Source organism: Castanea sativa, chromosome 9 (assembly GCF_040712315.1).
Source record: "Castanea sativa cultivar Marrone di Chiusa Pesio chromosome 9, ASM4071231v1".
NCBI lineage: Eukaryota > Viridiplantae > Streptophyta > Magnoliopsida > Fagales > Fagaceae > Castanea > Castanea sativa.
The window spans coordinates 11,208,410-11,279,345 of NC_134021.1; the positions used below are offsets into that span (position 1 = coordinate 11,208,410).

At 34.4% G+C, this 70,936-nt stretch overlaps 6 protein-coding genes and 1 pseudogene across 14 annotated transcripts; 3 read left to right on the forward strand and 4 right to left on the reverse strand.

The window, feature by feature from the left end:
* Positions 1-4,785: 4,785 nt before the first annotated feature.
* Positions 4,786-17,627, forward strand: LOC142610271 (uncharacterized). Of its 4 annotated transcripts, none has more exons than XM_075782048.1 (19): positions 4,786-4,946; positions 6,001-6,493; positions 6,946-7,040; positions 7,778-7,942; positions 8,035-8,428; positions 9,409-9,527; positions 9,637-9,709; positions 9,790-10,010; positions 10,096-10,140; positions 10,326-10,422; positions 12,205-12,396; positions 12,897-13,000; positions 13,138-13,219; positions 14,509-14,658; positions 15,615-15,743; positions 16,186-16,356; positions 16,984-17,043; positions 17,142-17,342; positions 17,420-17,627. In XM_075782048.1, the coding sequence occupies exons 1-18, from the start codon at positions 4,906-4,908 to the stop codon at positions 17,253-17,255; spliced, it is 2,745 nt and encodes a 914-aa protein (XP_075638163.1). In that variant the 5' UTR covers positions 4,786-4,905; the 3' UTR covers positions 17,256-17,342; positions 17,420-17,627. The 4 variants fall into 4 exon arrangements, with proteins under 4 accessions (XP_075638163.1, XP_075638165.1, XP_075638166.1 ...); XM_075782050.1 differs by having other exon boundaries at positions 17,142-17,316; XM_075782051.1 differs by having other exon boundaries at positions 6,946-7,037.
* On the reverse strand, positions 17,349-20,619 carry LOC142610272 (protein trichome birefringence-like 8). Its single transcript, XM_075782052.1, has 4 exons — positions 20,208-20,619; positions 18,264-18,653; positions 17,938-18,096; positions 17,349-17,676 (listed from the first exon to the last, which is right to left on the reverse strand). The coding sequence occupies exons 1-4, from the start codon at positions 20,603-20,605 to the stop codon at positions 17,349-17,351; spliced, it is 1,275 nt and encodes a 424-aa protein (XP_075638167.1). The 5' UTR covers positions 20,606-20,619.
* Positions 20,620-31,215: 10,596 nt separating this feature from the next.
* LOC142608743 (zinc finger BED domain-containing protein RICESLEEPER 2-like) lies at positions 31,216-32,622 on the reverse strand. The gene is made up of 3 exons (XM_075780428.1): positions 31,916-32,622; positions 31,543-31,783; positions 31,216-31,308 (listed from the first exon to the last, which is right to left on the reverse strand). Exons 1-3 carry the CDS (start codon positions 32,620-32,622, stop codon positions 31,216-31,218), a joined length of 1,041 nt encoding a protein of 346 aa, XP_075636543.1.
* Positions 32,623-41,780: 9,158 nt separating this feature from the next.
* On the forward strand, positions 41,781-45,193 carry LOC142610664 (small ribosomal subunit protein uS2-like). Its single transcript, XM_075782543.1, has 5 exons — positions 41,781-42,076; positions 42,685-42,947; positions 43,046-43,243; positions 43,340-43,550; positions 44,819-45,193. The coding sequence occupies exons 1-5, from the start codon at positions 41,932-41,934 to the stop codon at positions 44,926-44,928; spliced, it is 927 nt and encodes a 308-aa protein (XP_075638658.1). The 5' UTR covers positions 41,781-41,931; the 3' UTR covers positions 44,929-45,193.
* Positions 45,194-47,685: 2,492 nt separating this feature from the next.
* On the forward strand, positions 47,686-51,404 carry LOC142610068 (uncharacterized). 3 transcript variants are annotated; one of them, XM_075781781.1, is made up of 5 exons: positions 47,686-47,902; positions 48,091-48,184; positions 49,842-49,992; positions 50,088-50,259; positions 50,934-51,404. In XM_075781781.1, exons 3-5 carry the CDS (start codon positions 49,855-49,857, stop codon positions 51,125-51,127), a joined length of 504 nt encoding a protein of 167 aa, XP_075637896.1. In that variant the 5' UTR covers positions 47,686-47,902; positions 48,091-48,184; positions 49,842-49,854; the 3' UTR covers positions 51,128-51,404. The 3 variants fall into 3 exon arrangements, with proteins under 3 accessions (XP_075637896.1, XP_075637894.1, XP_075637895.1); XM_075781779.1 differs by having other exon boundaries at positions 49,861-49,992; XM_075781780.1 differs by lacking the exon at positions 48,091-48,184 and having other exon boundaries at positions 47,687-47,902.
* Positions 51,405-56,157: 4,753 nt separating this feature from the next.
* LOC142609847 (B3 domain-containing protein At3g11580-like) lies at positions 56,158-59,841 on the reverse strand. 4 transcript variants are annotated; one of them, XM_075781568.1, is made up of 3 exons: positions 58,732-59,841; positions 57,987-58,201; positions 56,158-56,738 (listed from the first exon to the last, which is right to left on the reverse strand). In XM_075781568.1, exons 1-3 carry the CDS (start codon positions 59,675-59,677, stop codon positions 56,718-56,720), a joined length of 1,182 nt encoding a protein of 393 aa, XP_075637683.1. In that variant the 5' UTR covers positions 59,678-59,841; the 3' UTR covers positions 56,158-56,717. The 4 variants fall into 4 exon arrangements, with proteins under 4 accessions (XP_075637683.1, XP_075637684.1, XP_075637682.1 ...); XM_075781569.1 differs by having other exon boundaries at positions 57,987-58,198; positions 58,732-59,797; XM_075781567.1 differs by having other exon boundaries at positions 56,158-56,759; positions 57,987-58,198; positions 58,732-59,797.
* A 10,636-nt stretch (positions 59,842-70,477) lies between these two features.
* Positions 70,478-70,936, reverse strand: part of LOC142609831 (uncharacterized) — an 11,320-nt pseudogene continuing 10,861 nt past the window's right edge.

The following is a 70,936-nucleotide window of genomic DNA, read 5'->3' on the forward strand; positions in this document are numbered from 1 at the left end:
CAAATAATATAAACTTAGAAATTGGAACTCTTAAAACTTTTTTTTTGTTTTTAGGTTAAGTCAGGCGTAAGATTAGTTTTATGCAAGTGGTCGATTGGAAGAATTTATTTTCAGTGATTTCTTGGGTTAAAAAAAAAATCAAATGAGTAGACAAAAGTGTACAACTATATAACTATATATAAACTAAATAAATAAACTAATTTTTTTTTTAAAAAATGGTTTAAACTCTACCACGCGATACATTAACTAATGCAATAAATGATTGAGAAGATGCATTGGGTTGGGTGCCTCATGCAATTAATGTTAGCGACATTCACATGTATGCGTAAACAAATACATTGCCATTTTTTTTTTTTGCAGATATGTACGAATAGTGCTTGCAATTTTTTTTTTTTTTATAAAAAAAAAGGCTGTAGAGCTGGCTGTTGGAACTTGGAATATATGTTATTGCAGAGCGTGAAGATTAAATTAAATAATGGATTTTTTTTTTGGGTTGAAGGAGATAGCTTTACTGCTATAGTTACTGAACCCATCAGAGACAGAGACCATCCCTTGTAACTCAACCAGAAAGGAAATAAACACCAATCTTTATAATCATTTGCATGGTAAATTCTAAAGCCCAAAAAAGAAAATTTGAATGGTCAATTTATAAGGGTAGTACGTTAACCAATGGTGATGCTCAGTTATTCTCTTACCCTGGGACGTTTGTGCCATTAATTTGTAAATCTTTTTCTTGAGAATCTAGTTTGGTGGTTCCTGTGGTTCTCCTGTGTTTATGTTTCATATAAGGTGGAAAAGAATCTTTTGTAGCAAACATACCAAGTCACTCGTATGTAATAAGTCAATAAGTGAATATCATGTTTTCAATTTTATATTGTATGTCAAGTAGATCTTAATTTACCAACCTCTCACATGCTAGAGTACTATACTTGTCGGTTGAGATTTTTTTCGTTGGTTTGAATCTTAATCTATGTGTTTGTCCCTTGTGATCTATGGTTTGGTTCTAATGGAAGCTTAAAAAAAATTAAATGTGAATATTAGATTGGACTAGACAGAAATAGCAGATAACCTAATTACACTAAACATTTATTCTTATCATTAGTATTTCCTATGTGATTGCACTACTTAACTAAACACACCACTAACACATAAATATTATAACACTTTCACAAAGCCACCAAAAACCTAACAAAAAGACCCAAAGCCATCAATAGAACCACAAGGTCACTATATATTATAAGCAAATCTATAGATAATACTCTCAAACAAACTAAGTCATAATCTTATCAATAAATATGTAAAGATTAAGATCAATCAATCCCCTTAAAGATATTTTTCTGGCTCCATCACTGGTTGTGTTCTTTTTGGTCTTGATAGATGAGTCAAGACTCAAACAAACCATGAACCCCTCAAAGTAACTTAAAATGGAGGCTTTTTTTCCTCTTTTCCAAGTACCGTTGAGGTACAATTTTTGTTATAAGACGGAAAATTTAAGAAATTTCATAGTTGTAAATTTGTCCAAAAAAAAAAAAACACCTGATAGCATTTGGCTTGTATTTTTGGAGGGGGGGGGGGGATATCTGTGAAAAAAACAGCAAGGAAAAATGATGTTTCTTTCTCTCATATTTATGATGGACTACTATAAATTTAATAAGTAGATCTCACCACGAATGTGAGAGGATGAAGTATTATTTTCTGTGCTCTGAAAGTACTTAAGAATTACTTGAATAACGATTCTTTTTAAGTTGTTAAGGTTAATGTAAGTGATTTGAAAGATCATGTAGCAAAATAATAATAATAATAATAATAATATAAACCTAGAAATATCAACCAGTTTTTCCTTCATTATTTCACACCTTATTTTTGCACAGCGCCCCTCTGCCCTCCCCTTGCCTCTTCCTGAAGGAGCAAGAAGATAAAAGTCAGTCCTTCACAGCTATCTTCCTAATCATTGTTCTATTTCCGTTGTCATTATTGAACGAAGAAAAAAAAAAAAAACACATTCATTGCTTTCAAAATACCGCAGCCAATGGTACTAGTCCACAGTCTAATGAATAAAATCTTTTATCTCATTCTTAGTGTTCTATATACCACATGAGTTCTATTCTAGTGTATATGTGTGTGAAGCCCCCTCCTGGAAACTTGAACTCCGGCTCCTTATCCCACAACCTACCAGCACTTATACTTGTGGAGTGACCATCGCACAAAGAGTGTGCGGTGGTATACACCACATGAATATTAACTTCTTCTTCTTCTTCTTCTTTTTTTTTTTTTTTTTTTTTCTTTCTTTCTATTTTAAACTTTCGGTTGTTTTATAAATAAAGAGAAAATAGATTTCTTATAGATTGGGATTAATAGAATATAAAGTAAATTACTAAGACTGACATGGATGATATATTTTTATTCATTGTCAAATCTCTTTGAGTTGCAGCTGTGTGGCAGGACTCAATGGTGTAATAATTAGCAGCATTAGCATTGACGAGTTCTTGCAAAATATCCATCAATATCAGAGACCGTTCAAATACACAGCCAAGTTTTCTAATGCTCAACTAGCCAAGTCTCACCAACTGCAGGGTGGACTATGTCTATGTGTACCACGAGGCTAAACTAATGTGTGGACTTTTATGTAAGAGGGGGAGCATAGCAATTTTTTGTTTTTTTTATTCGGAATGTAAAGTGCAAACCCTAAGTGGTGATGAAGGCCTTGCTAACCTTTGCAGGCTATGCTTTGCTGTTATCGTTCACTTTGTGTTTAATACAATGCTTAACATGTCAATATTACCAAAGCAAAAAAAAAAAAAAAGACAAGTCTCTCAGCTAAAAGAACTAGGCAAGTTAAAGAGTGGCCAATCAAAATAGAACCAAAAGAATGTGTATAAGTCCATAGACATTTGCATCAACTTGTACAAATATTTATGTCTCTTTTAACATAAGAACTTATTTTATCTATCTTACATACTTACTTTTTAAAATACATACTTCATTAGATTGTCTATTTTACATTACATTTCATTAAAAAAAATCTAAAATTTTGAATTGTTTCTCATTTTTCACACATAACAATTATCATTCACTCTCTTCTTTCATCCTCTAGATACATAAAAAAAGAATAAAAAACTAAGTGCAAAATGAATAGTACTAGTGTAAATTTAACAATCATTCATTTTTATACAATTTTGCATGACCTGATATGATATTTTTTCTATTATTTAAACATTGATACGAATGCTCTAAAACTCAAATAGGCAAGATTAATTGTAACCAATCAAATTAAAAAGAACGTAGGTAAGCTTATGAGGAGAGAATGATTATTCATCTTTTAACATTTCTTTGTAGGGATGGTAAGAGCTACAAGCCTACAACCACTTTATGAGTTTTTTCATAGGATGGAATATATATATATATATATATGATTAGATGAAATGTCATTTTCTTCAAAATCAACTATCAATCAATGCCCACCTAAAAAGATTTTATGCATGAACATTTCAAGTGGATTCCAAGTGGTCTCGAGAGGCTGCGTTCCATCTATAAATCGGTTGACTTCTGTTATGTTATGAAAGTTTACAATGAATTTAACCAAGCTTTCAAAAAAGTACGCTTCAACTTCAAGGATCTTGAGTCCCTTTTTTTGGGTGCAAAACGTTCTTCATAATTGTTTTCTCATTTTTTGAGTATTTGGGGCCTTTGGGGTTGGGGGTGTTCTCTAGAGAAAACAAGATCTAATTCTCACTTCTCAAAGTAGTAAAAGTCTAATTGTGACTAGAGAGGTCTAGAATACATATTCATGATAAATACTAAGATGTATTTTATACACGTGTTTGCTTTTTTTTTTTTTTGAAAAATGAGTAAAGTAACACATATCAAGATTCATGATTTGTCAAATTGAAATAATTTTTGTTAAACACGAAAAATAACTTTGTTTGGGAACTAAATGTTTTATACCTTCCAAGGAGCATGGTACATTTTTAATCTCAAGAGTCAAGATAACAAAAGCTCCATTATCTCTCCAAAATAACCAATACTCCAAGGAAACGTCCAAAATAATACCCCAAAACTCCCTAAAATGACCAAAATTTTCTCAAAACCTCCAAAGTATCCATCAAATCTTTTACATGACTAAAATACCCTCAAAACTTATACAATGAAAAAAAAATCTTGAAAATCTCTAAAACAACCTCACCACCCTATAAATCTCTATAATGACATGACCTCCCTAAATAGTGAAATCTCCAAAATCATGAACATACACTCAAAAATTAACAAAAAAGACCAAAAAACCCCTAAACTTTTAAAATGGCCAAGAGTCTTGTAGCTCAATTAGTTGGCATCTCACGATCTTTTCCAAACAAGACATTTAAGATAAAATTTCCTCACCCTAAGTACTAATGTATCGAAAAAAAAAATCCCTAAAATCACAAAATTACAAAAATACTATAAAAAAATCAAATGATAAAAATACCTCTTAAAACTTTGGGAGAAAACACCAAAAATTTTCTCTCATATTTTCTCTTATCCACACAAATCACCTCACTTTTCTTCCCCCAACCAAATGGACGGGGATAAGGTCATGCGGGGTTCGTTCATTGGGCTTCAAGCCCATTGGTGAAGCATAGGACCAACCCACCCCAACTCACCCACGGTAGCACAGAAAGTCCATACACTCTAGAAACCCAAAAAAAAAGCTAAAAACAACGACTGAAAAAGAATTTTTATCTGTTGTGTGATAGTTCGCTTCTCCACGTCTACGAAAACCAAAACCAAAAAAGAAAAAGAAATGCCCTTTTAGCCACGTCACCTCCCCATTTCCTTTCTCTTCTCTTCTCTTCACTCCATTCTTCATATCTATCACTTTACCCTCTCAAAACTCATCAATACCAAAATTTTCTTCTCTCTCAAATATATATGGCATTCAAATTGCAACATAAAAGTTTACTCTGTTCAAGGTACTCATTTCTCTCTCTCAAATTGTTATTTTGTATTGAACTAACGAACTTGAGGCAGTTCGAATTTCTGTTATGCGCTTTAGAGTTAGTTACTTTCTCTTTATTCTTTGTTTGAGAATTCGTTGTTTGTTTGCTGAGAAAGTGGAGGAAAGTGAAAAGAAAAAGGATAATACAAAAATTTAAACATGTTATTGTCCGTTTGTTTCTAGTTTTCTTCAAAGAGCTGGAGAATCCAATTTGAGTGTTATTGTGGATTAGGTGGTTGATTTTTTTTTTTTTTTCAGAGTTTTGTTTATTCTGACTAAACAGCGGAAAATGTGATTTTTTTTTTTTTTTGGTAGTAGTTTCTTTGACTCAGTTTTCTACATAACCAAACGGAGACTAAGTCAGATAATTTGTTTTTGTTTTTTTTTTTAGAGTTCTCGATTCTGTAATTCCTCAATTCACGTTGTAAGTAATTACACTACATTTGTGATGCTTTGTGGAACTGTTGTGGAATTGTGTTTGTATTTGAGTGGTTAATGATAAATTACCATTTGTTCCAAAAGGTTTGGAAACTATTAGGAATTGGCGAATTCAATCACTTAATCATTATTTATTCTAACAATCTCGCTCACATTGGGCCGATTTTTAGATGAGTGGTAGATTGGAGATAGGGTTCATGATAAATTACCATTTTCCAAATTTTAAGCTGAGTGAATTTAATCACTAAACTTTTATTCTAACAATTAAAATGAACGAGGAATTATGATGACAGAATGTCATATTTGAAGTGCTTCCCACATTCAAAGTTAAAATTTGATTACTAAAATAGAAAAAATTTGAGAAGCGCGATTCACATATTGGTTTATACACGAAACTAGGGGAATTTCCTTGTTTTGTCGGAAGAATAAGGCACCTTAAAGATTGTAACGGTTTAAATGTGGGTTAACAGTGAAAGATTTGGCTGTAGACTTGTAGTAGATGTAGCCCTGTAGTTTTATGTTCCACCATAAGCCTTAAGAGTCACCTGTTGTGGTGAAAATTGTGTCATTTATGTATTCTGTATTTGCAGCTCTTCAGATCCGTGGCTATCACGTGAGCCAGTTAGAACCTGTTTTTCCTGCAAGCAAGTGGCTAGCTTGGATCACCTCCTAATAAATTGGGGTAGTTCAAGAAAGAGATGCTTTATAAGGCTTGCTTTGTTAGAGAGCAAAAATGTTGGCCTTAGCCACCGGTTGGTGGGATATAGGAAAACCTATTTAACCTTTCATAAATCAAGAAGGACAGCACAACACCGTCCTCTTGCATCCGCTGATGATGGTGTAACAGTCAATGGGAGTCCCCAAGCAAGTACCAGTGGTGAAATGGAGGGAATGAGGGTCAAACTAAATCAGTCACTACAAGCCGAAGATAATAGCGATGGACTTGTCCAGACTTTGCATGAGGCTGCCAGGATTTTTGAGTTAGCAATCAAAGAACAAGGCTCATTGTCAAAAATATCTTGGTTTGCAGCTGCCTGGCTTGGTGTAGACAGAAATGCATGGGTGAAATCAGTGTCTTATCAGGTATAGTCATGAAACTTTCTTTAAAAGTTATTGTGACATTCTTCAGAATTTCATGTGGTAAATGCTTCATTGTATGAACGTAAACTCTTGCACTGGCATGATAGGTTTATTTATTTATTTTTAATAAGCTGTTTTATAGATCTATTGAAAGTGTTATCTTTCCCAAATGCAGTTTTAGCTTCCTGTTTCCTTTGGTAGAGTTGTTAGTTGATACATTATACTACTTTTTTTTTCCTGAAATTCCTGCTCAATATATCATATAATTAAACTGATTTCTCTTCAAAAAAAGAAAAGCAACCTGGTTAAGCTTCTAAATTTTTGTATGTGATGAATTAAAAGAGACTGCTGGACTCTGAATTCTTAGTCCTAGGGTATTGACTAATCAGTTATTACTTAATTTAAACTCATATGATAAATATCTAGGCTATCTGAAGACTCATGAATTTTCTCAGGCTTCTGTGTATTCCTTATTGCAAGCTGCAAGTGAGATTTCATCCCGAGGTGATCGTAGAGACAGGGATATAAATCTTATTGTTCAAAGGAGGTAGTAAGTTGCTCAGATTTCATATTATCAGTGCTTATGTTGCTCAAGAGCTATCCGTTTTCAGAAGCTTGTCAAAGTGAGACTTTTTGTTGTCAATTTAAAGCCTTTTTGTGTCCCCCTTTAATATAGCCTTGATGGATATGAATGTCCACTTTATTAATCAAGATTGTGTTTCTTGTGATGAATTAAGGACCTGGAATTTCCCCACCTTGGATTGTAATTGTGCTTACTTTACACTTAACTTTCCAGTGGCGTGATTTGATTGTTGGTCTTGCACAGCCAATTTTGAAATTAAATAGTCTTTAAAATTCACAGACAAGCTTCTTTCACTTTCCTTTTTTAAATAATTGACCGTTTTTACTCTGTAAAAAGAAACAGTTGTTTGAGATGTAAAAATTCTTGGATTTAGTTAATGTGTGAAGTTAATGCCGGGAAACTTGTACTTTGTGGCTTTGCCTTCATTTCGGAGGCAGGATCTCTAATGGTAAACTTTTAAATTTTTTATCGGCTTTTATACTTTGCCTTTTCTTGGTACTTTCTTTGATGATCTCTGATATCACTGAGATGTAATTCCCATCAACCTCCCTATTTATATTACTAAACTACCCATATGGCCATCTTCTTCTCCTATTTTCTTTTAGCTATATTATATATTGCTTTTGGTTTCAAAAAATATATTATTATATATTGCTTTCAGTTATCTAGGCTTTTTGATGTATTTGAATTTTGAGTCAATGCAGTTTATTACGGCAATCTGCTCCCCTGGAGAGCTTAATCCGGGATAAATTATCAGCCAAGCAACCTGAAGCTCCTGAATGGTTTTTTTCTGAGCAAATTCCAGTGGTGGTGACGTCCTTTGTCGATTATTTTGAAGGGGATGCATGCTTTACTGCTGCCACTGCTGTGTATGTTGTCATCTTCAAAACTGCATGTTGAGGTTTTGCATAATGATTTTGAAGGCAGTGTAGAGATTATGTTACTTTTAATTTGCTTACAGTTGTGGAAAAGGCACATCATTGGGATCAGGGAATGCAAGTGATGTATCAGTCCTCATGCTTGCACTTACTTGCATTGCTGCAATTACAAAACTTGGTCCAGCAAAAGTTTCTTGTCCGCAATTCTTTTCCATGTCTCCAGAAATAACTGGTAGATTGATGGACATTCTGGTTGATTTTATTCCTATACGCAAGGCTTATCATTCTATAAAAGATATTGGTCTACACAGAGAATTTCTTATTCATTTCGGTCCTCGAGCTGCGGCATGTAGAGTAAATAACGATTGGGGTTCAGAAGAGGTCTTTTTCTGGGTAAATCTTGTACAGAAGCAGCTGCAACGAGCTATAGATAGGGAGAAAATATGGTCAAGACTGACAACATCTGAAAGTATTGAGGTTAGTGCTAATGTCTCTGTAGCTTTAGAGACAACATTTTGTGTTTCAGCCCTGCGAAGGTGGCTTATTGAATGAAAGAGTTTCGATTTAAGATAGATTTGAGGCAACAAACTTATTATTGGCTAAAAATCATTTTGAAGTAAGACTCAAGTATAAGTACCAATCTAACATTCCCCATCCTATAAGAATTTATAATATCATCAATTTAATGGTGAATCAAAGTAATAGCCAAACAGCATTATTGATCTGGTAGAACATACATACATACATATACATACATACATACATATACATACATACATATATATACACACACACACACACACACACATATATATATATATATATAGGTTTAGGATTTGCAGAAGAATAAAAATAAAGACGAAGAATAGCAGAGAAATGAGGGAGTTCCGAGTTACCATTTGCCAGCTATTCATACAACGTTCTTTTTTTTTTTTTGCTGCATCTGAAAGTTATTTGTGTGAGTTGCTGGTTGCTATTTTCTGTCATATTTAAAAGAAAAAAAAACATTATAGAAATGTTCTATAAATACTACAGAATTAGCCAAAGATTAAAATCACATGGTTTTACCTGAGAGAGTTTGAAGCAAACCAATTTGTAATATAAAGTAAACTTGATAGTTTTTCAAAAAAAAAAAAAGAACTGTCCATTCATCATGAGTGGGTAGCAAAAAGAATATATTAACATTGACAAGGGCCAAGAACCGTGTAGCTTAATTGTCACATTTTGGTGTTTCCAATATAGACATCTAGGGTTCAACAAATCTCCCCTCCCCCAACTATTGAATTATCAAAAATAAATATATTGACAAGGGCTATGCCCTTTTTGATTTTCTTTAACACATAATGACTAGTTAAGTATGCTCGAGCCTAGAGGCCTATACACTTTTGTGTGCATGTAACTGCATTGTTTCAATCATGTGGATGCTGTTATTGAAATTAAAGATTAATTGGCAACAGGTTTTGGAGAAGGATTTGGCAATATTGGGATTCTTTATTGCTTTAGGCAGAAGTACAAAGTCCTTTCTATCTGCTAATGGTTTTGATGCTATAGATGATCCTATTGAAGGCTTTGTTAGGTATAGCTTCTGATCTATGACATTTTTTTCTTCTTTTCTATCACCCCTTAAGTTTAATATTGCTTCTCTGGTTTGGTTGACTATTTATTTGTGCCATTCTTTGTTGCAGGTACCTTATTGGGGGCAGTGTTTTATACTATCCTCAACTTTCATCAATAAGTTCTTATCAATTGTATGTTGAGGTTAGTATGTATGATTATTATGATCTTATTAATATGTGTTGTGGTTCAGTTATGGAATTTAACACTTTTGCATTGCATAGGTAGTCTGTGAAGAGTTGGATTGGCTTCCTTTTTATCCAGGCAACTTTGGCACCCAAAAACAGTTGCACAGCCATAAAAGTAAAAGAGATGGCCCTCCCAATGCTGAAGCTATCCCTCAAGTAATAGATGTTTGCTCTCATTGGATGCAGAGCTTTATCAAATACAGTGAATGGCTGGAGAACCCTTCTAATGTTAAGGCAGCAAAATTTCTGTCTAGAGGGTAATTTCATGGCTTAGTAAAAATTTAACATTAAAGTGATGCATCTGATTTATGGAATTATGATAATTTGTTTTCTATCTTTTAGGCACAACAAGTTAATGGAGTGCAAGGACGAATTGCGGATATCGAAGTAAGCAAACAGAGGCTGATCACCTCTCTCTCACACACACACACACAAAAGTGTATTTGTGTACTCTTTGTTTGAAGGATTAGAAAGGAACTTGTAAAACATGGGATGGTCTGTGCATGTAAACCATGAAACTTTCTTACGAATCAACAAGTAATTGCAATTATGCTTCAAAATATGTGATGCAGGAATGATATGGTGGAAAGTAAAAGTAAGAATTCTGTTGAGAGGATTGGATCTAAGACTAATTTTCCGCCTGAGAAATCATTGGATTCATTTGACAAGGTTGGCTTTTTTATACTCAAATCAATTCAATGTTCTCTTGCTTAATGGCTTCAAGTTAACGCTGGATTGATGATATACCCACTTTTGGAAGTAGAAGACTAAAATTATTTTGAATAAGAAATGTGGTGAATGTGACTTCTACCTGAAATCCAGCAAAGCCAAATGAATCTTGATTAGACACCTATGGGATAGGGATCTTGCAGGTTGATTACAATGTTTACTAGAAAAATTCATGTTTGTAGATATGAATAAGTATTCAATAAACTTATAAACATGATTCACCGTGGCCCACTGTGGACTTCATTGCTTAATTTGCATTTTTGTCTTGCCTTTCATTTTGCCAGTGTTGTTGCTTTCGATTGAGATTTTTCAACTGTAATCTTTTCTGTGTTTATGTGAATTTGAGTTGAGTGCATACTAAATTTCATGGTCTTGATATTGTTTTTAGTTATGGTAGTAGTGGACCAAGTTTTTATTCTTGTTGGAATTTGAGACTAGCAGAAGTGCATACACATAAACAAGAAATAAAAGCACACATAAGACACAAAAGTTTAACGTGGTTTAGTCAACTCCATGCCTCTACATCCACAAGTAACACCAACCAAAATCCTCATCAACAGTTTGGATTACAATCACTCTCACTGAACCTCACATACAACTTAACACATTGTCACAAATTTCACAAACACTAACACACAGAAAAACTCTCACAAACACAAAGTAATCCAATTCTCATTATATCCACCAACAAACAAATTCACAAATGAGACAGGCATAAGCCTAAAGTCCCAATACACCCAATAGTGCTCTCACTCAAACAATAACAAATTCTGAGCTCACAAATGCAGGTGTGTTTAAACCCTAAAAGAACTACTAAGTTACTCTTGAAGAAATTTCCATGTTTTTCTAAGAGTCTTCTCCTCTCCTTATATGGGAGGATTTCTTGGGCTAAAGCCATCAAACCCCTTGCAACATTGTACATATGTAAAACTTAAATATCTATTCTGTGGTGGACTAGGAGCACTTTCCTTGGTGAATAAGAAATATCAAATTACTTTTCTTTTTTTTTTAACAATGAGCAATCTTTCCTTCCACTTTATGAAATTTCAGGACAAGTCAAAACATAAATTTGAGGCAATATATAATAACCCCATTACACCATTTTGGTATATGAAATCCAAAGAAATCATGAAAAAAATAGAAAGACTATACGTTGAACTTTTAAAGCAACAAAAATTCAACAGTGTGTAAATTATCATATAATATAAAGACAAGAAAATTCTCTACATGGGTTGTTGCATTCATCTACCATGCAATGGAATCAATGTTTGGCTTTGAATATTTAATTTAACACAATCCTTGCCAATGAGCTCTAGCTCAAATGGAACTTCTTCCGGATGGAGGGTTAAGTTATAGGTTCAAAACTCATTAAGTGCATGTGTAACTTATCAATAAGAAAAAAAAATAATAATAAAAGCACCCCTTATTCTTTATTGCCTTATATATGTAAGAACGTCCATATTTTCACAAGTAAGAATGTTATTTTTGTCATTTAATAAAATAAATTTCTAGGATGATGATGTCTTCAGATGTTGCTTATGGTAAAATTACAAATTGAACTTGCTTAATTTGAGCCTTGGCATCCAACCTTTCTCTTGACGAGCCCAATGAATGGATTTCTAAATTTCATTATTGTCCCAGTTCAAAAAGACTATACTTGTACTTTTATCTGGAATCTTCTGGAGGCTTCTTTGATGTGGTGAAATTGGCATTTGGTTTCAGGCATTGGAGAGTGTAGAAGAAGCTCTTGTAAGACTAGAAAAATTGCTTCAAGAGTTGCATGTATCAAGTTCTGGTTCTGGAAAAGAGCATCTAAAAGCTGCTTGTTCTGACCTTGAGAAAATGAGGAAGCTGAAAAAAGAGGCTGAATTTTTGGAGGCATCTTTTAGAGCAAAAGCAGCCTCCCTTCGGCAGGTATTTCTTCATGTTTTAATATTTTATCTAAGATTAGCTAGACAGTATAACATGTTGACTAGAAATGACTGCACCTCTCATTTAAATTTCTCACTATCTTGAAGAACTTGTTAATATGTTATGGGCATTGCCTTTTCTCTTTTTAAGACTAATAAATTTTTAAGCAAGCATGATCTGATCATGTGCTACATTATGCACTTTTTGTGCATTTTATTATTATTTATTACTAAGAGATCTGTTGACATTGAAAACCACTAATTCAAACCGAGTCTTTCTTTACATGTTCATAGTCTGATGCTTACTTCTTTGCCGAGCTTACATATTAGTTGTGTTCTAAAAACAAAAGGAGTGCAGTACAAATCCTTTCCTTTTGATCTCTTCAGTTTCATTCTCCATCAGTTAGGGTCACATCTGCATCTTGCATATGACATCTATAATCCTTGTTAAAGTATGCATATTTTTTCATTGATCTTGCTGTTACTTCTGTAATGATCATCCAGGGAGATGGTGACAGTCATTCCCAGTCAAGTATCAGTGGGCAGCAACAGTACTTGAAAGGGAAAAACAGGAAGAATGCTAATGTAGTGCTGGATAGGAGCAACAGGTATGTAACTACCATTGTACGATTAGCTTCCACCTTTTGAAAGCTTATTAATTACTGCTCATCTTTAAAATTTTCCCACTGACATGCTATTTCTTTCTTTTGTTGGGTTTATCTTATTTGAAAAAAATTCTCTCCAGAATTCTCAATAAACCTATGTGGAGCTTCTTTATGCGCCCTCCAGATAAAAAGCCTGGCCCAGAGTCAATTATGGATGGATCCGTATGTTCTGCTTTTAACACGAATATAAAATTTTACGTCCACATTAATTAACTTATATTGCTATGAGCTATAGCCAAATGCGTTTGTTATATATTAGGATTCTTGTATATGTAAGCCTACCTTGTTGATCTTTCAAATTGAAGTTTGCCTTGTTTTGCAGAAAACTTGTTCCTCTTTATGTAAAAACAGCCCTTTTTAGATTATGATTCAAGAACTTTTAGCTGGCCTTGGAATGCATTTTTATAATGGCTCCTTTGAAGTTATGGTTTGCGGTGTAGTGAAAAATCTTTGCTAATTTCGAAAATGAAGTTTGTGTTTGTGGATTAATTTCATAGTTTAAATCAAACAAGCGCTTTGTTTAGGTTGTCAATGGGATCTTGTGGTATTTATTCTTAGGGGTGTAGGACTGTAGGTTATGAACTAATTGCAAGGTGGATTTGCATGGGAAAATAGGTCACTAGTTAATCAGATCTCACTTCTCTAGGAAGCCAAAAGCTCCATTTGTTCCAAGGATGTCCACTCTTTGGGTCAAGAGGAGTTTCTATGAACGTTGAGCAATTTTTTTTTTCTTTTTTCTATAGTTGCATTGAGCAATGATATAATAAATTAAAAAGTAACTAAATTGAGTGGATAAAAAGTTTTACTAGTTTGATGGAGGCAGTATGGGAGTACTTTTTCTGGTTTGTAAATCACAATTTGTTAAAGCCATAATGATAAAGAATTCCTTGCTCTACAATGCAAAATTTGATACTTTCCATTAATTTCAAAGTGACTGACAAGATCACATAGATAAATTTATCAACTGTAAACTGTACCTGTCCCTTAGATTCTCAATATTAATCTTTTCCTGTTGGAAAGACTGACATTTTCAACTAATGACATGTTTCCACATATTTAACTGAAAACATGTTGTCAATGACTCTCAGTAGTTTGGATAGCTCCATTGGGAATCATTTGTGGAACTTTTGGACCTACTATTTATGCAACTAAACATGCTGGAAGTCTCAATATTTCTGAACTTTGAAATCTCTCCCGATGATTTCATTTTTCAGCCTTTGAATTTTTAATACAGAGTTACTTCAGCTTCAGTAAGATAGCTATTAGGGTTTTTTTACACTCAATATTCTCAGCTGAGAGATCAAGTGATTTTAAGTCCATTAACCCGGCATTTGGTTCTGTGACTGCTAATGTAACCATTGGCTCAGGGAGCTGAAATGCCTATTTTGCTATGTGAAGCAGATGTGCTTTGTCAATTGAAAAGAATTTTAAAATTTGGTTTCTCTATGCAGGAAAATGAATGTTTGGAGCAGACTACTTCAAATATAGATAATGCAGGCTCAGAATCAAATGAAATTCTCCGTTTTGAACTTCTAAGGAATGAGCTAAAAGAACTTGAAAAACGGGTCCAAAGAAGTGCTAATCAATCAGAAAATGAGGAGGTATATCTAATACTCTTTAAGTTAGTTGTGCACAATATAAAATATAGAAAAAACTGCCATTAGGATGTGGAGTTCAAAGGTCATGTGGATGTTAGATAGGGCCTAGTTTAAATGTGCCTGAAGTCCCAGCCAACTTTGTTGATTTTAAAATTTCTTGTGGCATTTGGCCCATGTTCTAGAATTCGGTTGATGTCTAAACTAATTTTATATTTAAATAGTTTGGGCATTTGCACTTGAATTGGAATTATCTGAAAAACCTCTTGACATTAATCTTGAAGCCATTAAGAAGCAATTAATATTTTAAATCTGTTTTTAGCCTTTTACAAATCTCAAGTGGTATATAGTATACATAACACCTATAAATAGTGTTAGGATGTAACATTGATAGCACAATGGGATGTTCCTCTTATTATCCATCCTAAAGGTTTTGACTCTTGAGCTTCTCCCAAAAATTCCAAATAATATGAAGTTAGTGGGCCTATGTGTAGAATATTTTAAGGTTGGCCAGCTATTGGCTTTGATTTTCAATGCCTACAGAATATGTTAGAAAGTTTTGGCTAACGGGGCTTACATGTGATGAACATGAATAATTATCTACAAACCTGTGAGAAATTGTTTCTTTGCACTAATGCTTATTTTTGGCTGCATCCAGTTTTCTTCTTTTTAGATACATAATTTTTTTTGTTTTCTTCTCTGTTGTTTGTACATATTTTTTTAGTTACTTCATTTTTCTAATGAAGTAGTCTTCTCTTATTACAAGTTTTCTTACCTATCAAAAAAAATATGGTTGTTATGCATTATGACACCAAGGAAATGACCCTGCTAGTTTTGTGTTGGTGCCCAGGCAGTCATCTTTGTGTCAGAACATTGTCATGAAAATTTTCTTCCTTTGCTTGTCTGTGGTGTTGTTTCAGGCTTTAGTTTGTGATCATGTGCTATTATTTTATTTTTTTCAGGAGTTTAATGTTACAGATGATGATGATAATAATAATCTGCGTGTTGTTAGAGGTTCTCAATTGGACCAGGTTCAGAAGAAAGAAAGCATCATCGAAAAATCATTAGTCAAGCTAAAAGAAACTACCACGGTATGGATATCTATGGTTTTCCATCAGTCACAATATGATCTGTGGTGTAACTAGTATACATGATTAGTCTTATTTTAAGCCAAGATCCTTGTAGATCAACTAGTTGGCACCTCCCGGTGTTTCCAACAGAGAGATCCAAGGTTCAAACTACCACTCCCCAAACTATCTAATTATCAAAAAAAGAAATCCATCTGCATTATGAATATTGCAAATTCAAAGAGTCCCTGACAGCATGATTTTAATAAATTTGATGTTTCTGATACTTTAATAGCCTAGACCTACACAACCCCTCCATTCACTGTTACTACCTGAGCCAAGGCCAATCATTTGATCTTTGGAATTAGTAACATTAATCAGAATTTAAGAGAATCATTTATTTGCCTTGACTGGTTACATGAGAATATTTCAGCTTGTATAATCATAATCACACTTAATTGAGCAGGATGTCTTGCAAGGAACCCAGCTTTTAGCTATTGATGTTGCTGCTTCTATGGGATTGCTCAGAAGGGCCCTGGTAGGAGATGAATTGACAGAAAAAGAAAAGAAAGTTTTCAAAAGAACGATGACTGACTTAGCATCAGTTGTTCCAATTGGCGTTTTGATGCTTCTTCCTGTGAGTTTAATATGGAAATAATTCCCTCAAGACAGCATTCTTTTTCTATTCAACATTGCATCTCCTTTTTCACTATCCAGCTTTCCTTCCTCGTATCTTCCTTAACCATTATATTAACTCAAGAGACATATGTTAGTAGGTTATATAACCCTGATCAACTCTTCGTCTTGGCTAACTCACCTTTTTCCCCCTTTCATTTCAGATGAGTAGCACCATTACTGTCCCTTAAATTAATTATTGCTGCCACATCATTTGAGATGGGGAGTTGAGACTACCCAGTTGTGAGGAAATCGTTTCATTAATGTTAAATGGGGAAAATATATCTTTTTCTGTTTGTGTACAACCTAAATGGAGGGAATAGCTTTCTCAAAAAAAAAAAAAAAATGGAGGGAACACATATATAATTTCTATCTATCAGAAGAAAAAGAGGGGGAATCTACTGAGGGTTTTCATATATGTACATTTATTGAAAGCTTCAAAATCAGTCCTGTGCTATTTAATACCTGTTCTATGCATAATCATGGTTTACATGACTGGAGAGAACATTGTTTTTATGATAAATTTTCTCTTGGCTGTTGAATATTGATTCATTGCTGACTTAATGTTGAGAACAACTATTTCCTCTAGGTTACTGCAGTTGGGCATGCAGCAATGTTGGCTGCTATTCAGAGATATGCACCAGCTCTGGTGTGTGGCTTGGCTTTCTCGATCAGCTTTTTTTGTTAAAAACTTTGTGAGATGCCAAAACCTGTGTGTCCTAGTGAGCTGACACGTTTTTTTGGCAGATACCATCCACATATGGACCTGAAAGATTGGATCTCTTGAGGCAACTTGAGAAAGTTAAGGAGATGGAAACCAGTGAAGATAATCCGAATGAAAATGGGGAGGAACTAGCCTGACTAGAAGCCAATGCAAATTTTGTACAGCTGTCAAAATTGAAACACTATTTTCAATTATGAGGTGACATGATTTTATTCTTTTAAAAGGTAATTTCACTTGGTTCTGAATCCTTTTGACAATAGATAAGCATAGAGAAGCTCATTCCATGTGTCTGGCACTCCAGGTAAGCACCAATGACTGCAGTCTTGTGGAGAGGGAGTTGGAGTGCCTGGCTCGCGATACTTTGAAGGGTGACCATCAAACCTAAATCCTGTTAGATATGTGATGTTTAAGAACTGGATACTCCTGTTTCCATAATCCGTCTGTTTAATTACATTGGAAATGAATTCATTATTTAATGGCTCGTCCTCCAGCTTTGTGTGGTTTGTTTCTGGTTCTGTGTCTGTATCACACCGGCCCCCTTTATCCCAGGTGCCATTCCTGCAATATGCATGAAAAGCTTGAGTCAGAGCTTATAATTAAGGCCTTCCGGCTATTATTGTCCTCTCCTCATTTCTTTTTGAATTGCAGAAAATGAATGCATAGGATTCAAGCATGTAAATGTGAAAAAAGCTTATAGTATCAGGTGCTGACCTTCAGTTCACTAATCTAATTCAATTCAAGTTCTGTAATGATGATATAGTATCAAGGTTCTATTGTGTGTTTTAACTCGAAATGAAATTGATATTTACTGAGACTTGCCTGTAATGCACTGGGGAGTAGCTGCGAAAGAATATATGACTCCTATTTGAATCTAAATTTTGTAATGCCCAAGATTTCCATGTCTGTAAAGACCTCCTGAATGCTTCCATTGTATCCATTGTCATATTTACTTTGCCACCTTCCTGGAAATGCAAGCCCCTGAAAACACAGCAATAGTGGTGGTAAAACACATATATTGTCAATTATCTCATTTTGCAACTAAAAGTATAGGAACAGAAAATAATTTATAAGTTGAATGAGTAGTAAATAAACTGTGACAAACGAGAGTAGTCTTTTGAATATCAACATCAATAGAAGCTCCTTACATCTTAACGGTTTTCTCTTCATTCCACCAATGACCAGCATTGAAAACAAAAACATTTGCTCCAATCCACTTCTTGGAGTACCCGTGCAACTCATCAACCCTAATGGTTTTTCGGATTTTATTAGATGAGTTCTCAGGTGGCCGGCCGAGGAAAACTAAAAAGGGTGCTCTGTAATATTCAACTGTGAGGTTGTAATCATGGAACCGCATGGAGAGGAAGCCTTTGTGTTTGGTTATGGGGCTTCCATATACTTCATATATTCTAGACTGGTTGGAGACTGCTTGTGCAAGCATGCATAGCAGGGATTCCCACTGGTTTCTTCCAATAGAATCGCCGGCAAACACTATACGTCCATTTCGGCTTCTTTCCAAGAGATCACTTGCATTAAATCTGAGATTAACAAAAAATAAGCAAAATTATAATTTTACCTAATGATCTTTGGTAACATGGAAAGTACTATAATTATGTGATTGTATGAGGCCAAAACAAGAAAGAAAGAAGAAAATTAACTGTTTTCTACTTTGATCGACTAAATTCAAGGAATATTTATGATCCTTCCTTGATTTTAGTCCAAGGGATTCTTTTAAGCTAATTTTAGTTCCTATATATTTTATATTTAGAGTTTTTTTTTTTTTTTTTTTGAGAATATATATTTAGAGTTCAATCTAAAAATAACAATTTAGAATAGCAAAGATGTAGCATTTAAATGGTTTTCTCCACTGTGAATAAAGACCATTAAGCTTTAAAAAAAAAAAAATAGAAACAAAGACCGTTAAGCTAAATTATGTAATATTTTTAATTTTGGCTCTCATTCTCTGTCTAAAAGTTGTATTTCCTTCCTAATGTGTATTTGGAAGAAGGCTAATCGAAAAACACACCATTAATTCATGACTCATGTAATAGATGTCTTTGCATTTGAACAAAAAACCAGAATTTTGTCATTTGATTGGTAAGTATTGATTCAAATTTAAATACATTCAATTCAATCTAATGTACCTATGGTTAAATCTTAGAAAAAAAATCTTTTTTTTTTTCTTTTTTTTGGCTGATTGGAAATTGGAGTGATAGAAAGAAAAGGAGTGGTTGGTTGAAAGCTATAGCCTACTGATATTGAACTCCTTTAAACTAGTAGTCTCTTATTAATAATTAATAATGCCACCGTCCGCAGTTCACAATAAACCATAGCCTAGCTGGGTGGGAACCTATGTCTCCTTTTGCAACTTAAATGCATGATATTGATTTCTCTCTTCTTCTTTTTTCTTCTTTTTTAGAAAAAAAAACCATGAAATATATATATATATATATATATATATAAAAATAGAATTTCTACTTATATATGTGTGAAGTTCTCTTATGAAAACTTGAACCTAGTTTTTGTCTCCCTCACCTCACAAGAATTTTGTAAGTATAAAATGACCCTCAAACCAGTAAAAAATTAGATGCAAAACAAGATTTAAAATTTCTTTTCTTCCATATTACATTAGAAAATAAGGGGATTTTTCTTAGACAATATACATTGCTAATTGGTTGCACTTGATGAGAGCAACTTTCCACACGTCATAAACCTTCATTATTGACTTTTCACAGTTGTCCCGCAACTCCCTCAGCCAAAAAGATTTAAATTTTTAAAAGAAAAAAAAAGTTTTGAAACTGTAATATTTGTGGTCATTGATTCTTGCTCGTTCCAAATTTTTAGAGCTTGTGCTAACAAAAGTGTGTGTTTCATCAATTTCTGAAATCTTAGTAAATTTGTAGAGTTTGAGCTAAGAACTTAATATGAACTAGAATCTAGAAAGTTATATCTATTATACTATTATTCTTTTTATAGTCTATACAGCTTACATGCTATGTAAACGCGAGAATACATGAGAGAATTATTGCACAAATGGATTATAAAGAAAGTACAACCAATCATGCATGCATGAAACTCTTTTGAATCCATACCTTGGAAGATCACAGCTCTTTGGTTGCCATCGCCATTTACGATAATCACCATCTTTTCTTCCATTTCGATTGCACCGAAAGCCAGGATCAAGAAACTGGCAGTTCTCGGTGTATGACTCAAGGGAGTAACTTTCGTCCCAAACCCATCTGCCATTGGAAAAATCACAACCTCCTAATGATGTTTTTTTATTATTTGGTAGGATTTGCGAGAAGAAACCAATTCCAAAGATGAACTGAGAGTCAATAGGGGTTACAAGATTGAAAATAACAAAGGAAGAAAGTAGGAAAAGGAGAAAACAAAGTGCATATTTAACTTCTTTTTGGATTGTGATGGGGAATAAAAAAGAAAGAAGATGGAGTTTTTGTGTATTTGGTTGCTGAGAAGGTTCATGATCCATATGAAGGGGTTGAAGAAGTCATTAGAGAGAAAGAGAGACCAGGTTGTTTGTTAATAATGTGGGGTCAATAATTTAGTAATATAGAGAGGTTTGTGGAGTGATTGAGGCTTTTCAATTTTTTCTAGCTATAGCGTACCTACTATTATAGTCTATAATTAATGTTATACATAATTTCAGCAAAGAAATTAATGTTATAAATGTAAATTAGTTTTTTAAAATAACTATAGTCCTGGTCGAACAAGACTTCAATTTTTGGAACTTTTCTTGTTGCGGGTTTAAGCATTTCATGGTGAGACTTTGCTCCAACGACGTGCGCTGCATGTTTATTAGTCTATTCAATTATTAGATTCCTCCACGGCTCCACCATGAGAGCATATCACTGTGTATACAACTCCTCTTACGTGACCATCTAGTCCGATATATATAAGTTGGGTTTGTGCTAATTTTAAAATTCAACCCAACTTTTTAGGTTTGAAATATGTCAAGTTAATCTAAACCCAACCAATAGTAGCTCTAAAAGCAATCACGTCCGTATATATTGGGTTGTGTTGCTTGGATAGTCGAATTGGAGTCATTTGGGGAAAAAAAAAAATCTAAGACCTCAACTTTTTGAGGCAACTTTAATATGGCAGACGGTATGAAATAATTGTGGATGTATATGTAAGTGATCACTAAAAATTAGGAGTGATGAAAGGTAAGGTCCAATTGAGTTTCAAAATATACATGCCATACAATGTGGCCTTGTCAAATAAATGAAAGGCCCAATTAATGTTGATTGATAGGCATATGAAACCGTTTATAGGTCAAACAGGGAGAACAGTTTGACTCCGTCAAGTTATTCTGCACATTAAATTTTTGAGAAATAATATGTTCACAATATTTTTATAACATTTTTACAATAAATTTTAAGTGATAATTTGTTACTAGTTGTTGTTATTAGAGCAAAAAAGTAATGTTAGTGTTAAGTTCAAATTTGAATTAGAGAAATGATATGTCCACAACATTTTCACAACGTTTTTACAACAAATCTTAAATGGCAAGTTGTTACTGGTTGTTATTGTTGGGGCAAAAAGTAATTTTAGTATTAGTTCAAATTTGAACTAATAACAACTAACCACCTATAATTTGTTGTGAAAATGTTGTAAAAATGTTGCGAACATAGCATCTCTCTTTGAACTAATAACAACTAACCACTTATGATTTGTTGTGAAAATATTGTGGACGTAGCATCTCTCTAAATTTTTATTCCCATCCACAAAAATGCATATCTATCACATTATTTTTACATGAATCTACACATCTATATTTAATCTTTATACAAGATAGAATTTTTTTGCTCTAACCTAATCTAAGTGTATATATGTGTAAAGCTCTTCCAGGAGACTTGAACTCCGGCTCTTCCCCCCCCCCCCCCACCCACACTCCACAAGTAGTGACCACCAAGGGTGCATGGTGGTTACACATCTATATTTATAATATCATGTAGTTCTCACCTTCAATTAAATAAAAAAGTTAGAAGCAATATAATTAATCATTTCCACAAATTTACACCTCCAAAAAAAAAACCAAAAATATCATATGAACCTCTCCAAACACCCCCCACCCCCCAACCTCCCAAAACGAAAAAACAAAAACAAAAACTAGATATCACCAAGTAGAGAGAGATGACATCTATCTTTTATAGAGAGAGATTCATGACCACCTCTTTGACTCTTTGTATAGCCTCTTTCTTCTTCTTCTTCTTCTTTTTTTCATTTTGCAAAATGAAGAAATTTTAATTTACAATTTGAATTTTCTTAGCACCATGAGTCAATGATGAAATTGAGATAAATGGATTTTAGAGAGAGACAGATGAAATTTGAAAAAGTGATTAGCCGAGAAAAACTGAAAATAGTTCTAAAATTTGATAAGAATAAGGTTAAGGGATACGGTAATTTGAAATGGACTAATAGGACACATGAAGGTGAAAGGTGTGTTAAATAAATTTATATGTTTCAAAATATTTTGAATCAAGTTTATCAAGTGAGATTTTGCTCCATCCAACATTGGGGTCGAAAATTTTAAAATCATTGGCCCGTGATTCCCCCAACCCACCATTCAAATTAGTTTGCGACCCCTCATATTAGGCTAGATTTGCCCCTAATTATGGGGTGAAAATAGGGCAAGTCGGAGATGGATCATGGGTGCCTTACCCTCTTTTTAGGATGAAGAAAACCTGCACATGGTGGACGTGGGGCAGGCTATAGGCCAATTAAAGATATTTTGGCATTTTTAAAGAAAGTGACTTGGACTAATAAGATAAAGATGGGAAAGAAAATAATTGAGAGACTATGAGAGTGTTAAAAAAGAAATATATAAGTGTTTTGGGTGTGATAACTTACAAACTTGATATGTATAAAAATATTAAATTATATATAAATAACTTACTATATGTTATATAAAAAATATCTATACACATCCAGGACAAATTAAGTAAAACCTAATCACTCTCGTCATCAGTATAGGGGGGAAAAAACCCACACAAGAGAAAGCGTGATAAGATGGAAGTGGTTAGGACATTTTCACTATCCTTACCTCAACAATCAACAACTCTCCTACCCCTAAAAAAAAATAATAATAAAATAATAATAATAATAATAATAATAATAATAATAATAAGTGAAGAGCTTTATAATTAACTAACACTTTTTGGTGTTTTTATCAGAAATGTCAAGGGTTCAAATTCCCTTTTTGTTGTTATTGTAGCTGTTGAATTATAAATAATAATGAACAAATAAAAGAAAGAAAATAAAAGGTGTAAAATATATATTGAAGTTGATAATGAGGGGCATTTAAGTTGTTTAAGAACATGATAGAGTTCTCACACAATTTTGTTTCCTAAAACCCTCACATTACTATATATAAAAGGGTAAAATACAAAAACTACTCTTGAGGTTTGAACCAATACTACATAATACTCCCTCCATTCCAGTTTGTTTGTCTTCTATTCCATTTTGAGATGTCCCAAAATATTGTCCTGTTTCTAAAAATAAAAGTCATTAATTTACTAATGTTCCTATTATACCCCTATTTTATTTTCAAAACTATTTTTTGATTAGTTTATTTAAGGGTAGTTTTGGGAACTTATACATTTTTATAAGGCAGAGAAAACAATAAATAATGTTCCCTTAAAAAGTTTGACTTTTCAAACAGGACAAACAAATTGGGACAGAGATAGTACTAAAATTTTTCAAAAATATCAAATTTGCTCCTTATGTATAAATGTCACTAAACACCATTTGAAAGATATTATGCTTTCTCATTCTTCATTGTTAATCTGTGACTGCAATTTATTTATCGCTGGCTAACGAGACACAAGCTTTCAAACCGAATTAAAAGTAGGGAGGACAAAACTGGACACGACTCGGAAACCCGACATGACACGAAATTAACAGGCTATGGGTTGAAACTTAATAGGTTTGTATCATCTTCAGGTTGACACGACTAACTTATTTAATAAATGGATTGAGTTAGTGTTCAACTCATGGAACCTATTTGACCCATTTAATTAAATGACATTTTACCAATATCCCTTCAAACTCTAGGTATATAAATTTATTAGTTGTTGTGGTTTACTTTTTTTTGACATATTGTGATTGATTGTTTGTGATATTAAGATATACTTTAGTTTTGAATGATTATTTGTGATGCAATTACTCATTAGTTTTAAATTTTAAATTAAAAATATTTATTTGTTTATTTTTTCATATTTTTTTCATTTTGATAAAATCTGATAAATAGATCGACACAACTAACTCGTTTAATAAACATGTCTAGTTAGTGTTAATTAGGGGTGTGCGCGGTTTCGTAGGGGCGGTTTTTTTTCAAATTTATTACCGAACCGATAGAGATCGGTTTTTTCATAATTGGTACCGATGCATACCGCCTAAGGTCGGTTTTCCGACCTATAGCAGTGTAGTTTTTTGCAGTGCGGTTTAGTTGGTTTGGTCAGTTTGAAATATTAAAAAAAAACTATTTTTTTAATAAAAAAAAAATTGGGCTTTCAAGCCCAATATCAATATATCAAGCTGTTCAAGAAACCTGTGCCAAATAAATCATGAAACCTATGCCAACCTAGTTAAACATAAAACATAAGTAAAAGAAAAGTCATTAAAAAAAAGGTAAAAATGCCAAATAATATTTTTCTACATCCAGCCAACACAAAAGCATATTCCAAAAACCTGTGCAAAAAATTTATTCACATAATGATCCAAATTTTTTCATTTCATTCACCATGCAAAAATATATTAAAATTGCCTCAATAAGAGTTAAACTCCCAAAATACTATCATATAGCATATAATATCATTAGTGTCACTATATGTGTCAGTGTCAATAACAATAAGCGTTAATGTATCCATTTAATAACGTATTACAGAACCATTTGTCACTGTCCACAAATGCCAAAAGAAAGATATACAAATTAAATTAGCATTTAGGCAAAGGAATGCTAATTGCTTGTATCCCCAATAATAATCTCACCCATGAATACCTAAATAACTACCATTAGTGAAAAGTCCACTACCAATAACATGTACAGATATAATTAGCATATAGGCAAAAAAATGCTAATTCTTGTAAGTCATTTGTCCACTAAGTCTGTGCACTACGCATCATTCTATAACTTCTACAAATACTAAACAAAACAAAATAAACACATGTTAATAACAATAAAACGTTTATGAACAATAGAATATTTATAATTAACACAAACGATTGTATACTTACATAATACTAACTGTTGGTGCAAACACAATGGTAATGAAAATAACACGAAGAGAAACTGAAAAATACTTCTGAATTTTTATTAATTTAAAGAGAGAGATTGCACAACACTATTTGGACTGAGGCGCGGCACTCACTCTCTTTAAGGAGATTCAAGCCCTTAGTTGGCTAAATTTTGTAACCGGTGCAGACCGTCTCTGACTTGTCTCCCCCAGGATACAACAGCCCAACAAATGTCGTATGGCTAGAACAACCTCTGCACAAAGTGTTCAACCCCAAAACTCCACCAGAAAGAACACCCTTCCTTGCCAAGAATCTCTCTATTTTTTTTTTAGTGTATATTGCAGTAACTTGGATTGTGCCTGAATGAGTCTATTTATAGGCTCAATGGGCCTCACGAAATAACTACCCAAATTAATCTGATTAATTAGGTCCATTATTCTGATATAGTGGCACCTCCACCCCTCACTTTCTCCTTGGGCACGTATCTGACCCAATATTTGAGACAATTCATGTTAGCCCATTAATTACCAGAATTAAAAAGAACAAAATAGTCTCTCTCCTTTTCAATGTGGGATTAAACATTTTCACTAACTCCTTATCTTCCACATTCACCCCCACATCTTTACATTTATGTTATAACATTTATTCATTTTAATTATTTAATATTAAAATGCTCCAACAATCCCCCACTCATTTTAATATTAAATTTTTTAGTTAAAGAGAGATTACCAGGCAAAGATAGGTCACTATGCATCATGAAAGTGTGCTCTGCATTGAACCTTCACTTAGTAAAACAGCAATCTCAACTCCAGAGTCGCAGTGGTCTTTGACTTGAACTAGGACTGCTTTAGGGAAATTAAGCATTACTGCTTACACATAACAACCCAGGTGTTGACATGAGTTTTTATAGCTAGCACTTTACGGCCATGTACTGATCCCGGTTTCATTAGTGTATTTGAGATTAAGTCCAAATCTCATAGGGAGCGGTCCCACCCCCACAGTCACATAGGTGAAATTTTGTCAAGGGTGCTCCTGTAATTTTGACATCTCACTCATACGAGTTACAAATTTCATTAAGAGTTTTTTCCTCAACCTCTCCACATTACAGGATAAATGCACTTACATCATAGGGATGAACAATTAAAAAATTATTTACAAAATAAATAATTAAAAAATAAATTGTGCATTTCTTACGACCATCGTATGATTCGTTTTTCCCATTGAACCCAATTCTCAGGATCTCTGGTCCTTGGGTTGGGTATCCTCATACATGGCTCATGATTCTATGGACTTTAGTCTCATCCCCCTCGATGTATTCCAGACTCTATCTTTTGCCAAGGCCTTGGTAAATGGATCTGCAAGATTATCATTAGATTTAATATAATCCACAGTTATGATGCCACTACTCAAATAAGATCGCACGATACTGTGCTTTCTTCTTATAGGTCTGGATTTACCATTGTAATAACGGTTTTTAACTCTACCAATTGCAGCAGTGCTATCACAATGAATTAATATAGGTGGAATTGGCTTTTCCCAAAGTGGAATTTCATATAACAAATCTCTAAACCAATTTGCCTCTTCACTAACTGAAGCTAATGCTATTAATTCAGCTTCTATTGTTAAATTAGCAATTATTGTTTGCTTTTTAGATTTCCAACAAATGGCACCACTACCTAAGGTAAAAATATAACTAGTGGTAGAGAGAGAATCACCTGAAAAAGTATTTCAATCGGCATCACCAAAACCTTCAATCACAGCAGGGTACTTTTCATAAAATAAGCCATAGTTTTTTGTACCAATTAAATATCTCATGACTCGCTCAATAGCTAGCCAATGATCTTTACTAGGCTTGCTAGTAAATCTGCTTAGCACTCTTATTGCATATGCAATGACAGGTCTAGTACAACCAGTAGCATAACGCAAACTACCAATGATGCTAGCATAATCTTTTTTATTACAAATCTCATCATCATTATTCACAGGAAATAAATGAACACTAGAATCAAAAGGAGTAGCTACACTTTTGTGATCATGAAAATTATATTTTCTCAATATTTTATCAACATAATGTGATTGATTAAGATATATTCCATCACATGTTTTTGTAATTTTCATGCCCAAAATAAAATTAGCCTCACCAAGATCTTTCATATCAAAATGGCTTTTAAGCATATTTTTTGTCTCATTTATAACATGCATATTTGAGCCAAAAATCAACATATCATCCACATAGAGGCTAATAATAACATGTAAGTTATTCCATGATTTAGAATAAATACATTTATCACATTCATTTGATTTATAATTATTCTCAATCATGCAGGAATCAAAATTTTCATGCCACTTTTTAGGTGCTTGTTTTAAGTCATATAGGGATTTAGTTAGCTTACATACCTTGCTTTCTTGTCCAGGCTCTACAAAGCCTTCGGGTTGATCCATATAAATCTCTTCCTCTAGGTCTCCATTTAGAAAAGCAGTTTTTACATCCATTTGATGAATTTTCAAATAAAAAATTGCAGCAATAGCAATTAACAATCTAATAGATGTAATTCTTGTTACCGGAGAAAATGTATCAAAGAAATCAAGATCAGCTTTTTATTTAAAGCCTTTTGCAACAAGTCTAGCTTTAAACTTATCTATTGATCCATCTGGTTTCAACTTTTTTTCTAAGGACCCATTTACAACCTATGGTCTTACAACCCGGTGGAAGATCTACTAATTTTCAAGTTTTATTAGAAATTAGAAATTCCATCTCATCATTTACAGCCTCTTTCCAAAAAATAGTATCAGGTGATGTTAAAGCCTCTTTTAAATTTTGAGGATTTTTCTCAATGTTAAAAACATAATAATCAGGACCAAAATCTTTTTCAACTCTAGCTCTTTTACTTCTTCTAGGTTCTATTTCAAGATTTTCTTGATTTTATAGATGTGAAGTAGAAGAACTAGGTTGTGACAAAATATTTTCTTCACCCCCACTATTTTTCAATTGAAAATGAAATTTTTCTTCATGAAAAATTGCATCACCAGATTCAAAAATTATTTTGTTTTCAAGATCAAAAAATCTATAGGCTGCACTATTAAATGCATAACCAAGAAAAGCACAGGTTGTAGCTCTTATACCTAATTTAGGTATTTTAGGGTCAGTAAGCCTTACATAAGCAAGACAACCTCATACTCTCAAATATCCCAAATTTGGCTTTTGTCCTTTCCACATCTCAAAAGATGTGGTGTGTGACTTTTTATGTGGCACCCTATTTAAAACATGACATGCAGTTAAAATAGCTTCACCCAAAAAATGTAAAGGTGCACCAGATTCAATTAACATGGCATTTATTAACTTAATTAAAGTTCTATTTTTTCTTTCAGCCACACCATTAGAAGCAGGTGAATATGGTGCAGTAGTTTCATGGATAATTCCCAAAGACTGAACAAATGAGTTGAATGCGCTTAATTCATACTCATGGCCTCTATCACTTCTTATTCTTTTTATTTTTCTACCGAATTGATTTTCAACTTCTTTTAAAAAATCTTGAAATTTTTCAAAAGCATCACTTTTATTTTTCAACAAATAAATAGTTGTATATTTTGAGAAATTATCAATAAAAATGATAATATATCTATTTCCTCCACGAGTTAAAATTCCCTCAAATTCACATAAATCGGATTGAATTAACTCAAGCAATTCAGTATTTCTTACAACACTTTTATGAGGCATTTTTGTAATCTTAGCTTGACTACAAGTTTCACATTTTCCAAAATCTTTTGACAGTCTTGGAATTAATCCTATACTACTCATGATTCTCACATATCTATTATTTATATGACACAAACGAGCATGCCAAAAATTAACAGAAGAAAGCATATAAGCTGAACTAGTAGATGTTTTATTATTTTCAACATTGAATTTAAACATTCCATCAAAAGCATAACCCTTGCCCACAAGTAATCCCTTTTTAGTGATTACATAATTATCAGATTCCATAATTTGCTTGAAGCCAACCTTGTTAAGCAAAAAACTTGACATCAAATTCTTTCTCATGGATGGAGTGTAAAGTACATCTTTCAATGTTAGCACACGTCTAGAAGTGAATTTCAATTCAACCTCACCACTCCCAAGAACCTTGGTTTTGCTAGAGTCACCAAGCATAATAGTTTTTTCTTCTTCAAAAGGAGTGTACAACTTGAACCAATTTTTGTCATAGCAGACGTGCCTATTAGCACCAGAATCTGCCCACCACCCTTCAACATATTGCACCTTATTGATGTCTGTAATCATAGCCACTAAAGGCTCTTTAGTTACATTAGCCTACGGGACAGATTCATGTTTCCAAAATTTGCAAAATCGAGCAATATGTTCACTCTTGCCACAAACAAAACAGGATCTATTAAATTGATCTTGTGAAGGGGTCCTTGGTTCTTATTGTAATTTTTATTCAGGTTTCCCCTTCCTTGAGGTGATCTATTATTGTTTTTAAAGGCTTTCTTTTTTGGCTTCAATTGACCATTTCTAGGAAAATGATTTTTGGGCATATTATTATTAGATGAAATAAGGTTTACCTTTGTGGTGGAATTACCATTGCTCTCTTGTGTCATGAGTGCATATTGTCCTCTAGCCTCCTCCTCCACACGGATGCATGTGATCAAAGTTTTCAAGGATGTCTCCTTTTGCTTGTGCCGCAAAGTCTTTTGGAACTCCCTCCAAGATTGTCGTAGTTTGTCAATTATGCCAGCTACCACCAAATTGTCTCCGATCTTTATGCATTCGGATCTCAATTCTACTACAATCATTTGGAAGTCTTATGCTTGATCCACCACCGATTTTCCATCCACCATTTGGTAACGGAAAAATTTACTAGCAGCATACTTCTTTGCACCTGCTTCCTCGGTATCATACTTGCTTTGTAAAGCTTTCCAAATTTTTTTAGCAGACTTGTAAGTTGTATCATAATAATCATAGAAATGATCGGCAATACAATTCAATAGATAAGAGGGAAAATTATATTCATCTTTTGTATACTTATCTATTTTTTCTTGATGGAGAATATATTCTTCGTCACTCATCTCATCGGTAGGAATCTTTGATGGATTCTTCTCAGTGAGGATGTAGGCAATTTTGAGAAGGCTCAAGTAGAAGAGGACCTTTCCTTTCCACCTCTTGAAGTGGGCTCCCTTAAAGCGAAATGGCTTGTTAAGATCTCCAACAAGCTCATTTGGTTTCTCTTGTGTACACTCAATGTGTTGAATCTCCTTTATTGGTGCAAACACAATGGTAATGGAAATAACACGAAGAGAAACTGAAAAATACTTCTGAATTTTTATGAATTTAAAGAGAGAGATTACACGACACTATTTGGGCTGAGGCGCGACACTCGCTCTCTTTAAGGAGATTCAAGCCCTTGGTTGGCTAAACTTTGTAACTGGTGCAGACCGTCTCTGACTTGTCTCCCATAGGATACAACAACCCAACAAGTGTCGTATGACTAGAACAACCTCTGCATAAAGTGTTCGGGCCATTTACTCACCGACGGATATGGTAATTACTTTGAATGGGTTGTCAAGTAGGAGGATCCAAGGTGCTCATTCATTTCCAAATTTGACACCTCCACCCCTCACCTCCCCCTTGCGCACGTATCTGGCCCAATATTTGAGACAATTCATGTTAGCCCATTAATCACCACAATTAAAAAAAAAACAAAATAGACTCTCTCCTTTTCAATGTGGGATTAAACATTTTCACTAACTCCTCATCTTCCACATTCACTCCCACATCTTTACATTTATGTTATAACATTTATTCATTTTAATTATTTAATATTAAAATGCTTCAACACTAACTACTAACTAACTCCAAGCAAAGAATAGCACATCACTATCATCCAACACAACGGTGCTTGGATCCTCCTCTATAGGCATTGGGAAAAACCGATGCAATTTCTACAATTCCATTCAAAACAAAATGATTCATAAGCATTGAGCAAATAAATAAACAATTGATATATACAACAAACAAAATGAACATATATTTACCAGTGTCAATCTTAAAACCATCTATATCCTCCACATTATCCATGCACTCCCAAAGCTTTATTGGTCTTTTTTTCTTTGCATCCTTCAACCAATTTTGGGTACAAATAAGGGCTTCAACTGTATTAGGAGATAGTGAACTACGGAACGAATCCAAAACACACCCTTTGTACTAAAAGCAGACTTGGATGCAATTTTAGGGACATTAATAGCCAACACATCACAGGCAATTTGGGAAAGGACTCGATATCTAGAAGAATTCATTTTCCACAACATCAAGATGTCAAAATCTTCCATATCAGGGTCCTCAGAAGATTCCAACAAATACCTATCCAACTCAGATTTATTTTCCACACTATCCTCGTCCGCCAAGTGCTGCTTAAACCTATTATCATAAGTTTTAATGCGATCAGACAATGAAGCATTACCAACACTTGGCTTGGAGTCCCTAGACAATGAAGCATCACTACCACTAGAACTCGAAACTCAATTTTGACCCACTTTCTCCACATACAACCTCTTCAATGCATCATGAACCTTAGAGCTCATCTCATCCCTCTTGTCCTTTCCATACCACTCCATAAACCAAAACTTTAAATACTTCAATCTATACCTTGGGTCAAGAACAACAGCAACGAAAAGTATTAAATTGATATTATCCATACTTCCCCAATACTTATCATATTTTCTTTTCATCTCTACCGCCATACTCTTCAAGAGTGGATCCCCATCAACACTACACAACGGTTGCAATTGATTTTCAATACTAATTAGCTTATGGAAGTATGTATTAGAAGTGACAAACAAAGACCCTGAAAATCTAAGTGTCGCCTCATAAAATATGCCAAGAAATTTCACAAAGGTCTTGACATTTTCCCAATCAAGATAGTTAGGAGGACTAATGGGCTTTTTCCCATTCCCATCCGATTCACAAAAAAAAAGTTTGTAATACCCATCCTCCTCTTCCAACCTATCAAATGCTCTCACAAATTTCAAAGCACATTCTAACATGAGATAAGTGGAATTCCACCTTGTTGGCACATCAAAGGACAACAAACATTTGGCTTTGATTTTCTCATTTTCAACACATTCTTTAAACTTTTCAAATCTTGCGGGAGAGGCTCTCACATATCGCACCGCATTCCTAACTTTGACAATTGATTCATGAATGGACTTCAACCCACTTTGCACTATCAAATTCAAGATATGCACACAACAACGCATATGCATAAACTCACCACCCAAAATGCTACTATCTCTTTCTTTTGTTTTCTTCTTCACATATTAAATTGCCACATCATTAGAACTAGCATTGTCCGCGGTGATTGTAAACAATCGGTCTATACCCCACTTCAACAAACATGACTCAACCGTTCTACCTATGGTGTCCCCTTTGTGATTAGCTATAAGGCAAAAGTTCAAGATTTTCTTTTGGTAAGTCCAATCCCCATCAATGAAGTATGCTGTGACTACCATGTAGTTCAAGTTTTGTATGGATGTCCAAGTATCCGTTGTCACACAAACCCGTTGCCCAACAAAAGCCCTTCTCAAAATATCCACCTCACTAGAATAAATCTTCATACAAGCCCTTGCAATGGTAGTGCAATGGGGAATAAGAAACCTAGGCTCAACTATTTCCATAAATTCTTGAAAGCCTTGACGCTCCACAAATTTAAAAGGTAATTCATCAATGATGATCATCTTGCCAACGCTAACCTTATCTTCTCTTCACTATAGTTTGCAACCACTAACACATTTGAACCACTTTCCCCTTCTCTCTTCGCTTGGAAAGACAAAGTTTTTTGCTTATCATCACAGGGAAAATGCCACTTCTTACATTCCTTCATGTGTTGCAACATGCCCGAAGTACTATTTTTCTTACCATGACATATATATTGATTTTTACAATATTTGCATTGAGACCTAGGATTATCGGGATCAAAACTAGCCAACTTAATGAAGTGTTGTCATACTATAGATGGGTCTTTACCACCTTGTTTAGGTGATAGCGAGGGAAGTGATGCACAAAGTCCAATTGGTGCTGTAGAGTCGGGTGGGTTAGGGTTAGCACCAAGACTAGGAAGAGGTGGGTTAAGGTCCTGAGGTGCACCAAATCCAAGTGGAGCATCGACATCCATCTAATAAAAAAATTTCCAACCAACAAAAAAACAAAGTTTCCACAACAATATCAGATTATAATTTTTCCAGCAAATGCAATATCAAATAACTCACTCTCAATCAATGAATGTCACAACTAGATTCAATAATAGCAATAACTAATCAATTTATAAAATAAAAGCTAATTTTATATATAATTATATATAAACTTAAAGCAGTTGTTACTAAGTACTAAAAATTTAAAATCATAATGTTGAATATAGTGAGTGTTTAGTGATTACCTCTCAGTGAAGATATGAAAGTGTGAATTCTCTCAATCTCGTCTCCCTCAAAAATTAAAAGGCTGAAGAATGAAGAAAAAAAAAAGTTAGTGCTTACTACTTAGTAGACTATGACAAATAAATGCTGAAAAATTGATAACAACTAAACTGACAAGTGACAAGCATTATAACTAACAAGCATTAACTATAAGCATTAAGCAAAAGAGCATTATAAAACTACACTGTATAAATTAACTAAACTAACTAAATAAATAAATAACTAAAAACTAACTAAATAAATTAACTATCGCATGGGCTCATATAAATTAACCCAACTCAATGTGTGTCCACTGTCCACCCAATAAATTAACTATTGCACGGGCTCATAAAAAAAAAAAAAAAAAGTCCCCAACTCAATGTGTGTCCACTGTCCAGCCAAGGCCCAAGAGGAATCATATAAACTATAAAAGTATAAAGTACAGTCCCCACTCCCCACTTCTTAGTTCCTATCCAATATCCAAGTACCAAAAGACAAACACACTCTCTACTCTCTAGTATCTTCTCAGAAAGTCAGAATCTCAAAGCAACACTCTCTGCTTTTTCTACAAACAAACGTTAATGCCAGATGGCTTTGTCCAATCTTAGTACCTACAAGGCTACAACTACAAACACAATCTTTCTCACTCTGTTTCCATTAAAACCAAAAGAGAGGGTCTGATGGCATACCGTGGTTTGCGGCAGGCCCGCTGTGAGCTGCTACTGCTATGAGGCGTGACTCAGGCCGGTGAGACCGTGAGAGGCTAGAGGCCACTGGCGAGGTGAGAGCGAGAAAGAGAGTTAAGGGTCCCAAGTACGAATAGAGTGAATTTATAGTAAGGTATGTCTAAAAACCTACATAAAATGATGCTGTTTTGTGTGAGTATGTGTGTGTTTTTTTTAATAACTCAATACGACGACGTTTTAGTAAAAAAATTTAAAATAGATATACACCTAAACGATGTTGTATCCCTGATCTAAAAATATTTCTCTATTTCTGTTTGTATCGGTTCGGTTCGGCTCTACTTAGTGCTTGCTTTGCGTCTCCGATGTCCTCACCGCACCGGCATTGGAACTCCGTTCGCGTTCCGATCGCCGGCATCGGCTCTGTCGGTCGGTGCCAATGGCGGTGCGGGAGGGTCGGTGCCGGTTGGTGTTGTCAGCTCCGATGATGGTTTGACACTCCTAGTGTTAATCCATATAGTCGAATACTTGTGTGTTAACACAACACGAACCCGACACGCGAATACGAATTATCACCCCTAATTAAAAGTATAGTTTGTGTTTAGGGAGTAAATTGGAATTTTTTTTTTAATTCTTGGTAATATATGATACTAGTCATTGACCTGTGCGATGCACAGAATAGTTGAAATATTTGTAAAAATTTCAATTTGCATAAAGTTATGAGCACTTGACCCAACAAAAAAATTACAATTTAATAGAAATATAAAATACTAACACAAATATTGATAAGTGGCATAGCATGCACCATTACATAATAGAATAAAATGCATAATTAAAATGTTAGAAATACTGAATTCAATAGTATTGTATTTTCCGATGAAAGAATATACATGAATGCCTTTATATATGAAGCATATGAGTGCAGTACAAGTAAGAGTGTAGTACAAGAATGTCTGCTATACAAGTAATCTAGTTGGACCTAAAGCCCACAACACTATACATGTTAACAGCCCCCCTCAAACTCAAAGTGGATGTGAGACCAACTTGAGGTTGTCAACCAAAGTATGAAGGCGTCCCTTAGGATGTGACTTGGTGAAGATATCTGCAAGTTGATCTTTAAAGGAGACTGAGATCAACTTAAGAGCATCATGGACAAGATGATAATGGATAAAATGGCAATTGATCTTGATGTGTTTAGTTCGTTCATAGAAGACATCATTGTGAGCAATACGAATGGCACACTGGTTGTCACAATAGAGAGAAGTAGCAGAAGATGTAGACACACCTAAGTCTTTGAGAAGCCATTGTAGCCAAAGGAACTCAGATGTGGTATTAGCAATGGCACGATATTCTGCTTCAGTACTGGAGCGGGCCACATGAGTTTGTTTATTGCTATGCTAAGAAATCAGAGAATAACCAAGAAAAAAGCAATAACCAGTGATGAACCTGCGATCAGTGAGATCTCCTATCCTATCAGCATCAGAAAATGCACGGAGAATAAAAGGAGACTAAGCAGAGTAGAAAAGAATATAGAAGAGAGTGTCATTTAGGTATCAAAGAATGCATAGAACAGCAGCATAGTAAGTCGATCGTGGAGCAAACAGATACTGGCTCATCTAGTAAACAACATAGGAAATGTCTGAACAAGTGACAGTGAGATAAATTAGGCTGCTAACCAAGTATCTGTAAAGAGAGGGATTAGAAAATGTTCTCTCCTCTGAGGGAGTCAAATGCGTATTAAGCTCAACTGGAGTGTCAACAGTTTTACTATCAGTGAGTCCAGATCGAAGAGTTCAGAGTCATACTTGGCTTGAGTAATATAAAGTTCATCTGTAGAATGAATGATTTCAATACCCAAGAAGTAGCTGAGATGTCCAAGATCTTTCATCTCAAACTGCTGACTGAGAAAATCATTGAGTTCTTGAATACTACTGAGGTCATTGCTAGTTATGATCGTATTATCCACATACAAGAGAAGTAAAATAGTGTCTTTGTTAGTGCGACGAAGAAATAAGGCAAAATCATAATGACTGGCCATGTAACCCAAGCGAGAGATGGTAGAGTTGAATTTGGCAAACCAAGCTCATGAAGCTTGTTTAAGGCCATAAAGTGCATGTCGAAGGTGACAAACCTTGTTTGATTCAACAAAGAGACCAGAATGAGGTTGCATATAAACTTCTTCACTTAAATTCCCATTAAGGAATGCATTTTTGACATCCATCTGAAAAATGTCCCATTAATTGGCAGCAGCAACAGCTAAGAGGGCATGAACAGCAACCAGAGTAAAGGTCTCTTCATAATCAATCTCATACTTCTATGTAAAACTTTTTGCAACAAGACGAGTTTTGTAGCGTTCAATGGACCCATCAGAGCGAGTCTTAATCTTGTAGATTCACTTACAACCAACCACATATTTCCTAGGGGAAGTGTCACCAAATCCCAAGTATGGTTCTTAAATAATACATCAAGTTCCTCTCTCATTGCAATCTGTCATAAAGGGCCAGTGGAAGCCTCACGATAGGTGTGAGGCTTGTGTAGTGTAGCAAGGGCAGTGTAACAATGATAGTCAAAGTAAATGTGCAGGAATGAATTTTTCCCGAGTTGAGTGATGAGGTGGAATGTCTTGTGCAAGATCTTCGGGCGAAGCAGGAGCAGGGGACCCAAGTTGAGGGTTGGGGTTGGGTAGCTCATCTTCGACTTGTTCATTTTCGACCTATTCATTAAAGGGTGAGCTAAGAAAGGGATTAATAATATCTGGTGATTGGACAGAGAAGTCTATAGGAGAATCAGGAGCAACTACAGAAGGATCAGGAGCAGCTACAAGAGGAATATGTGTCTCATCTGGAAAAAGATCTAAGACAGAGGAGGAAGATAGGGAGGCATGGAAGTGAGAGAGCTTGACAAAGGGGCAATGTTCCCAAAAGACAATATTGTGGGAGATACAAAGATGATGAGAAACAAGATCATAATGCCGATACCCCTTTTGAGTTTTGCCATAGCTAAGAAAATAATAAAACCTTGACCGAGGCTCAAGTTTGTTATGCTCATGTGGCTAAAGAAGAACGAAACTTGCAGAACCAAATGAGCGAATGTGATGATAATCTAGAGATGACCCAAAAATGCGCTCATATGGAGTTTGATTTTGGATGATAGGACTTGGAATGTGATTGATATCATGAACAGCATGAAGTGCAGCTTCGCTCCAAAAAGGAGCAGGAGCTTTGGCAGAGAGAATAAGAGTACGAACAATGTCAAGAATACGACGAAGTTTTCGTTTGACTCTACCATTTTGCTGAGAGGTACCTTGATAAGTTAGTTGATGAACAGTTCCATAGGAATGCAAAATAGTTTGGAAAGCATATTAAGCGTATTCAAGAGCATTATTAGATCGAAAATTTTTGATGCATTTGGAAAACTGAGTTTCAACCATTTTTGCAAAATTACAATATACTTGCAATAATTCAGAACGATATTTCATATGAAAAAATCAGCTATAGCAAGAGTAATCATCAACAAAGACAAAAAAATATCGAGATCCACTAATACTAGAAACAGAGGAAGACCCCCAAACATCAAAATGAATAAGGTCAAAGATATCAGTGGATATTGATTCTCTAGTATTGAAAGGCAAAGCTGGTTGTTTTCCTAATTGACATGAAACACAATCAAAATTTTCTATAGACACTGAACCTAACAAACCTCTAGAAGCTAATTCTTGAACCCGAGAGGAAGATGTGTGACTAAGTCCGGCATGCCAAAGTGCAAGGGAAGGAATAGAAGAAACAGCAGCAGCTGTACCAACAAAAACAAGAGCAACAAGTGGAAGACGAAGGTTGTCCACGGGACATACGCCTAACTCTGGGACCGATTCCAAGCTCCTGTCCCATCCTCGGATCCTGCACAATACACCCAGAATAATCAAATATAATGCGATAACGTAACTCAACTAATTGTCCCACAAAAAATAAATTGTAAGAAAGGTCATGAACATTAAAGACTCTAGGAACCGAGAGGTTGGAGGTCGAAATAGAACTTATATTATGATCAAACATTGTGGAAACATTTGCTATGTGAATATTAAGAGGGTTTGGTCCCCTGCCAAAAGTTAAGGGATGACATCAGCGGTTGACGCAAGCAAGTGATGTCAGCAAGTGACGTCAGCAATGACACAACTAGGGATGACATGGCAGAATGATGTCAGCAATGACATCAGCAGGAGTGTAAAGGCGCATGAGGGCGCGTGGAGATACAACCTAGATATGTAGTGGCGTGTGGAGGCGTGTAGGGCGCGTGAGCTGTGGCGCAGAACCTTTGAGCGCCGCATGGGGGTGCGTGTGGTCTCCGATGGCTTCGAGGCTTCCACGAGTGTGTAGATCGATGCAGGATGATCTTAATGATACCTGTAAAAAATTAATCGGAGCAATATTCGCGACGGTGATGAAAAGGGTAGTAGTCTTTGTGGTGTGGAACTCCTCGATGGCGGCAGCTGCAGGTTTGGAACCTAAGGATGACGACTGAAAGACGTCGGAGGTTCAATGGCCAAAGGCTGCGGCAGCTGCTGTGAAGGCAGAAGCGATGTTGAGAATGAAGTAACACCAATAAAGACAAGACTGCTAAGAAAATGTACCATGTTAGAAATACTGAATTCAATAGTATTATATTTTCCAGTAAAAGAATATACATAAGTGCCTTTATATAGAGGGCATATGAGTGCAATACAAGTGAGAGTGTAGTACAAGAATGTGTGCTATACAAATAATCTAGTTGGGCCTAAAACCCACAACACTATACACGTTAACATAAAACAAACATAACAACCCATCCTTTTGTACTTTTGTTTCTTAAGCATAATTAGAATATACATTATAGCCCATTGTGTGATTCCATTCCTTCTGGTTAGCACAAGCTGGCTGCTCCCTTAAACAAATATAAATTCATCTTACAATTATCTATGCATAAGACAAATCTCTATATATACAAAACAAAAAGTGATGCTCTTCTCAACTATATCAGAAAATTGTTCATCACAAGTTCAAGCATTCAATTTTAGGATTTAATGGAACTTATTGCAACATAATGTAGGCCGAATCCATGAGTTCAATGAAAGAAGAAGGCTGGCCTTTGAACATTCATTCCATCACATCATGCTGCTAGACCAACTAAATTTTGGAACAGCCACAGACACTTGGAAGAGCATCTTCCACCTCAACCCCACAAAATCAACTACACCTACAACCTTTCACTTGAAAAAGTTGAGCAAGTTGACTACGATCTATTCATAGCCCTCAAAACAATTTGGGAGAAAGTTACGACTACCATGGTTGGGATTGCAAGCGGTGTTATTTGTTAAGTTTCAATTTTAAGTGGTAATTTTTTATTTTGAGTGAGACGTTTTGTCAAATACATGGTGTACATTTTCTAAATGGGAATGAAAAGAATGTTTTACTACATGAATACACCCAAAAAATACACCTAAACTAAGCACACTACAATTGAACATTGACAAAAGGGAAGAAAATTTTGAAAATGATCCATAACGAAATTTAAGAAAGCAATCTCTGGTACCTTTTCCTTTTATAGCAGCAACCTCAAAGAAATCAGGAAAGTAGCCACATATTTTGTATTTGATTGTAACCCATGACATAAACAAAAGAGATTTTATGTAACAATGATCATAAATTTAGATTATGACAGTAGCTACATTCTTTTCAACTTCGATATTTCACAACAATTAAATATTTTTGTGATTGGAGCAACATCATTGTCACATATAGATGTATTGATAACATTATTTTTATTCTGTATCAATCACAACAGGTTATATTAATAGTTAAAAAAGATGTTATGTCTCTATCGAAAATCATCTAGAATGTCACTATTATACACGCACAAACTACTCTTTAGCAATCCCTTTGCCAAAGTTTAAAGGATCAAATCTTGGCAAAGTAGAAAGCAAAAGTTGAATCTTTTGTTGGAGAGAAACAGAAAGGAGAAGATTCTAGGAAGGATGGTAACTTGGAAAATTAGTGCCTGATGCTACAGTCAAATATTATAAAGATCAGTCATAAAAGAACACACTCTTGCGACATCAAAAGACAAATAGTTTCTATTTGGGGGAGCTATGCCTATGATCTTAATGATTAGGAAATTAAAACTATTCGATGACACCAAATCCATACTATATATAATCCTTTTCTACTTGGGTTGTGAGGAAAATTCACTCTACCATCAATTAAACATTTTTAGAAAATAATGGTGAAAAAAAAGGGGCAAGCTTTTTCATCATATATAGCAAATTTAGAAAAACAATTCGTCAACAACAACATGAATCTATAATATAAAGAGCTAAAATTTTCCAATTCAATATAATTGAAGAAAGAAAACCTTGGATTTGAAGTGCGACTGCTGGTCAGCCTTGCAGGCAGTCAAGAATTTTGGCTTCTTCATCATTGTACTAGGTTCCTTTCCTTGGTTTGTTAGATGGAGAGTAAGGTGAGCTCTGAGAGGTAAAGATGATGGGTCAATCGTTTTCCAATGTATCCAATTGGCTCTTCCTTCTTTCTCATCCTAAGTTTGGATTTTGATTTTGGGGGAAGGAGAGGGTTTTGATTTTTGAAGAGAAAGAGGGTTTTTGAGGAGAGAGAGGAATGGTAGTCTATGTTGCCTGTGGTTTTAATTAGAATTTAGGTTTTTGTATTATCGAGTTTTAGAAAAAGAAAAATCAGATTTTTTTTTTTAAAATAATGCTGACATGAAAAATTATGGGAACTTCAGAGACTCCAATTATATATATATATATATATATATATATATATATATATATATATATATATATATATATATATATATATATGGCTAAAATGCAAAACTAATCCTCTAACTTTATTCAAATTTCATTTCAGTCCTTTAGCTTTGCTTTCGTTCATTTCAGTCCTCTACGTTTCAGATTTATTCAATTAAGACCTTTTCGTTAACTTTTGTTAAATTTTTTTTTTTAAATGGAAAATATTTTTCAATCATTAATTGAATTTTTTTAATTTAAAAATTTTGAAGAAAAATTTATAAAATTGAAAAATTAACCGCAACATATAACAAAAATTAATGGAAAAGCCTTAATTGAATAAACTTGAAAGTTAGAAGACTGAAATAAACAAAAGCAAAATTAGAGGACTGAAATAAAATCTGAAAAAACTTAAAGAGTTAGTTTTGTATTTTATTCTATATTTTTTGAAAGGGTAATATATGATATTAGTTCAAACTTTAGGGGTGTTTTATGTATTTTACCGAAAACCTAAATGTAAAACCCAAGTTCCGCCCTCTCTTATATTTTGCTCAACACCACGCACCCACAAAGCGCAGAGAGGCAGCTTAGGGTTTTTCAGACTTTCTCTGTCTCTGTCTCTGTCTCTGTCTCCTCCTCACAACAAAGCAAAGCATGGAAAACGCCGCCGCCGCCACGCCGGCGCAACTCTCACAGAAGGAGAAAGATATCCAGATGATGTTGGCCTCCCATGTTCACTTGGGCACCAAAAACATCGACTTCCAGATGGAGCGTTATGTCTTCAAGAGGCGCAGTGATGGTTGGTTTTTCTCTCTCTTTTTCACTTTTTCTCTTCTGGGTTATTGTTATTGTTTCGGATTGATTTTGATTATTAGTAACAGTAGAGTTAACTGGGTGTCCAATTTTGCATTACCCGTGTAATATTTTAACACTAATTCACTATTGGTAGCTTTAGTTTATATGGGTTTTAGCATAGTATGGCAGAAATAAGAACATTGTATCGATTATGTTTGGATGTATTGCATTGGTTTTGTTATATATATTATAGTGGTTTTAAGATTTTCCTTTTTAAAATGAAGATCCATTTGAACCAGGGATTGAAATGTGAATTTGTGCATATCAATTATCAGATTGCCTTTCCTTGCATTTTATCTGTAAATGGAATTGTTTAAGATTTATGGGTTTTAAAGCTTGGTTGTGTATGTAGATAGAGTTTATCTATTTTTTGAATAGCTCTTAGAGTAGATTGTTTAAATTTGATTGCAAGTTAAGTTTCTGAATAATGGGCTCAGTTAATAATGTACACTAAGTGCTTTATAGATATATATGGACTGGGGAAATTGATGTTTATGTGTTGATCACCTGTGTGCTTGTCTAATACTTGATTAGTGTTGTTTTGACCTTTAGGAATATACATTATCAATGTGGGGAAGACATGGGAAAAGCTTCAGTTGGCAGCCCGGGTTATTGTTGCAATTGAGAACCCACAAGACATCATTGTACAGTCTGCAAGGCCTTATGGTCAGAGAGCGGTCCTGAAGTTTGCTCAGTACACTGGTGCCCATGCTATTGCTGGGAGGCACACTCCTGGTACCTTCACCAATCAGTTGCAGACCTCATTCAGTGAGCCTCGTCTCCTCATCCTCACTGATCCAAGGACTGATCATCAGGTGATTGCTGCTTAAATAGATGTTATTGAGGCATCGTTTTTGCTTGTACTGTTGCCTATTTGTACCAATGTTTACTCACTACCAAAAGCTGATTGCAGCCCATTAAGGAAGCTGCTCTTGGAAATATTCCAACTATTGCCTTTTGCGATACTGATTCACCCATGCGGTATGTTGATATTGGGATCCCTGCCAACAACAAGGGGAAGCATAGCATAGGATGTCTCTTCTGGCTTTTGGCAAGGATGGTTCTGCAGATGCGTGGTACTATTCGTCCTGGGAGTAGGTGGGAAGTGATGGTAAGGAAGATGGCAGAAGGCTCTTTTTGGTGGACTTTATTTTTCGTTAGAGAGCTAAATTGCTAATGTAAAATGGGTCATCCTTTTTATTTGCAGGTGGATTTGTTTTTCTATCGGGAGCCCGAGGAGGCTAAGCAACAAGAAGAAGAAGAAGAAGCTCAACCCATGGCAGATTATGGAATTGAATATAATCCTGCTCCCCTTGCTTCTGACCAATGGCCTGTTCAAGGTGCTGCTGATGCCCAGTGGATCCCTGATGCTCAGCAACCTATTTCCGCTGTTACTGCGGCATGGACTCCAGAAACAGGTAGAACTAAGTTGTTTTCTTTTACTTTGGCTTATTGAAATGCAAGATTATGTAAATTTTATCTCGTTGGCATGGTCAATCTAAATATATTTGTATGCACTGGTGCTACATTGCTATTATTTTTGTAGGCTAAAATGCAAAATTGACCCTCTAACTTTTTTCAGATTTTATTTCAGTCCTTTAACTTTGCTTTTGTCCATTTTAGTCCTCTAAGTTTCAGATTTATTCAATTAAGGCATTTCCGTTAACTTTTGTTAAAATTTTTTGAAAAAAAAATCTGGAAAATATTTTTCAATCATTAATTGAATTTTTTTAATTTGAAAATTTTGAAGAAAAATTTATAAAATTTAAAATTTAACCATAACATATTACAAAAGTTGATAGAAAAACCTTAATTAAATAAATTTGAAAGTTAGAGGACTGAAATGAACAAAAGCAAGGTTAGAGGACTAAAATGAAATTTGAAGAAACTTAGAGGGTCAATTTTGCATTTTACCAATTTTTGTATATTTCTAATGTTATAAACATGTTTGACGTGTCCCTATGGGCAAAACGAGTTATTTATAAATTGATTTCAGGATTTTGTGTAACTGGTTGTGTACTAGTGTTGGTAATTTTTCTTCTAAACACTGATAGCTTGGATTTACTACTAACGCCCCGTTTGTTTCAATGGAAAACTTTGTGTAAAGATAGTTTTCCTTATTTTCCAATGTTTGGTAGCTTAAAAAAAGATGAGTCAAAGGAAAACTATTTTTGGTCAACATAAAAAATATGGCTTATTTTTAGAGATTGTTTTCCATTAATTTTTTTTGGAAAACAACTCTATCTCACATCAAGCTAAATAAGGGAAGTTAGGAGGTTATTTTTCAACTCATTTAAAGTTGCTACCAAACATTGAAAAATGAGATAGTTTTATAGAAAATGCTTTTTAGAAAATAATTTATTTTCTAGAAAATATCATTGTTGAAACAAACAGAGCGTAAAAAAATCATATGATGGATTCAATTCTGGCCTTATTTGGTAAACTTTGTCTATCAACAGTAATGAATACTACAACTATTGTCATTTGTTCTTTGAATTTAATTCTTCATTTGTTTGCTGGAATTCCATTACATTATTCCTGGCTGTTAATAAAAGAAATATTTGCAACATGTGCTGATCTTGTGTTTAAAATAAGATTTGTTCATGCAGAAAACTATGTATCTGGTATGGCATCTGTTGCATTTGCTGACATTTTATTTCCATATTTCTTATCCTTTTTTTTCCAGGTCCAGCTGTTATAACAGGTGAATGGGATCAAATTGCGCCACCAATTCCTGCTGTTGGTCTTCCTACTGTTGGTCTTGAAGGTGTTCCTCCTCCTTCTGGCTGGGAGTAATGAAGTGTGCCAGATTTATTACTTAAATACTCCCTGCATCGCAGGATTTTGTGTTAGGATTTGAAGTATGGTCAATTTTCTGTTGGGAATGAACCTTTTTATTGGCACAGCTCAGTTTTAGATATAGAGTTTCAGAGGCTTTTGACTTTGATGTTGGTGTCTTTGAGAGGCTTTATTTTGATATATTTATGATTTAAAATCTGCAAGCAGTGTAAGCTATATTTTATGATAGAATCAAATCCTCGTTTTCCCTTGCATTCTGCAACATGACATGTTTGAAGGGTTTGGAAGTATGACTAAATGTCATCCAAACTCTACCATATTCAATTTTGATGTAAGGTACAATTTCTTTTTTGTTGTAGAAATAAATTAATACTGGTTGTGACCCCTGCCCACCCATATCTTTTGTCATCAATTGGGTTACTTGAGTCTGATTCAGTTTTACAGACTGGAAAATTTCTGTTTTGGCAAACTTGAGGATTCTGAAAGAAATCTAGAATATTAATAGCAATTTGTTTTTTGATAATTTAATATTATTAGCAGTTAGTTTTACTCACGAAATCCTTGATCATTATACTGTGACATCGCAGATTTAACTTTTAACCTTCTTTTTTTTGGAGAAGAATTTCAACTGATGATAGGGGTTGGTAAAATGTTCTCATTCTTTGTTTTTTCGATGTTTAAGGCTCCATTTGGTAATGGTATTTAAACAAGGAAAACTGTTGTTTAAACACCATAACATGTATTTTTACACTTTTTTATTTACACGTATTTTTGTACAACTTAAACAATGTTATTAGAAATTTCTTATCAAAGAGGTCCTAAGTTTAGAAGGCATCTATAGTCAGCAGTTAAATGTAAATGTTAAACAAGGGTCTTATCTAGAAGACTATTACTCAAAAAATAAAACAAAAACAATGTGAGTTATTTGTGTTTCATGTTTAGGCTCAGTTTGTTATGGTGTAATTTTTTATTTTTTGGGGCTTTGGGTTCAAATCAAATAAACTTGTGCGGTTAAGATGCTTTCATAGTTATAATTGTCAACGTTTTTGAGACTTAGGTCTTCTTGCATGTGTTGCCTGTTGGACATTGAGAATGGGATAAAACTTTGGTAGACTGTTAGACATTGAGAATGGGATGAAACTTTGGTAGGGTCTTCTAGTGCATTGGATAGGACTTGGAAACGGATAGGACCTTGAAGCAATATGTGATCGTTTTTATATATGTGTTGTGTATTGGGACACTAAGACGCAAGCAAAATGCCTTTAAAAAAAAGCTAACCTCTATTAAATTATATGCAGATGAAACATTTTCCATAATCTCCTGCCTAATTTTTTTTTTTTTGGGAGAAAAATCTCTTGCCTAACTTGTAAGGGGAAAATAAAAACAAACGGCAAAAACAAGTATTGGCAAAATCAGAGAATATTTTATGAGTAACTCATTGTAATAAAATTTGTTGATCTAGTTCAACTATAGGTTCTTCAATAGCAATTGGTTCAACTTTAGGTTCTACATAAAGTGTGATTTTATTTGTTGGCCATTCAGCATGTAGTTCACACATGTAGGTCACATCATTATCTGAAGTAATTAACCTTAACCCTTGCTATAAGTCACCACCAGGTATTAAATAATAAATCCTACTGTTAATGGGTCCCTCAACCTCAGCACAAATGTCTTGTATCTCAAAATGACTTAGTAGATCTGGATCAACATTACCCATTGTAGATACCTCACCACCTACATACACTAAACCAGGGTTCTACTCAAAATTTCCACTATGGTGAATAGTAAAATCAAAACGAATTTCAGCAGCCATCTGTAGGAATTAAAACACATGCATAAACAATAGTAATTAAATACATAACCAATGCATGCATAAAGAGCACCAATCATTGACAAAAAAAAAAAAAAAATTCAGTTGCACATAAAATACCATTTAACGTGGGGTCAGAGACAAAAAACACAACCAACTAAACAATTTGTCTCCATGGGACCACAGACAACCTAAAGATGCATCTAACCAAAATATTCCTAGGGACCACAATCATCAATGTCAACTATAAAAGAACAAACACATCGATGGTAAACTCAACAATGGTAAACCACTAATTTTATGACAGAAAAACTTTAATCTGAATCACTTTCATCAATTGTTACACATTGAAAAAGAACAAACACAACAATGGTAAACCCTAGAAAGTCATTTCATGCCTGATATAGAGGAAAACCCAAGTTTCAGCACACCTCCCCCTTTCTTGCAAGTGTTTGGGGATTTCACTTTGGCAATCAAAATAAAGAGAGAAAGGGATTATGAGTTTGGGGATTTTTGGGGATTCTAAGGTAGAGGGAAGGAGAGAACTCGTTCTTTTTTTAGGGTTCTAATTTTGGCTTATATAATAAGTGAGATTTATTAATGGAAATGACAGAGGTGGGTAACGGGGGTCTAATGGAGGTTACTACAGGTGGGTTAAGTGATAATTTTTAAACCACAGGTAGGTATTGTTAAAACAGGTCAAACAAAAGGTGGATAAAGTTCAATTCCCTCTTTATATTTTGACATTAATATTAAATAAAAACATTAAAGTGATTATTGGTTACAACGAAACGAAATGACAATATTTAGATAAAGTACCACTCAAAACTGTAATCCAAATGCAAAACAAAACCACTCAAACTCTCATTTTATTTAATTTTTTTTTATATGTATAGTACAGATACAAGACATTAAAGAGACGAAACGAAATGACAATATTTAAATTTCCTTCTCTCACATTTCTCAAAAAAAAAAAAAAAAAATTTCGTTCTCTCACCCAACCCATGACCGAGTGTTGTATATTAACAAATAACATACCTTTACTCCCATTTCAAAAAAAACATACCTTTACTCCGGAGGCAGAAAAAAAAAAAAAAAAAAAACAGAAACAAAGAGAGTCTGTAACTGTAAGACAGAGGGAGCACCCATCGTCTGGCTGAGGTAGGTGGAATTCTCAATAGAGGTTATTGTCATTTCTATGATAAATGTTATTACTACTTATTATTATTATTATCATGGATGCCTTTGGTAAATGTGCTTTCTTGCTTTTGAAATTTAAATCTATTTTTGAGAGGCAACCATTTTTTTGGATTCGATAACTTAACACCCAATAGAGTGAACAAATATAGGTTGGATGTCTCCCTCAAACTGTTTGAAGAAATTCCTGAACCAAAGTTCCTATCACCAAAACTCATCAAAAAGGGGTTGAGTAGGATGTGTAAGGTAGAAATCTTATTTTTGGGTATCTTTTTAAGTGCATGTTCCTCATTCTTTACATGGGTATTTCATTCTCTGCTCACATGTATCACCATTGCTCATATACAATAATTATTGATTCAGAAACTGAATGTGGTATTTCTCACAGCGAATAAAGAGGAAATTGCTGGACAAAGCTAACCTAGGCATTGCCAAGGCTAAAGCTTTAACTATAAGAAGAACAAAATAAGCGTGTACTATATTACCATTTTCCTAAAACAGCCAGCAATATTCTCAATCAACTTCGTTTTGTTTTTCTCTTCCATTAGAGATATGGCATTACAAACTCATTTTGGTTATAAGTTACAAAGAAAATAGTTTGGAGAGGTACAGTAAGTTGTAATAGTTTCAGATATTAAGTGTATTGCAATAGCTCCAATGGCTTAGATTGTGAAATTTAGTTGGATATGTGGATTTAAGTGGATTAGTCTGGAACCCTTAAAATTAGAAGTTATAAGAAATAATTATATCTTTAGTTTTATGCAGACTTTCAGGTTGAAAAATCTGTTAAGGGAAAATCTGGTGTGAAGTTTTGGAGAGAAATGCAAAGATATTCAGTAGTCATTTGCCAATGATTTCAATATAATGGACAGTTTGAACCTTTAAAAAAGGATGCCCTTAATAAGGCTGTGTAGGACATGCTCATGAGGCTGTCTCTATTGTTTTGAGTTTTGTTAGGTTAAGAAGATATGAAAGTGCCTCTCCCTCTATAGGAAAGGTACATTGTGAGGTTGGAGAAAAGTTGGGTTTTGAATAATACGACCTTTTCATTATTTGTTTTCTTTTTCATATTGAGAAGTAATAATAATGAGAGGTGTTAAAATTTTTATAATCATGGCGTCCAGCTATTTTTCCGCAATTCCTCCCCAACTTTATTGTCACAACAATAAAGTTAATTGCACTTGCATTAGACTCAGCCTTTAGTTATTCATTCCTAAAATTGATTCTGAATTGTTAAGAGTAGTACTCAATTAGCATGTTGGTTGCAAAAAGGTTATTTTGAACAAAATGACTTATCTTCATTTATAGTTTCAACTCATAGTACTTTCAATTAATAAACATTTTTAATTTTTATTTAACTATCCTGTGCATTGCACAGGCTATATATATAATTTAGGAGATATTTTTATTGAATTAAAAAAAAAAAAGTTGCCATTATCAGTTATATCACCAACCCATCGCTTCTCGAGTTACTTGCAGTCGCACCCAAACACCGCCACTCTCTCTCTCTCTCTCTCTCTCACACACACACACACACACACACACACACACACATACCTGTTGGCTTCAACAGTCGGCAGTGGTTCACCACTCTCAGTATGTGAGTGGGAGTAAAATTAGGTGAGAGACCACTCTCTCTTTCTCTCTCTGTGAGTTCAATGTCAATGATAATGATGTTTTTATGTTTAGTTGTGAAATCAGTAGGAACAGTTTTGAATGATGGAACTTCAATCACTTTATTCAATTTCAGAGGTTTACTGTATACTGTAGATACTTTCTTCTTCAACTATAATAGTCACCAAATCAACACACCGTTTATAGGCTATCAACTTTTGTCAAACTCTTCCCCACTTCACAATTTGTGTTCATTTTTCTTACACAAATCTAATTGATTATGATATAGATTTATATATACAATGAAGCTGAAGGTAGTGTCCAAGAAAATCTATGATTATGTGCGCCATGATCTCAAAGAAATTGCTTTCCCTTCTTCATTGCCTGATCCTCCTCACATCAAAAAGCGCCCAAAACTCACCTGGCGTGACCGATTCTTGGTTTGACCACAATTTTTTTTTTGCAAAATTGTTCAGTAAGTTTTAATTAGAAAGAATTTCAAATTAATGGGTGTGTGTGTTTTTTGGTGGTGAAGATATTAAAGGAGGCTTCTAGGCTTTATGCTGCGAGTTGGGTACGCGACATTGGTCCGGATCTTCGGCCAAATGATTATAAGAAATTTGGCGAGGATGAGAGTGAGAGTAAGCCTAAGGGAGCAAAGGGTGGGACTACTAAGGAGAGAGAACCATCAACGTTGGAGGATCTTGGTAAGACTAAATTTCCGTTTTAATAATATTCTCTATTAGTGTCAGTGGATTCAGTTTGTTGTACATTTTATGTTCTTTTTTTTTTTTTTTTGTGTGTCGATGCTAGGGAAACTACAAATTAATATGTCACCAATAACAAAAAGTAATTCAGAAATTTATTTATTATGTTGGTAAAGTGGTAGTAATTGCATTCAGTGTCACTTTAGTTTGAATAGTAATAAAATTGGAGTAGTTTTAGCATTTTCCATAAACTTGATATGTTACGTGCAAGATGCCTGGACCTATATGCAATCTTCTCATATGTCTTTAAGTTCCACATTCTAGCCCTATCCAATCTGTCACTAAAGGCTGCTTCACATTAGAAATTCTGAGCATGTAATAAAGAAAAGAAAATTGTATTGGAAGGTAAAAAGAAGCTTGCAACATCAAAAACAAATTCTTGCAGTTGATGTTCATAAATTAATAGCTACTGTTTTATTTGAAAAACAAATATGATGGAAGATCTTGAATATTTCTTTCTTCACCTGCTAATCTTTATATTGCCGTCATTTTTTTTCCTCATTATCAATATTCCTTTTATTGTTTTGAACATCAAATTGGATACCACTATTGAGTTTGTAATTTATTGAGTTTAATTCTGGCTATCTTTTACTTGGGGAAAACAAAATTTATAGCTGTGGCTGCGAGAGGGGGAATGGAGACACTAAGGCCTGCTTTGCAACGGGTGTACATGACAAGAGCTTCTGCCTACAGAGATGCTCTCAAAAGTTTTATACAGGGCTATCAAGAAGGTGTTCAACAGGTCATGGAGAAGAAGGATGATTCTAAATCTGAACAGGAAGGAAATGCGCCAAAAAATTCACATTGACATTATGTAGGAGGCAATATATATGTTTCTTCTTTTCTAGTGCGTAAAATAATCACTCAACTTGTAGAGCTTTGCTAGAGCTCAGATTGTAGGGAACTACTAGCATGATCGATTCAAATTTAAGGGTTTTACCACAGTGTAAACAAAAACTTGAGAGCTATGAATAGTCTGGAAAATATTTTGTACATATAATGTCTTTTGACATACCTGTCACTTGGTGGTGCTGAAGTTGTTATCTTGCCACATTTATGAATCCTTGGTAATTAGTTTTATGATTTGTTTATGCCTTATACTTGTGTTGTTTTCGTTTTATTTCCAGCCAATGGTATAGATGTTAATGGTATAATCTACTGTGTACAACTATGATGAACAGAAAATATTTCTGATATGAAATTGTGTTGTTTAATATCTGTATGAAGTCCAAGGAGAGTAATGCTTGATAAATGCTATCAGTTAAAATTCTATGGCAGCAGGTAGAGTGCATAAGGATCTGCTTGTTATAAACTCTCAACTGTTCCCAAATGAGTAACAGAAACAAGTGTAATTTGTGTGGGACACGAATAGCAATTCTTCTTCATTATCTATGATCTAATTATTGGTTTCTATTTTGCTAATGTGTGAAGGTATGGAAGCATTACGGTGGCTTATGGTTTGTTTTGTTTTGTGTGTGTGTGTGTGCATGTGCGTGTGTCAAGAGATGGTAGTTATATACATTCCCCCACCAGAAAGAAGAAAAAAAAAGAATAAATCTTTTATTCAATTAGGTTGAACACATTTAATATGAGCATATAATTTGACAAATGCATGACATTAGCTTGCATAAGATGATGATGATTTTTATTTATTTATTTATTTATTTTTCTAGTGACACGCAGCACTCATCCAAATGATGATTTCTCTACAAGCTTTTCTTTTCTTGTCACTGCATCCATGTGGGGATCATTTTCAGCCTTTCGAAGGACCCTTCAGAATTGGTGGGCAGCCTTCTCACTGAGATTCTGTTTAAGATAGAAACAGTTGCATTGGGACACCACTTTCAGCTTTAGAAGGATTGTACACGGCAGACGAATTGTGCTGTGTGATGTGAAGGTGAATGCTTTTTAGTGCATACTGCTTCATGGAGGTAGAGAAGACTGAATGATTTCGCGTGATATTGAAAGATTGAAACGGAGATCATGGCCCCACAAAGAGAAATTTGCTCCTGCTTTTGGCTAGTCAGTTTTCTTGCTCCAGTGCATGGTAGCACTTCTTAACCCATCAATGATCCATAGAGATTTTTTTGGAGCTAGCAATTGTTTTTTCTATTTCAGGGAAGAGTTCCACTGAGGGACTGACTGTATTGTGGGTTGCCACCTATCAGTTCCTTCTCGCCTCATGACTGTGTTTTTGGTTCAAGTCTTTTCAATCACATGGCTCTTGCTGTAAGTCTTCTCTAGAACATGATATGGAAATTCATTATCTATGACCATTATTATATGTCCTTTGCAAATCAATTTTGGAGCCTTGGGCACCAGGTATCAGGATTCTCTTGTCTACAAATATTTTCCTACAGTTAAGACTTCCTTTTTCCAAAAAGAGGGAAATCTGAGTGGTTCTTTAGTACTAGGACAAAGTCTTCCAAAATTATGGCTAATGTATGGAGGTATGGAAGCATTAAGGTGTCTAATGTTTTGTTTTGTTTTTTGTTTATGTTTTGTTTTTTCTTGTTTTCTGTGTGAATGAAGAGATGGTAGTTCTCTACATTCCCCCATCGAAAAAAAAAAAAAAAACCTTCAATCAAAATGAAATCTTCATTCAATAAGATTGTACACATTTAATATGAGCATGTTATTTGACAAATGCATGATATTAGCTTGCATCAGATGATTTTATTTTTATTTTTAAGTGACACGCCACCACATGCATCCAAATGAAATAACTCATGATTTAGTGTTTATCTGGTTGTTTTCAATTTTCATATTGTCTTGGTTGGATCAAGACTAACATATCTTGATTCATTTAGGATGATTTCTCTAGAATCTTTTCTTTTCTGTCACTGCTTCCATGTGGGGATCATTTTCAAGCCTTTCGAAGGACCCTTCAGAATTGGTGGGCAGACTTCTCACTGAAATTCTTATTTAAGATAGAAACAGCTGCAGTGGGACACCACTTTTGGCTTTAGAAGGATTGTACATGGCAGAGAAATTGGGTTGTGCGATGTGAAGGTGAATACTTTTTAGTGTACACTGCTTCATGGAGGTAGAGAAGACTGAAAATGACTTTGCATGATATTGAAAGATTGAAACGGAGATCATGGCCCCACAAAGAGAAATTTGCTCCTGCTTTTGGCTAGTAGGTTTGCTTGCTCTAGTGCATGGTAGCTCTTCTTAACCCATCAATGATCCTTCTAGATATTTTTTTGAGCTAGCAATTGCTTTTTCTTTTTCAGGGAAGAGTTCCACTGAGGGGCTGACTGTTTTGTGGGTTTCTTTGTCAAGTGATATGGTTGGTGGGGTTGCCACATATCAGCTCCTTCCCTCTTCATGACTGTGTTTTTGGTTCAAATCTTTTCAATCACATGGCTGATGGCTCTAGCTTTAAGTCTTCTCCAGAACATGATATGGAAATTCATAATCTATGACCATTAGTATATGTCTTTTGCAAATCAATTTTGGAGCCTTGGGCACCAGGTTTCAAGATTCACTGTGTCTACAAATATTTTCCTACAGTTAGACTTCCTTTCCAATAAGAGGGAAATCTGAGTGGTTCTTTCTTACTAGGACAGAGTTTTCCAAAATTATGGACTATGTGGTTTCTTTAATGTTCGATTTAGTTGATTCTATGAAATTTAAAATTCTCTTTTCAGGGTTTTGTGCTTTCTTGGGATTATTGATAATGCATTGCTGATAACAACATCATTGCTTGCTTTTATTCCTTTGGGAATTTAATAAGTCTCAAAAGGGCTCTCTTTTTTCGTATTGCAGGTACAAAGGCAGGTGAACGTGTGGTTGACCCAAGAGCCTCAAAGCAATAAAGCATGGGAAGAGGAAAAGCCAAGTGCAATGAAGAAATTCTCACATGGTGTTTCTATACCTGTACTGTAGTGAGTCATGCATGATTGAATTATTCTTGGCAGGACAAACCCATTATACAGGAAGAGTCCCTTCATTTCTTTGATTGGCCATTACCTATTAGGCCAATGATAACAACACATATCTGAGGACCCTCCCACTTGCACAGCCCGCGAGCCACTAAGCATTGGGAATTTGGACACCATCTCCAACCGAGGTCAATCAGTATCTTCCTTGTCAGAATCTTATGGGCCCTGATAATCACATGACACAGTTGTTATTCAACTTCTATTTTGTTCTTCCTTTGTTGCTTAATTCTTGCGCCTTAACATGTTCCCAAGATGAGATGAATCAAAAAACACATGCACCCGCTGAATCCATTAATCAGACCAAATATGTAATGCATCTTTGAATGTTATAAAACCCAAGTTGTCATCTAGAACAATCACCATACTGATCAGTATGAGCAATACTGTCGAGGGCTATTGTATTCAAATTTCAACCATGTCTTGAATTTGCTAATTTCCTATTTTTATCAGTTACTAACCAGTAGCCAGGTTCAAAGTTACAGCATATGCCTAAAAGAGTCTCTGAACCAGATGAGTCGAGGAAAAACTAAGGTGGTTATGAAATCTGTCATGTAGTGACTAGGAAATTTTTTTTCTTGTGTTTTTTGAAGTCATATCCAATGGAATTATGGAGGATAAATACGCATAATTAGATGTAGCATTTCTTTGGCGAATTGCACGATTAATAGATGGGAAAGAAGTATGGCCAAGCCTAACTATGCAAATTTGTTATTTCAAGATCCATCTTTCAATTGGTCTTATAAATTTCCTCAATTTTTATATGCTTTATATGTAATTTCAAGCAGAATTCTTGCCTCTTTGATGATCTTTGATGATCAATAATGAAGATGGATAGCACGCCATTTTTAGAACTGTCAACAGGCCCCATCATTTTGCATTATGCTCAACTTCTCCTCCTCTGTTTGGAACACCTGGGTAAACTCAGCACATTCATTTACACACGTTATTTCTTTCTTTAGTTGATTCCTATTCATTTTGACAGGTTCCTCACTATATTTCCCATTTGTCTCCAATCCTTTTTAGCATCAGATTTTCACACCTTTTTTAATCTTTTACTGTGCTTTCCAATTTCACATAAGCTTTTCTCTCTTTGTAATGGCTGTTTGCATCATTAAAGTAACAGAAACAATATGATCAGGGGGGGGGGGGGGGGGGGGGTTTTAAAAAAAAAGCCAGCTTTGCTTCTGATATTTTTCTAGCCACAATTGGTGGAATAGCCTGTTTGTCCCTATTAACATTTTCATTAGGACCTGTTCTTAGATTTCTTTGTTTGCCATTGAACTCTTCTCTCTCATATCTTTAGTCACCCTATCTTGTCTTTAAGTTACTTTCCAATATTCATTTTGATCAAAAGATCTTTTTGTTCCTTAACTTTTACAGCGAAAATATCAGCAAAAACGTAATGCAATTTTCTTGGGAGACCACAGAGTCAGGCAGGAGCCAAATCGACATGTGTCTTGACTCTTGAGAATCGGATTTTATGCACTTTGGTATTGCATTAAATAATTGTCTCTTTTTTATCACTTCCCATTCCATCCACACATTTTAAAATGCTGATGACAAAGAAGAATACCAAACCCGCAATCAACATCACCATGTCCCTATGGTATTTTCATAAACATTTAGGCTTCTGACTTGCAAGTGCAACAAAACTTTTCAACAAGGAAAAAAGATAAAGGAAAAAAAATGCTCTCCTTTTCAGCTTCTCACTACTGTGCAAATTCCAGGTAGAGCACTGAAAAAAACTGCTTGGATACATTTTGGAGATTGACATAAAATAAAATAAAGATAGAAATTAGAAAGAGATATAGATATAGAGAGAGAGAGAGAGAGAGGAGTGGACTAGTACGACTGGGCTGTCACCAATCTATTCAAGTCCACCCACCCGCCCACCCACACCAACACCACCATTACCCACAACCATACCCTCCCCATTATTATAATGAGCCCATAGGAAAAATCTTTACCCAGAATCTCAACAGTAGCAAATAGATTCCTCATTTCTGATTTTCCACGACCCAAATTTCCCATTTGGCATAACTGATGTCATTCAGTCATTCTCAGCTTTTTTTTTTTTTTTTTTTTTTTTTTGAGGTCCCAATTGCCATACCCTCTTCCAAATCTTCAGACTTCACTCTTTTCACCTTCCTTTTGCTTCCAAAGAAAATAAAAACCCGAACCTTTTTTTACCACAACTTTGTCACATTTGCGAGTAGAAAAATTTTTTTCTATAATCTGCTACGAATTATGACAAAGTCGCAAACAAAAAAAAGTTGTGGTTCCAGAACCAATCTTTAGTTCTCTTACCTTCGGCTTGGAAAGTTGGCTTGAAAATCTGGGATTTTTTTCTTTATAATATATATATATTTTTTTCTATTTTATTTTTCAAGACTTCAAGTGGGTTAAAAACTTACAATAAGTCAGTACTGAGAACGTCACATCCACAGATCTTTATCCTCGGCGATCTCTCATCTGGTTGACATTAGAGTTATCCTGTTAGAATCCCATGTACATTCTAATAATTACACTTTATTGAAAAAAAACAAATAATTCATGCATGATTTATCACTAATGCAAGTATTAGTGTACATCATGACTTATCTAGTTGGCCATCAATTATTTGGTCAGCGGTGGCTTAATAATTGTTGCTAGAAAAGCAGCTCACCTTATTCGATTTGGAGGCTTGTTATCCAATAAAAGATGTCTACAATTAGATTGTTATCAAATTTGTTTTTGTAGAGAGAGATAGAGAGAGAGATTTTGGCCATTTGGCATTGTAGCAAATGGGATATTTCTCTAGCCACCAAACCTTTGGTTCCCCTCATTATATGTTGGATGGTTTGTATTAGAAAGCCTGAACTAGCACTTTCAACTTTCCAAATCAGAACCCACCCAAACCAGACTTAGATCACACTAACCAAACTACATCAATTTGGTTATGTTTGGTTTGGTTGTGATTCAACTCCATGTTAAAAAGAATGTCAGACTACTACTACCAATACCATCTGGTGTTCATTATATCCCCTAGATGGTTATGGCCCACAACAAATCAAGCCCCTTAGGGTTAATATGGTGAGCCCACACAGCCACACTGTTGAACATGAGCCACTGTAAGCAATCATATAAAGTACATTTTTTACATGGACCCAAATTCATAGATCCCACTCTCAAGTCTCAAGCCCCAAAATGAAATTAAATAAACTACCAATCAATATAGTTGGTAGGAAAAGAAACCCATTAATAATTCAGTTTAAAAAAAAAAAATATATATATATATATATATATATATATATATATATATATATATATATATATATAACCTAGCCACCTGATAATGCTTCTCTAAAAGTTAGATTAATCCAATGATATCATTTTCATGCAGACCGATTATTCGAAGCTAACATGTGCTTAACAACAACCATGTCAAACACTAGAAGGGTTTTGATTCTTTTGAACCAAAGTTTAAAAAAAAAAAAATATATAGAATCAGTCCACTTGGGACCTTAGACCGAGGTCTCATACTAACGCTAGCTTTAACCTGTCTGATTAGAGGAAACAACAAAATCATAATAGAAAAATATTAAGTTTAGTCACATCTCTCTCCATTATATATAATTTAATCCAGATAGTAATGATAACCATAAACACATAACGAGAATAACCACCTCATATTTAAGAAAAAGCAATTCTCTAATAATAATAAAATAGTTAGTAGCGTACCATGTGATCATGAGGGACTGAAGAAGAATTGTCATGTTGATGATGGTAATAGTGCTGGTAAGTTGACGAGGCATGATTATGATCATGATCTGGCAGTTCGGACGGCACTGATTCATCCTCAGTCTGACACTCCAAGTTCACCCCAAACAGCCTAAGTATCTTCGAGTTCCCAACCGGCGTCGTTTGATTCTCAACTTGTGATGATGATGACTCTGCTGCCAAAAAACAAAAATAAATTTGAAAGTATATAAGTACACGTGCATGTAGTGCCTGTGTCTCAAATTGTTCAAGAATCCAGGATAATCCCTGTTCCTAAAATTAACGTTGTTTTTACGAGAAAAGAAAAGTTCACTCAGTACTGCCATGAATGTAACTAAAAATTAGTGCAACAACAAAAAGATAAAAATCCCAATGTAGCGCGTGAATAGCACGCTTAGCAGACCACAGATTTGGCTTCTCCAAGGGATGAACAACTCAACAATTAACACACCTCCCAACAAAAACACATTCCTCCAAACCAATTGGAAGGTGTCTTTCACGCACTTTCATGTGCTTCTATAATACTCAATTTAAAAAAAAATAATAAATAATACATACATACATTAAAAGCCCATACAATGTTACTTTTTCTGTAAAAAAAAAAAAGGACAGTCTTTTAGGATCTCAACTCATAAACTTAGTTGATAAGAAATTTTAGAGTAAACTAGAATTTTCTTAAGTCGAGAAAGATAGAGTTGAAACAAACCTGCATGAAGACATGAGTCAGGTTGGTATGGGAGGGGCTGACTATGATGTTGTTGATGATGATGATGATGATGCGTAGGATAAGGGTGCGTATTATAGAACGCTCTGGTCCACGCTTCAGAAACAGCCCCACTAGCACAAGCACTAGTTGTAGTACTATTGTGTGCGACCACACCTCCACCACTGCCACCAGCACCACAGCTGCTATCATGCGCAGCCACGGATCCACGTCGTCTCCACCCAATGAACAATCGGTCACAGTCGGTACGGTGTCGTTCAAACAAGACGACATCACCAGCATCGAGCCTCTTCTCCTTAACATAGCGGCTCCAGCCTTTGGTCAGCACGTAGCTCTGGCTGCTGTTCCAATACGAGTAGCGGAATCGCCAGCACTTTCCTGACTCGTCCTCGAAACTCAGTAGCAACCCCTTGTCGCTTGAGTCGCCGCCGAGTGGGAAGTACTTCTCCGCGTGTTGCTTTGGGATTACGAGGCGGTTCAGCTTGCCCACGTCGCTTGGTGTCAATGGCTTCTCGAACATGTGTTCTTTTTGCTGCGCTGCTGCTTCTTCTTCGTTTTCCTGATGATCATCAGGTTGTTGTTGTTGTTGTTGTTGTTGTTCGAATTCTTGGGGTTGACTGGTGGGGTTTTGGTCGTCGAGGTCTTCGTCGTTGTCGTTTTCATCGTTGAGGTTGAAGTTGAAGGGTGTGTTTGGGTTTCGAAACATTGGGTCCTGGGAATTTTGAGAGTCAAGCCAGGTTTGGTGGTGTTGGTGATGATAGAGTTGGGGGTTCCAAGAAAGGTTTGGTTTTAAAGAAGATGAAGATGAAAAGGGGTTTTGATTTGGGTCCATGAAAGTGCTTTGTTGTTGGTGATGATATTGTTGGAGTTGAAGTTGAGTCCACCAAAGTGTTTCTGGAAGGTCTGAAGAGTAATGGTTTATGGACATGTTTTTGAGAGATATAGAGAGAAAAAGGCTTGGAGAAGCGTGATGATTATGGGTTTGATGTGGAAACTGTGGGAACTATTTGATGTAGCAGCAAAGATATGACAATGAGAGAGAGAGAGAGAGAGAGAGAGAGAGTAAGTAGGGGGAAATGTAAGTACGAGAGTACTTTAAGGTTTTGCGTGATGAAAAATATACAATCATTAATTTCAGTGAAAATTTTATAGATATTCTCTCTTTTTTTTCTTTTTTTCTTTTTTGCTATTATTTTTCACATTATATAAGTAGTGAAAATGAGAAATATATATAGTAATTATTTTGTTACGAAAATGATGTGAGAGGGATATAAATAAATGAAATTACTGAATTGGGCAGAAACATGTGGCTTCATAAATCAAAAAAAAAAAAAAAAAGATTCTACAGGTGAATTATTTTGTGTAACTCGAAACACCCCATGTTACTACATTGGCAAACAAATCAAATGGTAGGCCCTCCCTGACGTAACACTCATCTACTTGAATCCAACCAGCATGCCTAGCACATTTGGTTTTTCCAGAACCTAAAAGATTGTTATAATTTTTCTCTTTATTTAAATAAAGTAGATAGAGATGGTAATAATTATTCTATAATCACTGTCTCATAATTTTAAAGTTCTGCAAATTGTGACACATTGCTGCCCAAGATAGACATTATATGATAGAAAATACAACTAGTAGTGAATTCTTTTTCCTTTTATATATATATATATATATATATATATGTATGTATGTATGTATATCTGGTTTGATACGATGAACTTGAATTGTTCATGTTATAAGTAAGGAATGATCATTTGGTGTAAAGTGTAAGTGGGTATTAAGGGCATTGCTCAGAACTCAGAAGTGGTCCTTGTATTGTGGGATATATGAGTGAATCTTTTCGTCGCTTACTTAAGAGATAATTGCATTTGTGTCACGTGCATGACAGCATTATTGGTGGTTTGGCCATTCCGAGTTTTAAAAAGGAAATGGAAACGATTGGGGGCCTGAAATTTAATCCACAGATCCCTTCCCTTTCCAATATACAAAGAGATTAGATAAGATTTGTCCAATTGAACAACACTGAAGATCCTTTGGGACAGTCGTGTTCAAATCCTCACCTTACACTCACATCTCTCTCTCTCTCAATCACAAATATTCACTTGGGGTCTCACTCTCTGTCTCTGTGTGTCTCTCACTCTCATGCCTAATATTTTGTATCATATATCATTGTATATTTTATTTTGTTAGATTATGTCTTTTCTATGAGTTTCAGACAAAATCCACCTCAATTATCCAGATAGATTCAGACACACCCTACTTTTCATGCCTACAAAAGTTTGGACTGGTAGTTGTAAATTTTAAGTACATGTTGGAATCATATATATAATTGAGGTTGCTGGGGCTGTGCTATATATACTTTCATTCTCTAATACAAACAACATGTTTGTGTCATCTTAGAGTCATCTCTATAATAATCTCTGTACCATGCAATTCGTCTCCGAAATTGACAAATCACGGTCATCTTCAATAGGTCGGTCCAAATATTGCTACCAAACATTATCGTTAGTGGACATAATCAATGTAATGAATAGACAGGTTTTACCTATTATCCTTTTAAAAAGGGAAAAAAAAAAACTGCAATGATGAGACTATTCCACATATATGATATAGATATGAATGCCCAAACTTAAAATATTTAAATAATTTTTAATTTCTTAAACATATATACATGTAGCTACTTGCTTGGCCAAGTGCAGGAATCCTTGACCATTAAGAAATCCACAGGTTGGGTGAGGAATCTGTCATGTAATTCGTGGAGAGTTTGTGTGATCTGGAAAATCTTGTAGTGTATTCAGAGATTGATGACGATGACCAAGACAGGCCCATGAGGTTTTTGCGGAAAGTAGAGACCGATCAATGTGGAGGTGTAATATTGTCATAGAAAAAAAAGAGTATTTTATAATGGGTATTTCCATTTATGGAATTCATCAATTCCCCAGAAAATCCCTGCCCACCTGGCTTATAACTTGTTCTAACTTGTAAGACCAATCCGTGAGACTTCCTCACTAAAGTCCATGAGTCTCTTTCTCATCAAATTATGCATGTCTGCACTAAAAAAACAATTTCAAATAAAGTAACTCCAAAGATTCAATCTTTTTTTTTTCCCTATTATATTGTTGATTTGATAAGTTGGGGTTATTTTGAGAACTAAAAAAAGTTGTGATATTGGTTAGATTTTAGAACAACCACACTACTTTTATTAGCAATAAATTACTATAACATATCATATCAATTATTGTTAATTTTTTTTATACCGAAACATATTTTGAGAGAACGTGGAATTAATTGTATATAGGGTAAGCTTTGTGAGGCAATGATTGGATTAGCTTAAATATTAGTTTAAGCTACTGATTAATATATGAAAAAAGCTGCTTCAGACTGTAGATATATCAATAATCAGTTCTTTATATATATATATATATATATATATATATATATCACTAATCAGTTCATTGTAGCAGTAATACTGTCCAAACATGTACCTAGAGGCCAAGGACAATGTACCAAAATCTAAAGGTAGATACGCATCTTGCATATTGATGCTATTAGAAATACATTACAGGAGGACCCAAAAAAAAAGAAAAAAAAAAAGAAAAAGAAAGAAGCTGTTTGAAGAATAATACATTTTGAATTAAGTTATAGTTGATATCTTCTGGATTTTTTTTAATGAACATATGCTCATATACATATAAACATTCTTTGATTTTATTATTATAATTTTGCATGACATCCCTAGTGGAATAGGTTTTAACTTGCATCATATTCTAAAATAATCACACGGATTCTTGTATTTAGGGTTGGTTTGTGATCCACTTATTTTGTTGAAACTAAAATTTTTTGCTAAAAGTACTGTAGATAAAGGTAAAAGTTAACTGAAATAGTACAGTGAGACCCATAATTAGTACCAAAAGTGCAATAAGACCCATAAATAGTAGAAAAATAAACTGAATAGTAAAATAAGTTGGCAAAAATAATTTTTGCCAATACACACACTTAGTCTAGTGTATTTGAGCATTGTACGGAAATCCCTACCCTAATGAAATAGATTTAAATGTGTTAAATATAAGAATTGATATATCGTGTTGAATACATTAGAATAGATAAATAATAAATAATAGAAAACAAAAATACAAAAGTTACGTAGTTCACAGAGGAAACCCTAAAGAGTTATGTCCATAGAGAAAACCCTAATCGCTTACATTCACGAAGGAAACCCTAAAAAGCTTTATATATATATATATATATAAAATAAAAATTCTACTTTAGAATAATCTGTGTATATGTGTGTGAAGTTTCTTTCTAGAACTTGAGCCCTTCACACCCCACAAGTATTTATACTTATGGAGTGACCATTGCACTAAGGGTGTGTGATTAAAGTGCAGTACCTTTAATGCATGAGAGTGTAGTAAAAATCTTGTATTACAATGAACTATAATATGGGCAACCTTCATGTTTTTGTATTCTATATTTTATACTTTCACTTCCGTATCCATTTTAGCATATTCAACATGGTATATCAATTCTTATATTTAACATGGTATTAGAGCAATGAATCAGTATCTACTGATATCTTTGACGTATTTCAGTATTTCTAACAAAATGATGCAAAATCTTTTTTTTGTGTGGAGAAGATGAAAAATCAACTTGATACAAAGAAATTGAAAATCTTTCTACCTAGATACTTATATGTTTCCAAAGCTGTAAAGTAATGAGAACCTTAGTCCTTTGCACTGTGATTACGTCTTGAATTGGATCATGTACTATTTCTATTTGCACTCATTTCACGCGTACAAATTTATGGAGCCGCTATCTTAGACTTAAGAGTGGGTTGATATTCTTCGGCAACTTTTCAGTTTTCATTTTCTCTTCCTCAGTTTATTTCAATGAAAAATTATTTCAATGAAAAATTTAGTGTAAAGATAGTTTTTCTTATTTTTTAATGTTTAGTAGTATAAAAAAAGATGAGTAAAATGAAAACTATTTTTGGTCAATATAAAAAATATGTCTTATTTTTAGAGATTGTTTTCTATTAATTTTTTTATAAAACAACTCTATCTCACAGCAAACTAAATAAGAAAAGTTAGAAGTTTATTTTTCAACTCATTTAAAGTTGCTACTAAATCTTGAAAAATGAAATAGTTTTATAGAAAATGCTTCTTGAAAAATGACCAATTTTTTAGAAAATATCATTGTTGAAACAAACAGAGCGTAAGAATCCAAAAATTTGTACGCAGGAGACCCTGACTTAATTAAATAGGGATACTTGGATATTAAATAAGGAAGGAGTGGAGAAATTAGCAAAGCTTAGACAATCTCTTGGTCTTGGTTCAATTGTTATTTTCGCATTATCCATAAAGAAAATGGATATGCTACAAGCCTACGATTTAGCATATATGTCACACAGTTTCCACGCACACATGCCATGAACAGTGTAATAACTAGTGTGCAAAAGTGTTACCCTTTGTAAAAACAATTAATAAACTAAGGAATAAAACAAAACCAAATACAATATGCTTATGAAACTAATTATGAGTTACAGCAACAAAAGCCAGGTTGTACAATGAAAATTCAGTAAAAGATGAAAGAACAGTAAAAAGAATCCCAGGTATAGCTTTATATACATATGTTTTTATATTTTAAAGTACAGGTTAATGTATTTTCACCAAAGTTGCAGCTCATATTCCTCTCAGTCTGTGGTTAGATCTGAAAATGTGGTCCTGAAGAGATCATCAATATTTTTAACGCACACTGGATGTCTATTCAATTTACATGGTACAAAGGTTAAATCTTTGGATGCCATGGGTGGTGATATATACAGGATATTTCAGTAAAAACCACACACTTTACTCTACTGCCCTCAGGATATGGTGAACTTCATCAACAACATACGTGTAGCAATAATAATCCTCATGAACATATATAGCTGTAATATATAAATATATATTTACCGAGAAATAAACAAAAGAAGAGTTGGTAGAATTTGGTGCAGGCCATAGCCTGGATTGACTCTTAAATTGAAATGACATGTAAATCAAATACCAGTTTCTTTAGTCATCCATTTTCCCACTTGGTGGAAACCTTGGCTTTTTAGGTGAAGGGAAATATGGACAAGTGCATATAAATTTTCCATCAACCTTGATTTAAATATTTCACTATGGACCAGAACTCAGCAAAATATCTGACATATCAGACAAAGAATGAATTTGTCCAAGAAATAGTTAATTGGTCTGCAAGTGCAAACCATAGAATTTAATAATTTCAGGAACTCTAATGCCAAGTTTCCTCACACATCTCTTTCTCTCTCTTTAGGTGGCCTACACTATATTCAGTAATTCAAACAGGCAAGTATCTGGCACTGGATTCACTCCAAATGCAGCTATAGACTAACTGGCTAACTTCCAAGAGTACCAAAAAAAAAAGAAAAGAATTTTCATTAGAAAAGAAAACAAAATACCAATTTCCCAAGGCATGTACTCTATCAGGAGCAAAAGCAACCCACCTCACTTTACAGCCACAGGCTTATAAGTTTCATGGACTTTAAAACTTTAAACTATGAATAAAGAAATGTTGAATCTAAATATATATAGAAGAGGCCACGTCTCCTCTTTTTTCTGTCTGACTGGCTTGGCCCTAAATGGCTGATGAAATCAATTTCCCATCCATCATCAGAAGGCATGCGAGGGCTTTACCATTTGGACCCCACAATATCAATTTTTTCTTTTGGGAAGTGGGGCCAGAAGATCCATGCATGACCTTGAATTGAAGCCCATCTTTATAAATTTTTTGTCCAATCTTGACTATTGGGTGCATGCTTCCTTTTGTTGGTGAGCAAATGCAAAGTGCAAAAAAGAAAGAGGATCAATCAAACAACAAAGAACTAATTAAGATGGTGATGCAATTGGGTTTTTGACACGTGGCATATGATGGTGTGTGAGAATTTTGTATTGTATTGTAATGTAATGTAGGGTCTTAGTAGATAGGTGTTGGACCAATATTGTAGGGGTTTGTACTGAACATAAGGACTAAATAATATGGTCCCTTTGAGGTGGTCATCACATCACACTCCATTTGCTTAAGGATGGGCAAAGATGGCCCTTTAGTTTGTAAAAGGGACTCAATTGACTTGCCCTTCACAGCAATGTTATTGCCGCATGCGTTATAGGACATTTCATTTTTTGGGGTAAGACCAAAAAGGAAGAGAAAAGAAGAGGGGGGTCGGATTTGTTGCTTTGTCTAATGTCTAAAGCATGCGTTCTAAGGCATGAAGTTTGTACTCATAAAAAAAATTCTTAAAAAATAAACAACTCTGCATTCTGTACACCTAAAAACCTTTAAAATGAAAAAAAAAAAGAAAAAAAAAAGAAATGAACAAACGTACCTTTACAACTAACCCAAAAAAAAAAATTGTAGTGAGAAATTTGAGAGTGAGAACTGGAAAAAAAGGCATTAGTACTGATAGAAGACGCAGAGAAGTGATATTGTGATAAACCCATAAAAGTATAGATGAATATGAAGGTATATTGAAATTCAAAACTGGGTAGTGTAGAAATCGAGGAACAAAAAACGTGTGTGAATAAAAAAAAGCAAGAGAGAAAAAATAAATAAAAAGAAAGTAATATATGGGTGGTAAGGGAAAAACGTAATAAAAGGTTGGAAATAAATTTTTTTGAGTAGTGTGCTTAGCCGAAGGATTAAAGCCATTGCCCCGGCTTATTTCAATTTTGGCATTTTTTTGCATTAAAAGAATTAATGTGTATTTTAATCAAAATAATAATAATTTAAGACTTGTGAGTTGGATTAGATTAATTTTAAAATAAAAAGTTTTATAAATATATGGAAATATAATTTTTTTTTTAAAAGTAATAGGTTATGAATTTATATATAATATATATACTCATCTTGTCAAACTTTTTGTGGTTTACTTTATTTTTTTTATCAATTACAACTGTAAGTGCAATTGCACTGGCAAGCATTCTTACGCCAGCCTTAAACAATATGAATTTGTAGAGTGTGGGCTTGAAACCCGGGTTAGAAGTATGTGGGGATTAAATGACAAACTAAGGATTTCGAATACTTGGAAACAATAAGGAATATTGCAAATTAGCCTCGACATAAGCGAGAAATTGTTCTTATATTATATCCCTTTCTTAGTCTTTTCTTTCTTTTTAGGTTACAAAAAGTCCTCCCCCTTTCTGCCTTAAATTGCTCTTTATATACTACTCTTTTGAATGCTTTGTACACGTGTTGCCTCACCTTCCCCTTAGCCTAGATATTTCTTTTCTCAGTGCCTTTGAATAGTAACCGAAGTTTCTCTTTGTTCGGGTGTCACTTCCCCATAAATGCGGCGGTGGTAGGTGCGGGGTCTTTAATGTGGAGGTAGTAGCAGCCTTTATCTTTGACATTTCTTCAACAGCTTACGGGACGTTCTAGGGTTCACCCCTTTTAACCATTGGCCTTAACCATGTCATCCCCTAATCTTTACTAGGAAATCCCGAGTTCTTCAACATTCATCCGAGGATAAGGTCTCTGGATCCTCGGATCCTCGGCGTATGGGCCGACCCATAGTACTAACAATTTCTAAACCCAGGATCAGGTCGGCCTTCCTTAACACGGCCCACAAGGCTCACGTTCCCATCAGGATCTTTTTGCCCCCCACAACAACTTATCATAAAAAAAAATTAATTATATAAAAAATTATAACTGATAGAATATGAAGCTGAACACAAAAAGTGAAATGAGTAATTTATATTTCTAAAACTTAAGCAATATTTAAAGTTAGGCCTTCTCTCTCCTTCTCTGTACGAGCTCGTATCCCATTAACACCTGACTTTTTGTATGGCTTTAAGCATGTCATGACTCCAGATAAGACAACCATCAAGCCTACAAGAAAGGCCATTTCTAATCCGTTTGGTACTATATGTAGCTTACATTGGAGAGGTGAAAAATGAAAATACCAAATTAATAGAGCATAGCTAATTTCATTTTAGAACAATACCAAACTAATAAATGTGTCCATTGATAAATATAACCCTATTACATTTTTTTTAGGACAATTTGCATGACAGTAATCTAGAACCAATCACAATTCTGTTTGTTTTAACTTTAATTTCTATTCACTGAAGAGTTATGTACAATTTTTTAAAAACCTCCTTTTTTGTGTGGATAAAACTACATTTTTACAAACCGTTAAAAAAAACATTCATAAAAATAAAATCTTCCATACACACTTGAATCATTAGTTTTGTGAGGTACTGTTCTCACACTAGAGGCATTGGTGTGGTTAAAGTCACCACCAACATAGAATTCATCATTATCTTTTTTATTTTTTTTTTTATGACAAATTGTTAAATATGTGACATTCTAAAATAAATTTTCCGCTCTTAAGAAGCTAAATATATTCTTTCGCTCTATTTACCTTTTTTTTTTTACCACAAAAAAAGTTTTCATCATAACAAACATTGAAAAAAAAAAAAGTTTGAAAAAAAGAAGCAGCTTTTTACGAAATATTTTCTCAGATAAGTTCCCATTCCCCTTTACAAGTGGTGGGGAATGAATTAGACAACCCAACTAAAATGAGCTAAGTCCAACATATGTGACCAAATGTTTGGCAGAAACCTGAAGACACAATAATGTTATCATCAATCTACATGAAAAAATCATGCCAAATGCAAAAAATCAGCTAGGAATTGTACGGAATTGAGAAATTGAGATAGAGAGAAATGTCCACATTTTGTTAAAGATAGGAGGTGATGTTTCTTGGTCACAATTTAGCTGTGATTTTTTTTCCACGAAATAGCACTTTCAGAGTGACTTCATAGACAAAACAAAACCATCTTCGCCGACATTTTGAATAACCAAACCAACCTGTCTTAATATTGGCCTAACTTTGAAGAGAGGAAAGCAAATTGAAAATGATGATGATGTGTGTCTCATAATTTGGTCTCAATCTAATTATGAATCAGACACACCTGCTATTTTCTCAAACATTTCGCATTGAATAATTTTTTTGAATTTTTCCTCCCCCTATTTCCCTAGTCCTCCTTGGGTAGCTGAAGAGATTTCAAATGTTTAGTGATAATGTATGATTATAATGCAAAGTGGCCCTTTTTTGGAAATTTCAATGTAAGCTCCAACATGCCACTAATTGACTTGGATTTTCAATTTTTTCAAACTAGAACAAAATCAATGCTGATATGTTGGATAACTTTCTTAGGCAGATATCTCAGGTGCCCTCCCCAAAAGGTAATGTTTGATATATAGATCAGCAAGAATTTATGAGGTATATTGATGAGAACATGTAAATAAAACTATAAAGAGAAGAATTTTAAAAGTCTAGCTCCTTGAAAAGGATAACATTTGTTGACCACAGGAAAAATCTTTCTTTTTTTTTTTTTGGGAAAAAAAAGTCTTTTACTCATATTTTAGTTAGAACCCAATTCTTTGTCCTTTACTTTTTTGTCCTTAGAATGTGTTCCTCTCTATTATATTTCAAATAGGGTGATCCATATGATATGAGTAATTTTTTTTTTTTTTTTGGTTATAGAAAAATGGGTAGAAGAGGGCAGCTCATGTGGCTTTTCTATTTGAACGTGATTATAGTAGCACCTTACTCTACATGATATGTGTGTAAGTCTAAATAAGAGGTGGAAGATAAGATTGTGGATTTTAATATTCATTTATTTTCGCACAGAATTTGGGCCAAGGTACCTTCGGTGGAGACTAAAGACCTAGACATATCATTGGATGGGTTGGGCCTCTTAAAGATTTATAAACTACTAGTACTTAGTAGCATAGATACTATATAAGGTCCAGTCCATATAAAAGCCCACCCAGATGTTACTTAAACAAATCCGAGATAAAACTGGAAAAATCCCCTACAAAGAAATGTACCAACTACCAAACTGAAAATAGCATCACTGGTTTGAGAATAATACACAGCATTTTGATTAACTTTTTTGGTACTAATATTGAAACATCTGGCAGTGGCATTTTGGTTTTGTAGCACAAGACAAGAAATTCAAATAACATTTAGGCCTATACATTAATTAGGCTCGTAAGTCGTAAGCCAATTGACCTTCAATTATTAGGTAAACACACTAATCTCAACCTGTAGTGCAAGAAATGGGTCAAGCTTACCCCATTTTCCCTTTCAATTTTAGATTATTCATGCGCATGAGAGGTACATAGGAATTTCGGAATAAGATTGGACTTGTAGTATTTAGAAAAAAAAAATTTTGGTTAGTATTTTATGCACTTGAGGTTTGGATTTTTGTTTCATTAAGACTATGGAGATTTTTGGCAATTGAGTTATTGAAGATAATTTTGGATTTTATTTGATGTAATATTCTTTGAGGATAGTTACTATCCTATAAGAAGGTCTTGCATGTTTGCAAAGTGATAATTTTATAAATGTGCAGTTATTGTCACATGCTTGGCTTATTTGTTGGGTTGGAGGTGTGACAAATTTTCATCTTGCTACCTAAGAGGGAATTGTGCTTTGATTCTCCTTATTGACCATTGAAGGATTGGTGTTGAGTTGATGATCTTATGAAGTAGGGTTTTGTGTTTAATAGTAATAAAGTGTTTGTTGTCATATAGGGTAGACAAGAAAGGATTTCTAAGAATAAATGGGGTTTAGAGTGGCTTTTCTGAAAATAAGAGTGCACACTAGCCAATGATAAATGTAGATAACACCATCGAAATTGTTCAATAAAATCCTTCATTATAATTTAATATAAGAATTTATTAATTAAAGTAACAAAGTGGTGTATGGCTAGCCTAACCGTGTATAGTGTCATGTAATAGAAACAATTTTCCCTTTGATCCAAGAAAAATAAAAAAGCTTAGACATTAGCTTCTTCAGCTAAGACCTTCAATTATTGTAAAAAGGATCTGATCTTGAACTCTAGGAGGAGAGATGGGGAGGAGAGATGGGCCAAGTCATCGTAATACTGTGCGATTCATTTTGCAATGATATTGACTTCTTGTTTTCTCACATCTTTAAGCCATTCTGGATCTTCTTTAGTAGAGAACCTTAGGTCCACATGGTGAGCCCCTATTAGTAAAATCCAATAAAAAACCATCAGCTGAAAAGCACATCAAACAGAGTAGAAGATGCTCTAGTGTATGATAAAATCTCTTTTCAACACACCACTTTTGTGCAAAAATTGTAACTTGCTCT

Coding starts and splice junctions, on each gene's coding strand:
- LOC142610272 (XM_075782052.1), bottom strand. CDS start 20,605: ATGGATCATGAACCTTCTCAGCAACCAAATACACAAAAACTCCATCTT. Junction 18,654..20,207: donor AAGAGCTGTGATCTTCCAAG/GTATGGATTCAA, acceptor TGTTAATCTCAG/ATTTAATGCAAGTGATCTCT. Junction 18,097..18,263: donor GAAGAGAAAACCGTTAAGAT/GTAAGGAGCTTC, acceptor CTGTGTTTTCAG/GGGCTTGCATTTCCAGGAAG.
- LOC142610271 (XM_075782049.1), top strand. CDS start 4,906: ATGGCATTCAAATTGCAACATAAAAGTTTACTCTGTTCAAG. Junction 10,011..10,095: donor GCAAAATTTCTGTCTAGAGG/GTAATTTCATGG, acceptor TCTATCTTTTAG/GCACAACAAGTTAATGGAGT. Junction 13,220..14,508: donor AGTCAATTATGGATGGATCC/GTATGTTCTGCT, acceptor TTCTCTATGCAG/GAAAATGAATGTTTGGAGCA.
- LOC142609847 (XM_075781565.1), bottom strand. CDS start 59,677: ATGTCCATAAACCATTACTCTTCAGACCTTCCAGAAACACTTTGGTGG. Junction 58,202..58,731: donor TGACTCATGTCTTCATGCAG/GTTTGTTTCAAC, acceptor GTTTTTTGGCAG/CAGAGTCATCATCATCACAA. Junction 56,760..57,986: donor CAGTCCCTCATGATCACATG/GTACGCTACTAA, acceptor GGATTCTAACAG/GATAACTCTAATGTCAACCA.
- LOC142610664 (XM_075782543.1), top strand. CDS start 41,932: ATGGAAAACGCCGCCGCCGCCACGCCGGCGCAACTCTCACAGAAGGAG. Junction 42,077..42,684: donor CTTCAAGAGGCGCAGTGATG/GTTGGTTTTTCT, acceptor TTTGACCTTTAG/GAATATACATTATCAATGTG. Junction 43,244..43,339: donor GGAGTAGGTGGGAAGTGATG/GTAAGGAAGATG, acceptor TTTTATTTGCAG/GTGGATTTGTTTTTCTATCG.
- LOC142608743 (XM_075780428.1), bottom strand. CDS start 32,622: ATGCGTTGTTGTGTGCATATCTTGAATTTGATAGTGCAAAGTGGGTTG. Junction 31,784..31,915: donor GTTCATGATGCATTGAAGAG/GTTGTATGTGGA, acceptor TTATGATAATAG/GTTTAAGCAGCACTTGGCGG. Junction 31,309..31,542: donor GTGTGTTTTGGATTCGTTCC/GTAGTTCACTAT, acceptor ATGGAATTGTAG/AAATTGCATCGGTTTTTCCC.
- LOC142610068 (XM_075781779.1), top strand. Junction 49,993..50,087: donor CCTGGCGTGACCGATTCTTG/GTTTGACCACAA, acceptor TTGGTGGTGAAG/ATATTAAAGGAGGCTTCTAG. Junction 50,260..50,933: donor ATCAACGTTGGAGGATCTTG/GTAAGACTAAAT, acceptor CAAAATTTATAG/CTGTGGCTGCGAGAGGGGGA.